Source organism: Pelodiscus sinensis, chromosome 22, assembly GCF_049634645.1.
Source record: "Pelodiscus sinensis isolate JC-2024 chromosome 22, ASM4963464v1, whole genome shotgun sequence".
In the NCBI taxonomy this organism is placed as follows: Eukaryota; Metazoa; Chordata; order Testudines; family Trionychidae; genus Pelodiscus; species Pelodiscus sinensis.
The window spans coordinates 2,521,115-2,586,308 of NC_134732.1; the positions used below are offsets into that span (position 1 = coordinate 2,521,115).

The 65,194-nt window shown below is 66.0% G+C and overlaps 3 protein-coding genes across 8 annotated transcripts; all 3 read left to right on the plus strand.

The window, feature by feature from the left end:
- The first annotated feature begins 2,968 nt into the window (after window positions 1-2,968).
- RNF224 (ring finger protein 224) lies at window positions 2,969-3,475 on the plus strand. Its single transcript, XM_075906028.1, has one exon. The coding sequence runs from the start codon at window positions 2,969-2,971 to the stop codon at window positions 3,473-3,475; it is 507 nt and encodes a 168-aa protein (XP_075762143.1).
- Window positions 3,476-6,072: 2,597 nt separating this feature from the next.
- LOC112547246 (uncharacterized) lies at window positions 6,073-47,836 on the plus strand. Of its 6 annotated transcripts, none has more exons than XM_075905645.1 (33): window positions 6,073-6,155; window positions 8,065-8,151; window positions 8,623-8,777; window positions 9,210-9,340; window positions 10,856-10,980; window positions 11,426-11,596; window positions 12,236-12,340; window positions 12,768-12,907; window positions 14,125-14,532; window positions 16,857-17,094; window positions 17,847-18,064; window positions 20,133-20,333; window positions 21,733-21,917; window positions 22,434-22,626; window positions 24,081-24,235; window positions 26,157-26,269; window positions 26,637-26,761; window positions 27,058-27,279; window positions 27,508-27,645; window positions 29,334-29,491; window positions 31,081-31,162; window positions 32,205-32,420; window positions 32,667-32,807; window positions 34,876-35,042; window positions 35,771-35,883; window positions 37,129-37,247; window positions 37,625-37,785; window positions 38,155-38,267; window positions 40,975-41,099; window positions 41,499-41,714; window positions 42,295-42,399; window positions 45,784-45,873; window positions 47,132-47,834. In XM_075905645.1, exons 8-33 carry the CDS (start codon window positions 12,799-12,801, stop codon window positions 47,278-47,280), a joined length of 4,260 nt encoding a protein of 1,419 aa, XP_075761760.1. In that variant the 5' UTR covers window positions 6,073-6,155; window positions 8,065-8,151; window positions 8,623-8,777; window positions 9,210-9,340; window positions 10,856-10,980; window positions 11,426-11,596; window positions 12,236-12,340; window positions 12,768-12,798; the 3' UTR covers window positions 47,281-47,834. The 6 variants fall into 6 exon arrangements, with proteins under 6 accessions (XP_075761760.1, XP_075761759.1, XP_075761763.1 ...); XM_075905644.1 differs by lacking the exon at window positions 6,073-6,155 and adding an exon at window positions 6,207-6,386; XM_075905646.1 differs by lacking the exon at window positions 6,073-6,155 and having other exon boundaries at window positions 8,012-8,151; window positions 12,765-12,907.
- A 2,323-nt stretch (window positions 47,837-50,159) lies between these two features.
- On the plus strand, window positions 50,160-54,241 carry LRRC26 (leucine rich repeat containing 26). The gene is made up of 2 exons (XM_075905730.1): window positions 50,160-51,744; window positions 53,197-54,241. Exons 1-2 carry the CDS (start codon window positions 51,135-51,137, stop codon window positions 53,427-53,429), a joined length of 843 nt encoding a protein of 280 aa, XP_075761845.1. The 5' UTR covers window positions 50,160-51,134; the 3' UTR covers window positions 53,430-54,241.
- Window positions 54,242-65,194: the final 10,953 nt, after the last annotated feature.

The following is a 65,194-nucleotide window of genomic DNA, read 5'->3' on the forward strand; positions in this document are numbered from 1 at the left end:
TAACAGTTGATGCTCTAACTCAGCCCTCTCATGCAGTGTTTCTTAAACTGTGTTCCCTGGCACACTGGATTTCAAAATCCCCACCCTTAAAGGGGCAGGTGACTTTTTTTTTTGCTCAACAAAAAATCCTTGGTGTTCCCCATAAAAAAAAATCATTGTTTGATGTTCCTTAGTCTTAAAAAGTTTAAGAAACGCTGCTCTACTCTGTGTGCTGCTGCTGCTTTTCTTGGTCTGTGCTGCTGCTCGATTGTGCACTTCTGAGTACCATGAAAATCCCTCCCGCCGCACATGTGCATGCCTCCCTGGGCCGCGCGGCGAGGAGGCAGGGGCGGCCCGTGAGTATAGGCAGACTTGGTGGTCGCCTAGGGACCGCCTTCAACGGGACGCTCGGGGCGCCCGATGATTACATCACAGCCATTGATGGCCGTGCAGGCGGGGGTGCCAATCACGCATTCCCCCTGGGGCGCCAGCTGCCGCAGCCCACCTCAGGCTGCTCCTGGCTCCAGGCAGGGTGCCGTATGCCCATTCCTCTGGCAATTGGGAGGGAGGGATGGACAATGCCATTTCTCTCTCCCCCAGCCCTGCAGGGCCAGGAGTCCTGTGGTCTGGGGGTGCAGACCCACGCCCATTGTGGGGCCTCAGCCAAGGAGCCGCCAGTCATTCGAGGCTGGAGTTTGCGCCATAGTTTGCAGAGCACGGACCGGTTTGTCTCTAGCCCTGGCCTGCTGGGAACGGAGGGTCCCTGCAAAGCTGCACCTGGCAAGGAGCAGGATGCAGCCAAGGGAGCAATGGAGTCCTGCCTGGGGCAATGCCCGGCTCCAGGGCTGTCTGCTCTCCTCCTGGACTCTGCCATCACCCCCGGAGCGGACGGGGACGCTGCTGCTGGTGACCTGACTTCCCCAGTGAGCTGCCCAGTTCCCGTCCACACCAGCAAAGGGGGGCGCGCACCACCCGCCAGGCTAGGAGTGGGGGTGGGGGGTGCGCTTGCTGTCCGGGGCTGGAGGTGTGTGGTAACGAAGTACAGGGAAGCTCTAAGTACAAGGTCTCAGAGGGGCCATGCAAGAATAAGCCAGCCTGGCCCTTCCCACCCCATATACCAGCCTTATCTCAACAGCAGGGCCTAAATGCAGGGGGCAAAGGCAAAAGGTGGCCAGCAGGGAGGAGGGGAGAGAGCGAGGCAAGGCCTTGGGAGCAGCGAGCCTGGAAAGCTTGTCTGGGAGGCCGGGTGCGCTGTCGTGGAAGCGGGTTCTGCCGCAGTGGGCAAGCCGCAAGGACGTGGTGTGTTTGCTAACGGGGGTAGTGAGGTGCCCGGCCTCCTGGCTCTTACCGAGGAGCTGACCGAGCGCCTCCTGGTACGACCCGCGCTCGCAAGCGGCAGGCACGCTGCGGGCTCCCGAACCCGTTCGGTCCAGGGCTCTGCCGAGCACACAGGCCTCCACGGTGGGGCAAGCGCCTGCCCGGAGGCGGCTGGTGTTCGCTCCGCCGGTGGTGCCCGCTGCCACTGAAGATCGGGCGGGCGGACAGCGCCTTGCCTTCGCACAGGGCAAAGCTGATTTTCCGAACCCCTCCTGCGCCGGGGCAGCCCGGGGCGCCTTGCAAATCGCGTCTTTCCTGGGCGAGCGCTCTGCGCCGGGGCGAGCCGGGTATTCAATCCGCCCGCGAAGCCAGGAAGGGGGCTATTGGATTCCGGAGGCCATTGTTAGCCCGGGCTCTGGTAACACAACCTGGCTGGGTTGGCTTCCCTCCGGCAGATACAGTAGCGCGCCTGCCCCTGAAATGTGAACCCGGAGAATTACCGGAGAGGGGAGCGGCAGCTGGGAGCTGCGTGAAGACGCCCTCCGAAGAGCCACCCGTATGCCAAGGCCCCACGCTGCTCCTCATGAGAGGTGGCAGCCCCCCGGCCCGGTGCAGTCCTCTCCTTCTGCTGAGCCCTGCCGGGGGTGAAAGAGCTGCCAGGACAGGTAGGAGTGTGGCTTTCTGCACCCGGGGGCTCTTGCGTGCCTGCCACCCAGGCTAGGGATGGGCAGCAGAGACCAGCCGCTGGGGGTCGCCTCCCTGGGTTGCCTGTGTCTCCCAGGCCTCAGATGCTCCCCACATGCTCCCCAGGGCACTCTGCTGGGACCCCCTCTTTAGAGCCCCTTTTCCTGCCCAGTGGGGCTCCAATCTGCAGCTGCAGGGTCCCAGGGCACCGCTGCACGGCTCTGCCGCGCACCCCCACCTGCCTGCCTCTCTGCTCCCCAGGCCAGGCAAGCCCTGCAGACTTCTGGCCCCGGCTGTGGGTCCAGTCTGCCTTGTGCCTAGTGTAGGACTCGGCAGGGCTGGCAGCTCCTGGCTCTGTCTTGACCCCCCAAATTATCCTGCAAAGGGGAGACTCCGGAGGGTGCAGCTCTCATGCCGGATGTCACAGAAGCAAGACCCTTCCTGTCCTCCATGCCCGGCACTATCTGCGCCCCAAAGCCCGGGCAGGGAGGAGCGGCCAGCCCCACGGGAATGCAGGAGCCTGCCTTCCCCAGCCCGGCCTGTGGGATTAACCCTCCCCTGACCAGTGTGGGGTGCACAAGCCTTCTCAGCGCCAGCCCTTCGGCAGGGGCTACTCCCCCCCCGGCTGCTCTGCCCTGGGGCGCCCCACTTCTCCGCCCCACGCTCTGGCCAGAAAGCCTGTGTTCTTTGCCCGCTCTGCTTCGGGCTGAGTTGGAGCAGCTGGGGTCTTGCCTCACGGTCCAGAGCAGCTGGGGCCCTACTAGCTCGACCATCTGAGTCTCACCTGCCCCGCTTCAGCAGAGCTGGGGTCACCCCTGGCTGCCAGGTCACCCCAGCACAGCTTGGATCCTGCCTGGCTGGCGGCTCCTGACCCAAAGCAGCTCTTTTCTCCCCCGTGCCATTGCTGGCCTGGCCTTTCATCCATGCCCAGGCTGCTCTCTGCAGCTCTTCTCCAAGTCTCTGACCCTCTCTCCTGCCCCTCCCCAGCATGTCTGAGTCCCTCGGCAGGGACAGCGCGGAGGACACGGAGCCTGGAGCTGAGGCTGACCCCGCCCCTCCCAGCCAAGGCGGCCCTAAGATCGACTGCGTCATCTGCTATTCCTCCTACAACCTGTCCAGCAGGCTCCCGCGCCGGCTCTATTGTGGCCACACCTTCTGCCAGGCCTGCCTCAAGCGCCTGGACACCGTAGCCAACGAGCAGCGGTGGATCCCCTGCCCGCAGTGCCGCCAGAGCACGCCCACGCCCCGCGGCGGCATCGCCATGCTCGACCTGGACCTGGCCACCTTCCTGGCGGTGAAGGCCGAGAAGGATCAGCCCCGGGCGGCCGGCCGGCCGGAGTCCGACTCCTCCTTCAAAGCGCCCTCCAAAGAGACGCCGGTCACCCAGCAGCCCGTGGGGCTCTGTCAGGACACGGTGCCCCAGCCGCAGTTCCCCCGAAGCCGCTGCTGCGGCCAGTGTGTGTGCTGCGGGGCCGTGGCAGCCTTTGAGGGCTAGCCAGGCCGCGCCCGGCTCGCAGGGGTGAAGAGAGACTCCATCGTGGCTGGGCAGGGAGCAGGCCGGGTCTCTGAGGGCAGGCTGCCCCGCTGCAGCCCCTGGCTCTGTCGCCCCTGGGGAGGGGGAGTCATCGAGCCCTGTCGACTCCCTGGGCCTGGAGCCTGCAGACTTCTCAGCCACCTGGCTCATCCCACGGGGCCGTGGCTCCCTGGTGGGCCCTCCTCGTTCCAGCCTGCCTCTGCTCTCCTGAGAGAGATGGACCCTGGCCCGTCTCCCTGCCGGTTAGCCTGCCCGGGCTGTGGGTGGCCCAGGGGTGCGACTGAACCCACAGAAACACCCACAGCAGCTGGGCCCAGCCTGCCACGCAGGGAACCCGGCCCTCGGGGTCAGAGCCACTGAAACGTGGCCTGGCCAAACCTGAGACCCTTGCGATGCCTGGAGCAGGAAGGTGGGCCCAGCCCCACAGCTGCCCTGTGGGGGGAGTGCGGGATGGGGTGCCCAGGCGCACGGCTGGGACGCAGGTGGCTGGGCCAGGCAGTTTCCTTCGTGGGTGGCAGGGCGAGGCGGAGCGGGCGCAGGCAGAGGGGTGCACCCCTTCAAACAGGAGGCGACGCCTTGTCTGTGGCTTGGGGGGAACATCCTCCCCACAGAAGCCAAAAAGGGGAATGCAGAGCAGAGGAGCCTGGGCCACGGGCCGGGTGCACGGCCTAAGCCTGAACCAAGGGCCAGGAACCCACGGCAGCTCGGTGCCTGAGCCCGGCACGGTTCTGGTGAAAGCACCAGGCCCGACATCTGGATGTAAATATATTGCGGCAAGTGCGGCTACATCTGAGAGGGGGCGATGCTGGGCGTGCGTGAAGTGTTATGTGCCCCAAATGCCTTGGGGCCAGTGGGGGCCAGCAGGCGGGCACTGTCCCATCCATAGGATGTTTCATCCAACCGCCCCAGGCCCGGCGCTTTGAGGGACTCCTGGGGCACTAGACGGACTGGGGGGGGGGTCTAGTGAGGGGCCTGGCCCCTCACTAGCAAAGAACAAGCCCCCCACCCTCACTCATCGGCAGCAGCGGCAGGATGCACAGTGACCCGGCTCCAGCCACACTGCTTTGGGGAGGGGACTTGGGAGAAGGGGGGGGAACCCCCCTGCACTCACCGGCGGCCGGAAGTGGAGCGACACGGCTTGGGTCCTTGGAGTGGAGCAGTTTGGGGCTGGGCAGCTCCGTTTCCTGCCGCCATCACTGGTGAGTGTGGGCAGGCCCTGACCTCTGCAACCAGCATCGTGTGCACTGCTAGTCCCCGGGCCATGTTGCTTGGGGAAGAGATGGAGGGACAGAGGAGGAGTGGGGGATAGAGTTGGGGTGCAGTGGGGGCAGGAAGAGGGGGCTAAGGGTGGCACAGAGAGGAGTCACGTGGGGGGGCAGTCACGTGGCGGATGCACCCCTTGTGTCGCTCCCCAGCAGTCACCCCTAGTCCAGGACGGGTTGATCACATAATGAACAGGGGGGTTTTATCCACGATCTCAGGCTGCAGGCGAGGTAACAAGCAGATGTCGTAAAACATTGTTTCTCAACCTTTTTTTATAAAGTACCCCTTTAAAAAAAAATTAGAAGTACCCCCGGTACCTACAGTTTTCAGACACACACAATTTTTTTCTACCATCGCAACACATTTGTTTAAACAACTTAATTGTAGCCGGGCGGGTGATGAAATTTTTGGGGATAAAAAGTACAAAAATAATAAAGCGCTGGAAAACGTAACACAAACATTCTGTTTTCTCCAGTGTTCAGTTGTGTTGACGCACCCCCAGACTTCTCTCGAGTGCCCCTCAGGGAACTCGTCCCACTGGTTGAGAAATGCCCAGGGTGCTGGGGCGCTGTTTGGCTGTCTGGAAATGGGGGGCAGCGTACTAGCCGTAACCCTTGGTGGGGCCATGGGGGCAGCAGACTGGGACGGGACGCTGGTTCTGTGTCTTGATGGCAAGAAACCCGCCCATTGTCCGGGTCCCTCTGTCGCCGAACAGGGCTTGTGCGCCTTCTCTATGAGTAGCATTGGGGTCTGCTGACGCAGCCGGCCGCACTGGCTGCTCGCGCCAATAACAGCGGAGCTGCAAGGCCAGAGCCCGGAGCAGCCTAACCTGTAATAGCACAGCAAGGGCCCTGCAGCCTCCTACACCTAACAACCGGCCTAGCTCAGGCGGACGCCGACGCCCCCACGACATGGCAACAATGTTCGGTCTCTGCTGAGCAGGACTCACACTGGGGCCTGCCGGAGCGGTTCTGCCCCTCACTGGCAGCACCCTCGGGTATCCAGCGCTCGTACACACTCGTGTGTTCTGCACACAGTGCACGTGGTGTCCACGCACCCCTGGGACCTCCGCCTCGCGGGCTGGGGGGTGCGTGCGCCAGGACAACTCCCCTTTCTCTTGGACGGCTGCGCCCAGCGGTTTGGCAATACAAAGAGGAGCCCCCCCAGCCCCTTTGAAACAGGCCCAGATATTCCTGCAGGCGGAGCATGACCGAGCAAACGCTCGAAGCGTCTACACGCACGCTAGCGCCGCTGCCCGAGGTGACAGTCCTGGGGCGTATAGTGCTGGCCTGGCACAGCTGCCGGTAGAAGACCAGAGGAGGAGGGCGCCGCTGGAGGAGCAAGCAGGCTGGGGACAGGACGTCCTGCCCACACGCTGGTGAGATGCTGCCTGGGGACAGCGCCCAGAGACGGGCCGACAGAGCCGGGAGGCAGGGGCCCAGGGCAGCGGAGGAGTCTCCCGCCTGCTTCAAGGGTCCTTAGCTGGCCCGGCGCAGGGCGTGGGCCTGGCCTCCCCTCGCAGCGCTGAAGGGCGGAGGAACCCGCGTGGGTCCTAGCGCCCCGGGGGGAAGCGGGGAACCAGCTGCCCCAGCAGAAGGGCGTCGTGCCGGTACGAGCCGCGTGCCTGTGACCAGCGGGGCGAGCTGGGGGCGGAGGGGTGGGACCCAGCCCCCGCCCTCGGTGGCACATTTCATTCCTGGGTCGGTTCGGTGGGAAAGGCCCCTCGGCCCCCAGGCAGGCGCGTTGGGGGCCCAGTTAGCAGCACGGAGGGGGGGCGGGGGGGGGCTGGCGGGCGGGGGGGGGGCTAGCGCACGGCTTGCACCGTGAGCCTGGCCAGGCTGGGCTCATGAGGTAACGTCGGCCCCTCGCGGCTCGTCACGGCCAGGGCCCGGGGCTGCTCTGGCGGCTGGGGGGCAGCGCTGGGGGTGGCCTGCAGAGGCCCCACAATGCTCGGGGGGAGGAGTGGGAAGCAGGCGAGCGCCGTGGGCGGGTGAGGGCGCAGGTACGTGGGTGTGTGTGGGGGGGGGAGAGGGTTTGGGCGGGTGAGGGGGCGTCCCAGGGGGGTCTGGGCGGGTGAGGGGGCATCCCAGGTGTGGGGGAGGGTCTGGGTGGGTGAGGGGGCGTCTCGGGGGGGGAAGGTCTGGGCAGGTGAGGGGCGTGTCCCAGACGTGGGGGAGGGTCTGGGCGGGTGAGGGGTGTCCCAGGCATGGGGAGGGTCTGGGCGGGTGAGGGGTGTCCCGGGGGGGTTCTGGGCAGGTGAGGGGTGTCCCAGGCATGGGGGAGGGTCTGGGCGGGTGAGGGGCGTCCCGGGGGGGGGTCTGGGCGGGTGAGGGGTGTCCCGGGGGGGGGGGGTCTGGGCGGGTGAGGGGGCGTCCCAGGCATGGGGGAGAGTCTGGGTGGGTGAGGGGGCGTCCAGGCATAGGGGAGGGTCTGGGTGGGTGAGGGGGCGTCCCAGGCGTGGGAGAGGGTCTGGGCGGGTGAGGGGGCGTCCCGGGAGGGAGGGTCTGGGCGGGTGAGGGGGCATCCCGGGGGGGGGTCTGGGCGGGTGAGGGGGCGTCCCAGGCGTGGGGGAGGGTCTGGGCGGGTGAGGGGATGTCCCAGGCATAGGGGAGGGTCTGGGCGGGTGAGGGGGCGTCCCGGGGGGGGGTCTGGGCGGGTGAGGGGGCGTCCCGGGGGGGGGTCTGGGCGGGTGAAGGGGGTTCCGGGGGGGGGTCTGGGCAGGTGAAGGCGGTTCCGGGGGGGGTCTGGGTGGGTGAGGGGTGTCCCGGGGGGGGTCTGGGCGGGTGAGGGGTGTCCCAGGCATGGGGGAGGGTCTGGGCGGGTGAGGGGCGTCCGGGGGGTTCTGGGTGGGTGAGGGGTGTCCCAGGCATGGGGAGGTCTGGGCGGGTGAGGGGCGTCCTGGGGGGGTCTGGGCGGGTGAGGGTGTCCCAGGCATGGGGGAGGGTCTGGGCGGGTGAGGGGCGTCCCGGGGGGGGGTCTGGGCGGGTGAGGGGCGTCCCGGGGGGGTCTGGGCGGGTGAGGGGTGTCCCAGGCATGGGGGAGGGTCTGGGCGGGTGAGGGGTGTCCCGGGGGGGGGTCTGGGCGGGTGAGGGGCGTCCCGGGGGGGTCTAGGCGGGTGAAGGGGGTTCCGGGGGTGTCCCAGGCATTGGGGAGGGTCTGGGCGGGTGAGGGGTGTCCCGGGGGGGGGGTCTGGGCGGGTGAGGGGCGTCCCGGGGGGGGTCTGGGCGGGTGAGGGGTGCACCCTGGTGGCAGGGGGCCCTGGGCAGGTGACTGTGCTTTGATTCCAGCCGGACGCAGGCGTTGCCATGGGGAGGCCTGGCTGGTGTTGGCGCCCGGCTGTCTGCCTGCCCTGGCGCTGTCCCTGGCCAGCTGGGGTGAGGAACTGGGGGGCCGTAGGAGGGGTGGGGCTGGGGACTGAGTCTGCCCTGCCGATGGCTGCGGGTCCCGCGTGGCGGCCTGTGCCCCTCCCTGCTCTCCGAGGAGCCAGCCCGGGGGGAGGGCTCCTGGTCCTGCCCCAGCCCGTTTCGTTCAGCCCCCCTCGGGCCTCACCCCGGGAGCCCCCTGCCCGGGTATCTGCCTGGCAGAGGCCCCCGCGCGCCCTGCGCACGGCATCAGCGGAGCCGCCCGGGGAGCCTCCGGATCGAACCAGCAGCCTCTGCTCCGGCTCGGACGGGAGTTTCTCTGCCCCCCTCGTGGCAGCCCCGAGCCCCTGCCCTGGCCTGGTCTCCGCTGCCAGCCCCTGCCTGCAGCGTCTGGGCCCCTGGGGGAGCGAGGGGGCCGGGGCCCGTGAGGCGGAGGCTCCGTGTTGGGTCGCAAGCCCTCCCCTTTCTCTTGCTGTCCTGCAGGGTGGGGGCTGTGCCCCTCCGGCTGGGTGCCATACGGGGCCTCGCTTTGCCTCTTCGTCCCCGCCCGGGGGCCTGGCCGTTCCTGGAGCCAGGCCAGGGCCTTCTGCCAGGCGCGACGGGCAGAGTTAATTGTCATCAGGGATCACAAGAAGCAGGTACGGGCTGAGCCCCGGGGCACGTGCCAGGAGGCAGGCGTGGGCAGGTGCCCCCGGCACCGAGGGAGGGAGGACAGGCAGAGATCGGGATCAGAGAGGGGACCCGCTCCACAGGGTTAATCTGGGGTTAGTCCGCGTTGGGGAGGGGCTGCAGGCTCGGTTCCTAAGGCCCAGCTGCTAAGTCGGCTGGCGTCCGAGCCCCCCGGCAGGGTTAGACTCAGGGCTCGGACGAGTGGGGGACAGGGCTTATATCACAGGTGCCCAGTGACTCACCCGGCCCAACCCGAATACGGGGGCCTGCTGCATTGCTGGGCTGCCCCACCCTGTCTCTTCCCCTCCCCCCGCAGCAGGCCAGGGCATGGGGCACGTTCCCAGCACCTGCCCGACTCGCTGGCCTTTCTAGCTTCCTTCCCCTTGGTCTCTGCTGGGCAGATGTTCCTGGCGGAGCTCACGGACGGCGGAGGGGGGCCTGGCTCTCAGTACTGGATGGGGCTGGCCCGGCTGGCGGGAGAGGCGGAGCTCACCTGGGTGGATGGCGTGCCAATTTCAAAGAGCTGGTACAGGTAGGCGACGGCGTCTCCCTGCTGGGTCCTCGAGCAGCCTTAGGCCACTGCTCAGCCGGGGGTCGGGGCACTGCAGAGCCGCTGCTCCCCCGGGTGCAGCAGATGGAGCAAATGGCTGTGTCCCTGGGAAAGGCGTGTTGGGAAGGAAGGGGCGGGCTGGCTTGTTTGCCACCTCCCCAGTAGCTCAGACAGCCCCTGCGGGGCCCGGGCATGGGGAGAGTCCCGACGCTCCGGGCCCATAGCTCCTAGCAGCAGCCTGGCCCGGAGCAGGGGCCTTTGGGGATCTCCAGGGGGACGGGCCAAGGACTGCAGGGCAGGGCTGGAGCAGGAGGGTTGGCGGAACTGGCGCGGCTGCAGTGCGGCCTCTGTGCTGGGGCAGAGCCACTGGGGCAGCTGGGCTCCCAGCTCGTCCAAACGGGCCTTCGGGCCACAGGGCTGTACTGCAGTGCCTAAGCTCACTGTCCTCCCCGAGCCAGGCCGAGAACCCAGGAGCACCTGGCTGGTGTCTCCCAGGGCGTGTCCTCCCCGTGACGTGGCTGGTCTAGAAGACAGGAGGCCCCCTCCTCGTGGCTGTGCAGTCCAAACCTTGCGGATGGTCCCTGTGCTTGGAGCCTTTGGCTGCAAGGGAGGGAATTGTTCTTCCCACTTTTCCTTTCCAAACCCCTGGGTTTTAATTCACCCGCGGGGAGCGCCCTCCGAACCCTCGCTCTCTGCCCCCTCCAGGGCAACGTGCTGCCCAGTACCGGAGCCCTGCGTGTCGGCTGGTGGCACGTGACGCACACGGGCAGCGGAGGCGGAGGGGGTGGCCCAGGTGTGCTATTGGCCCTGGAGCTCTGTTTGGGGCCATGTGACGTAGTGGGGGGCTGTCTACTCTAGTGGCCTTAGGCCCACTCTGGTGGGGCGTTCGCTGGTCGCTAGGCTTGGGCGGTGGCTGACCCCTACTGGCCTCTGTCTGTAAGCACGGCCCAGCGGGGGGGCGCCCCTGAGGGCCCTCATGTCTCCTAGACATGACCAGGGAAGGGCTTTGGACAAAGGACGGGTGTGGCGTGGGGAGGGGGCAGGGAGAGCGTGGGGAAGCGTGGAGGAAGCAGACTAACCAGTGTAGGGGGCTCAGGGGCCTATAACCCCCTTCTCCCAAGGGAACTAGGGCTGTCGGCCCATCCTCTTCCGCCTGCATCGGTCCTATGCTGGGCTGAGCCTCGGAGCAGCAATATACCCTCTCTATTCTACTGGCGAGTCACAGCTGGCCGCAGACGGGGGTGCAGGGTCGGGGCTCCCCGACGCGCTGTCACGGGCCGTCGCTCCGCTCTGCTTTCTGTGAGCAGCTCCGGGGGCACCTGCCTTTCCCACTGATAACAAAATGGGGGGGCGGGGAGAAGCCTTTTCTCTTCTGGTTTGTGCACGTTCCCTGCTTGGTCGGGAGTTCTCAGCCATCTGAGCCGTGTCCTCTTGTTCCTCCACTGCCTCTAGTTCGGCCTAACCCCCCTCTGGGATTTCGGTGCCTTTTGTCTCCAGGAACTGGCTGTGGAGCCACCCCAAGGACAAGCACTGTGTGCAGCTGGTGGGCTTCTACCTCAGCCAGTGGAGAGACTGGGACTGCGACCACAGCTGCTCCTTCATCTGCGAGATGCCCGCTGCAGGTGGGGGGCGCCCGGCTGGTCAGAGGCACCCTCCGGGGAATATTCCCAGCGGACAGGTGGAGGGCTCTGGGGTCCCTGCAGCCCTGGAGCCATGTGCCTACTCGGAAGAGCTGACGCATGACTTTGGGGGACAAGAGGCTTTCTCTCCAGAGCCACGGCTGTAGCGGGACAGACAGATGGACAAAACTGGGGAAGCCCCGCTTCTGTCATGCCGCGTGTGTGCGGACAGCTTCAGGGAGCCTTTCGGACCCCCAAAGGGCCCACACGGACGGACAGACAGCGCTTTGTGGAACCCTGTCGGGAGCCACAGATGCAGCCAGAGGGCCAGCGCTTCGGGGGCCTGGCCTGGGGCTGTGGGGAGAGCAGGGCCGGGATGGGCTGGGGAAGGCCCATGGGGACAGGTGCTCCTGCAGGCCTTGGTTAGTGTCTGATCCTTCTCTCCTAGACGCCTTCCCTGGCTCCGTGAGGCTGGCGCGTTTCCGCTCCCACTGCTATGCCTTCCACTTCCCGGCCCCGTGGGGAATGCGGACCTGGCCCCAAGCGCTGGCCTTTTGCCAGCAGTGGGGGGGGAGCTTGGCAAGTGTCGGAGATGAGGAGGAGAATGCCTTTCTGGCTGGTAAGGGGCCCCAGTGCCGCGAGAGCCCGGTGAAGGAAGGTCTCCGTGGGCCAGCAGCAGAGGGAGCTGGACTCTGGAAGTCTCCGGGTTTGTCTGAATGGGGGGCCCAGCAGCCGTTCCACACAAGCTCCCCATGGACACCCCATTTTGCACCGGGAGTCCTGTGTGCGCGTTGGCTTCGTCTGCCGCCAAAGTGGCTTAGGCTGGCCTGCCCCCTTGGGTGCGTCTACACGGCAGTCAGTATTCCCGCTGCGCCGGTCTCTGGCATCGCCAGTGGCTGAGAGCTCTGTGCAGCTGGCAGCAGGGTGGGGTACGGCTCGGCCCCACGGGGAGGCTGTGGCGCTGATGGGTGCTGGGCTGGCCCTCACGTGCCCCAGCTTCATTCCCCATGTCCGGGCAAGTTGCTTAGAGCCAGATTGGCAAAGGTATTCGGGCACCTACCGGTGCAGAGCTGAGCCCGGTTGCCATCCGAGCTGCACCTTTCGGTGCCTAAATACCAGGGGAAACCTGGGCCTGGGCCTGTCCCGGCGATTCCAGCCCTGCTCCGCTCAGACAGGTTGGGGTTGGGAGAGGCTCTGTCCTGGGGTACCCAGCACGCGTGGCATTCAGTGGCGGCTGTGGGCATTGCGTGTCCCCTAGATGCCGCCCCTGCAGACGGCTGGCACATGTGGATTGGGCTGCAGTTCAGCAGGGCGTGGCGATGGAGCGACTCCTCGGAGCCTGTCTTCTTCAAGTGGCATCGCCGTACGTGTTCCGCCACGGGCTCTCCCGGGGCTCTCCCGAGCAAACCGGAAAACGTCTGTCAGCCGGGCCGGGCCGGCCCTCCTCCTCTGCCGAGGAAGAGATGCCCCACGCCTGGCTCTTCCACTCCTGCCCTGCCCCCAAAGCTCCAGAGAGACCCCTCAGCCAGAACCCGCAGCCCCTGGCTGCTTTAAGCCAGGACATGCCCCTTGCCCCATGACAGTTTTGGGATAAGAGCACCCCTCCAGGAAGGGCTACGACAGGCTCACCCAACCCACCTTTGCCAGGGCCCAGAGCAAGGCTCATCCCACGCTCCCCCCCCCCCCCAGCTCCTGCTACTGCTCAGGTTCTCTGGAGTCTGGACCGAGGCCGCTGGGCAGAGGAGTCCGCAGTCCCCAGCAAATGGAGTTTCTCTCTTCTCTCCAAGCAGCCGTGGCTAATTTGCCGGCCGGTGTGCAGTGATGTCTCTCCACCCGTCCGACCTTTCTCGACACGGGACATGGGAGCCCCGAGGCTGCGACACACGGCCCCATGCCGAAGCCACCGGCTTCTTCTGCAAATCCAGCCATGGTGAGGTGACCGGAGTGCACAAAGGGGCTGACTTGTGGGCCCCATTTTACCTCCCCGGCACATTTGGGCCTGGGGTCAGGTGTCCACTGGGTGCCAGCCGCGTGGGGTGACGTGTCCGGGGTGTGCAGAGAAAACAGGCAATCCGGACGGGGGGTTTCTCATAGCAGGGAAAGCTGAGGATGCCAGAACTCTGCTGCTGAGCACTGGGCCACGAGTTCAGGGCACGGCTGTTGGCCAGCAATCACGGGATCTGTACAGGGCAATTCAGGGGAACATAGGACCAGAGGGCCGGGGTGCCATGGGGCAGGGGGCTAGAGGGGCTGTAGCCCCCACCCCTACCCACCCTAGCCCCAGATACAGCTCTTCATGCAGCCCAGCCGGAGTGTGACATGGGCCGAATCTGGCAGCTGGGAGCAGCACGAGCTTTGCGGTAGGGAGTTTGTTTCGACGCAGAGGCGGGGGGATTAAGATACCGAAGGCTTGTGAGCGCTGCCGGGTTCTGCAGGCCCAGGAGTGCAGCCGAGGGCGGGCGCACGTGGTTTAGAGCGGAGGTCGAGGGGGCGAGCTGCACTTCAGTCTTTACCTTTCTTTAAGCTAAAACCCAAACCGCCCGATTTCACTCCAACAAACGGCCAGGCAGGACGAGCTCTGGGAGCGCAGAGGTTGCAGGCTGGAGCCCGGCAAAGCAGAGAGGGGCTCCCCAGTTCATGGCACCCAGTGTAGCGTGTCTGGAGACCTGCCCTCTGGACGGGTGGTGGAGGGTGTGTCCTCAGTGCAAGGAGGCCCTGGCCCTCAGGGGCCGTGTCCGGGCTTGGGAGACCAGGGTGGCTGAACTGGAGCTGCTAAGGGAGGCCGAGATGAGGCTTTCAATGGTTGCCGGAGCACTGCGTGGCACGGTGCAGGCACGGTGGCTCTGAGAGCCGGGGGGAGGGGAGGGGTGGCATGGCATGTCCGGGCGATGCCCCGCCCCTTTTGCCTGAGGCCCCGCCTCTTTCAGGGGCGCAGAGCCGCTCCCCACACCTCGCCCAGCTCCCCTGTTTAAGGCTGAGCGTGTCCTGTGAGTGACCGGCCAGACGATTTCAGCTGCGGTGTTGCTAGAGCCCAGCGGGTCTAACGTTTGTCTCTTCTAAACTCGGCCAGAGAGGGAGAGCTGGAGAGGCTGAGGCCAGGGGAGAGCCTCCCAATGCAGCCCAGCCCAGCGTGTGCTTTCTTGCCAGGTTCCTGCGGGCCCCCCGCTCCCGTGGAGTTCCCCCTCCCCGGCGGGATGGGCCCGTATGCCACAGCCGATGTCGTTTTCTCCATGCCCTGCCATGCCGTGGGCACCGTGGTGCTGACAAAGGCCTCCAGCCGGGCGGTGCTCCTCCAGCTGCGCCTGGAGTCCAACGCCACCCATGTGTACGGCAGCCTGGCTGCTGAATTCCCCGGGGCGTCCCTGCAGCAGGAGCTGGCTCCGGTGCCCTTTTCCGCTGGGCAGAGCACATGGGGCTTCATCACCCTCCCGGCTGGTGTGATCGGCTTCTTCAACCACCAGGAGCATTTCCGCGTGGCCAGCGAGCGGCCCGTCTCCTTCGCCAGCCTGGGCGCCTTGCTGGTCTCCGGGGTGGCCGTGGTTAACGCGTCTCTGGGTGAGCGCCTGTGCTGGGGGCCGGGGGAGGCAGGGAAACCCGGGCTCCTTGGCCCCAGGCAGACCTGCGGGCTGTGCCCAGGGAATTGCTGGGCTCTGCTCACTTCCTAGGGACCAGGTGTAGCAGCGCAGATGCACCACTGCCGCGAGCCCGGGTCGGCTGGGTGGGGACTGTCCGGCCCCTGGCGCCGAGGGATACGGAGACTTTCACCTCCCAGCCTGGCCGGACGCAGGGCAGGGAGCAGAGTGCCAGAGGCAAACTGCCCCTCTCGCTGCTCCAGGGCAGGTTGGAGGTAGGGTTACCAGATGGGTTTCAAAAAAATACCAGACACACATGATCTCAGACTGGGGGCGGGGGCAGCGGGGGGCTGGCCAGGAGGGGGTTGGGAGGAGCAGGGCTGGCCAGGAGGGTGTTGGGAGGAGCTGGGCTGGCTGGGGGATGTCGGGGGGTGGGGGTGGGGAGGAATGGCTGGGGGGAGCAGAGCTGGCCGGGGGGAACTGGCTGGCAAGGAGTGGAGCTGTCCGGGAAGGGGTTGGGGGGAGCAGGGCTGGCTGGGAGGGGGTCGGGAGGAGCGGGGCTGGCTGGGGGGGAACCAGCTGGCAGGGAGCGCGGGGCTGGCCGGGGAAGATGGGGGGGCGGCACTGGCTGGTGGGGAGCAGGACTGGCTGGGAGGAGGTCAGGGGGAGCAGGCGGGGGGGGGAACCAGCTGGTGGGGAGCGGGGCTGGCGCATGCAGATCCCAGGATGCTGCCCATCCTGCACTAGGTGCCGAAGGACAGTGCTCCAGGAAGTGCCCTGGCAGAGAACAGGAGGCTGGGTTTTGTCCTGGCTGGGGGAACGGGGGGCTTGGTTTTGTCCTGGCTGAGGGGACGGGGCTGGGTTTTGTCCTGGCTGGGGGGCTGGGTTTTGTCCTGGCTGAGGGGACGGGGGGCTGGGTTTTGTCCTGGCTGGGGGAACGGGGGGCTGGGTTTTGTCCTGGCTGAGGGGACGGGGGGCTGGGTTTTGTCCTGGCTGGGGGGCTGGGTTTTGTCCTGGCTGGGGGGACGGGGGCTGGGTTTTGTCCTGGCTGGGGGGACGAGGGCTGGGTTTTGTCCTGGCTGGGGGGACGGGGGCTGGGTTTTGTCCTGGCTGGGGGGCTGGGTTTTGTCCTGGCTGAGGGGACGGGGGGCTGGGTTTTGTCCTGGCTGGGGGGCTGGGTTTTGTCCTGGCTGAGGGGACGGGGGGCTGGGTTTTGTCCTGGCTGGGGGAACGGGGGGCTGGGTTTTGTCCTGGCTGAGGGGACGGGGGGCTGGGTTTTGTCCTGGCTGGGGGGCTGGGTTTTGTCCTGGCTGGGGGGACGGGGGCTGGGTTTTGTCCTGGCTGGGGGGACGAGGGCTGGGTTTTGTCCTGGCTGGGGGGATGAGGGCTGGGTTTTGTCCTGGCTGCGGGGACGGGGGCTGGGTTTTGTCCTGGCTGGGGGGACGGGGGGGCTGGGTTTTGTCCTGGCTGGGGGGACGGGGGCTGGGTTTTGTCCTGGCTGGGGGGACGAGGGCTGGGTTTTGTCCTGGCTGCGGGGACGGGGGCTGGGTTTTGTCCTGGCTGGGGGGACGGGGGGCTGGGTTTTGTCCTGGCTGGGGGGACGGGGCTGGGTTTTGTCCTGGCTGGGGGGACGGGGGGCTGGGTTTTGTCCTGGCTGGGGGGACGGGGCTGGGTTTTGTCCTGGCTGGGGGGACGGGGGCTGGGTTTTGTCCTGGCTGGGGGGACGAGGGCTGGGTTTTGTCCTGGCTGGGGGGACGGGGCTGGGTTTTGTCCTGGCTGGGGGACGAGGGCTGGGTTTTGTCCTGGCTGCGGGGACGGGGGCTGGGTTTTGTCCTGGCTGGGGGGACGGGGGGGCTGGGTTTTGTCCTGGCTGGGGGGACGGGGGGCTGGGTTTTGTCCTGGCTCCTGCACATGCAGATTGGTGACCCAAACCCGAGTCCCGGCTGAGGAGCTGAGTCCTGCCCGCGAGGCAGCCTGTGTGGGCTCGCGCCTGCTGGTCCCGTACTGCTGGTGACAGGTGGGCTAATTCCCTGGCACTGTGGGGCCCCCCCCTCCTGTTCTCTGCCAGGGCATTCCTGGGGCACTGCCCTTCGGCTCTGCTCGGCTGTGGGGCGCAGCGTGCGGGGCTGGGGGTCGGTGCCTGCCGTGCGCAGGAGCCCAGACGCGGTGACTGCCTCTGCGCGTGTCACTCCGGTTGGGGGCCGGCCGAGCCTGTGGGATCTGGAGCCAGCGGCGATACACAAGGGAAGCCTGGGCCGTCCCCCTTCCCAGCCTCGGTTTCATGGCTGCCCTTTGCATCCTCACTAGAGTACGGGGCGTCGTCGACCCTGCGTCTCCCCGGCGGCGACCCCGCCCTGGGCAGCAGCGTGCGGCTGGAGAACGCCGTCACCCGCTACCTGCGCAGCTTCACCCTGGGCCTGTGGCTCCAAAGCCCCTTTGCCTCTGCCGGCAGGATGTGCCTCCTCAGCTACGTGCTGAGAGCCAGGCCAGCCGAGCTCGCGCTCTCCCTCTTGGCTCCCGCGGGCCTGGAGGTTTGGCTCAAAGGGTGAGTGCAGTCCCTCGGCACCACGGGGTGGCTTTGTGCGGGGCCGGGGCTAGGCAAGGTGTGGGGGGGTGTCTGCTTCCCTCTGCGGGATGGGACGTGGGGGGCTTCTCAGAGTTAGCCAGGGGGCCGGCCTTTCCCCTCTCGCAGCCATTCCATGCCCTTGTGTGGGATCAGTGCCAGGTAGACTGGCCTCTAACTACTCCGCTCAAGCTATTTTCCCTGGTAAAATACAGGCACAGCCGTCCGTCTCTTCCCCTTCTGGAAATTCCACATTTGTCCAAGGCTGTTTGAACAGGAACATCAATGCGCCTAAGCCAGCTCTTTTAAAACTCTTGAGTTTCCTGACTGCTGAGCGTAGCATGTTTGAACTGATGCTGTTTAAAGCCGCGCGCGCTGCCTTTGGGAATGAAACTATTTCACCCTCCAGAGACGCACGGTTGGAGACTTGCGCCTTGCCGCGTCATGGCAGACAAGATTGCTGAGTCCGTCTCAGAACGGCCCTGCACTGCTTGTAGACTCCCTACTGCTCCAGACAGATTCAAAAAATCTGCTTGTCCTTAACTTGGGTGGCCATAGACTCGCCGCTGAGCCTTCCACGTGCGTTTCTTCCTATTGCAATCGGGGCCAAGGGCCAGTGGCGAAAGAGTTGATGGGCCCTGCCCTGCTGGGAGCTAGGCCCGAGGGGCAGCTGGAAAGGGGGACTCATTTGGGCGTCTGCTCAACCTTCAATCCCCCATTGCCTCTCTTTGCAGGGCTGTGATGCTGAGGGGCACCGCGGGCCTTCTCCTAGACGGGTCCTGGCACCATCTCGCCATTGCTATCTCCAGTGACCCCGCCGCCAGCCCCTACCTGGTGCTCATCGACGGGGAGCCCTGGGAGCCAGACTTCGCAGCCAGCGCCCGGTTTCTGCAGAGGGGCCTGGTAGCAGGAGGGGAGTTGACCCTCGGATGCCGGGAGGCCGTGGATGAAGGTGAGCTGGGCGGCGGCCGGGTTCTGACAAACGTCTCTTGGGACCGAAAAGGAGACCGGCGCCTGGGTGGGACCCTCCGTCCCGGGGGAGCAGCTCTCGGTGCCCGTGCCTGGGCAGTGCCCGGTCCCTCCAGCCCGGCACTGAGTTGTGTGGGTCTGAGCTCACCTACCCACTGCAACCCCGGCTCCTCGCCTGCCCCAAGCAGCCCAGAGCCGAGAGCAAGCGGGAGGGGGTTGGGTAGTGTCTGCCCTCTGCGGGTACCACCTTTGCACCCGCCGCCTGACACGCGCAGCTGTGGGGCAGAGCTCTCTGCCTGCAGGCTGCCCAGCTGAGGGGCGCGCTCCCGTGCCGCCTGCCCGCTGCAGCAAGCTGAGCCCTGGCACCGGCGGGCACGGGCGCACAAATGGGGTGGCTGCAAACTCGCAAGCACGGTTAAGTGCAAGTGTGTGTGTTGGCTCTGCACTGTGGTGGGGTGTGCGTGGTTGTGGGTGTGTTGTTTGTGATGTAGCCGCTGGTGGTGGTTTTGTGTATGAGGTGCTGCGGTGTGTGTGTTGTGTGTGTTGTGCGTCGGATGCAGCGAGTTGTTGTTACTGGGGGAATGTGATGGGGTGTGTGTGATTGTGATGGCGCGTTGGGGGTCCCCCGTCTCCTGCACCCCGAAATGGCACAAACAGACTGCACCAGCCGGTGGAATAGAGGAAGTTTATTGCCTATCCAGGATACAGCACAGCACAGATGGAATCTGGTCACAGAGCTGGGCTAGGATGCCTCAGGCCCCCTTGAGATGGGGGGAGACTGGGCCCCTAAACTCCAGCCCCTTTCCCTAGGCTGTCTCCTCCATGCTCCCAGACAGCAACTAACTAACCCTCTTCCAGCCCTGCCCCCCAGCCAGGGCAGCATTCCCCCTTCCTTTGTTCCTCTCCATGGGGGGTGTCTGGCCCTACTCGTTTGCATAGTGACTCATCCTGTTTTGCTGGGTCGTGGTACCCACGGCAGCCAGTGGGGGTTACCCCAGAGCCAGCAGCATAGAAACCAGCCAGGTACCCCCACTACGTCACAGTGGTAAAGCCTTGTGTCTGCATAGCAAGGTGTGTTGGTGTATGCTGAATGTACAGGTGTGTGTGTGTGTCCACGTGGAGAAGCTGGTTTGTGTTTTGATATGGCGTGTGGGGGAGAGTTGCAGTGTGAGTATGGCTACGTCTACACTACAAAGAAAAGTCGGAAAAAGATACACACATCGTGGGTCGCAATTTGCATAGCATTTTCCCACTTTTCTTTCGCAAGAGGCTTTTCCAAAATGTGGTGCGTCCACACGGCGCCAAATTTCAGAAAAACCTGCTCGGTCGAGCCGTCCCTTCGTCCTCGGACAGCAAGGCTACAGGGATGGCGAAAGAACGCGTCCGCTTTTCCACATTTTTTTCAGAAAAGCAGATTCATTCCTTGCATGCGGCGTTGCCTTATCCCAGAAAAGTGCTGTGTGTGTTGGGGACACAACCCCCGTGTGTGCTGTGGTGGTGGGGAGTGTGTGTGTGTGTGTGTGTGTGTGTGCTGCTGTGTTTGTGTTGTGTGTTGGAGGGATAGAGCCCCTGTATTTACCGCAGACACATTCACTTCTCTCACCCCCAGGCTTGATTTCTTTCCGGGTTGCTAATCCTGAGGCAGCTGCTTTGTGTTGGCATAGCGGAGGGGGGACCCACCGGCCGTTTCATCTGCATGGCCTGTGGACCTGCCCTTCGGGGGGAGGGGAGGAGGATAGAAAACACGGGAGCTGAAGTTCGGACCGTTCCCCCCCCCGTTTGTACTAGCGCCCCCTGGGGGCTGTACTGGTGGTGGTGACAGTGGGAACAGCCTCCAAAGCAGCGGGGTGGCGGCGGGGAGTTGCAGAGCTCAGCCAGGGGCATTTCTCCTCTTTACTTCCTCTCCCCTCAGCACGGGGCAGGTGACCTGCCCCCTCCCCGGTCGGGCATGGGCACCACCGCTGCCCGGGGCCTGTCCCACGAGGGTGGTGAGGTGCCTGCGCCCCTCCCCCCCAGGCACCTGAGCTCACGGCGTGGGTCTGGCCTTGCAGGGGGCTCGGCCCTGGGCAGCCCGTACGCGGGGGAGCTGCGTGAGGTGAACCTGTGGGACCGAGCCCTCCCCAGACTCTCTGCCAAGCAGCTGGCAGCCGCCGGAGAGAAATGGAAGTTCCCTGGGAACGTGGTGAGCTGGAGCCAGTTGACGGAGGCGAGGTCTGGAGCCGTGGAGCTCAGCACGGCCCGCCCCAGGGCAGGTAAGGAGCCGCGGGCACAGCTGCCCCAGCCCGTCGGCAGAGCCCGCAGCTCCCGGAGCTGGGAAGAGGAGGTTGCCCGTGGCAGGAGGCGCACGTGGCCTGTCCGGTATGGCCCCCGACCCTTCTGCCTGGCCCCCCGGGCGCCGGGCTTCACTGTCTGTCTCCCTGGCTGCCAGAGCGGCCGTTTCGGAGCCTGGGGGCGGGGCTGCAAGTCGGGGCGCTCCAGGGGTCTGCCCCCGGCTCAGGCCTGGGGGGGCGAGGTGGGGGAGTGGCCTGGAGTCGCGAGCAGAGTCCCCAGCGTGGTGCTCCGGGTCCCAGGAACGTGGCCTTGCTGGGTGGCCCCCGGGGCGCTGGTATAACTGGGCCGATGACGCCAAACGGCTCCTGTGGAGAGCAGGTCGCTGTGGGGCTGGGGCTGCCCAGGCCCGTGGGGGGAGCTGCTGCAGGCCAGGAGAGGAAGGAGGCAGGTACAGAGGGGCACTGAGACAGCTGCAGCGACCTGCCCAGGACGCACCAGGGGCCTGGGAGAGCCGGGAGTCGGTTCCAGTCGCATCTCAGGCCAGCCCAGTGCGCCGGGGGCCGGCCTGGGGAGCCAGCACATCCCTGTGGCAGGGCGGGGCCGTGCCAGGCTAGGAGCGTCTCCCAGAGCCGGTCCCGGTTCCCTGCCCTTGGGGGTGGACGGGGATGCTGGAGCCCGCGGCAGCCGGGCCTGGGCACCGGCCTTACCCCAGCCTCCCCCACCAGTGCTGCCCCCGCATGGGTCGCAGGGAGCTTTGGGGCATGTCCCATGATGCTGTGCGCTGCAGTGAGCTGAGCACCTCCCTGATCCTCGCCCAGTGCATTGTGGGACAGCACTGGTGGCCTCGCTAGACTGCATCCCCACTGCAAAGTGTGTGTGGGGGGGTGGGGGGGCTGCAGCTGCCAGTGGTATCCCGGCATTAGCCCCTGCCCTGGGCTGGGTGGGTTCGCTTTGATTGCAGCCCCCCCACGCTCTGCTGGGAGGGGGTGGATAGACCCACAGGGGGCAAAACACCAATGAGGTGTCCCCAAAGCAGCCCCCTGGGAGTTGAAGGGCTACTTGGATCACCCATGGCCCCAGGGCTCTGACTGGATATCTATGGAACTACCAGCAGGTGGATTTGAAAGGGGGATCTCAGGGGCTTAATGGAGGCACATTTACAGCTTGAGCTATAGAGCCAGCTGGCCCCCAGCTGGGGCTGTCGAGCTCCCTTGTTCTTACCTCTGGCTGGCTGTGGCCTAAGTGCCACTCCAGGGGCCAGTGACCCGCCCTAGGGGTGTGGGCTACACGTGTGTGCGAGCGTGTGCGCGCCCCGTCTCTGCCCTGGCTGCGGGGCGCCCTCGCACAAGGGCCTTACCCCAGCCTGCTCTGCTTCCCCAGCTGCCGGCTTCGTGTGGCTCGGCTCGCTCCGGCTGGCGGGACGCCCCTCGGTCCTGTGCGCGGACCCGGCGCGTGCCCTGCCCTACGTGGCGCCTGCTGTGGAGCGCTGCCCCGAGGGCTCCCTCTGGGGCCTGCAGCTGGATGGCCGACTCCGCAGCCTGGCGGCACCGTCCTCCTGCCTGCTGGTAAAGGGGGCGCAGGCCGGGCAGCTGGCTGGCTGTGGGGCGCCAGGCTGATCGCGGGTCTGGTCCTGGTTAACGCCAAGGGAGCCCCTCTCGCCGGCTCAGGCGGGAGACCTGGGTCTCCGGCGGCCTGGCAGACGGCACAGCCCGCTCCGGGGCGGCAGGGCGCTGCGCGGTGGCTGCGCCTGCGGACCCAGCCCCACAGCCACGTTGGAGCCTGGCCAGCTCCCCTCTCCTGGGCTGTCCCCCCTCCCGAGCGAGGGCGCAGCCTGGCGGATACACGGCACCTCCTGTGGCCGGGGGTTGCTGCACGTCAGCCCCGCGGTGGGGGAGGGGTCCCTGGCCGGTGGGCGGGAGGCCGTGCGCCCCCTCCGGGCGGTTGGCAAGCCCCGCTGCTTGGGGGCATGCTGGGAGCGAGCCTACAGCCCGGGTGGGGGGCTCCAGAGATGCTCTGCCCTGGCTCCTTCCCGCGGGAGAGCCCTCTCCCCGCTTCGCGGCTGATCCTGTGTCTGCCCCCAGGTGGGGCTGGACGGCGTCTCGCTCGGGTGCAGCCCCGACTGCTCGGCCGATGGGCGGAGCTCCTTCCGCCTGCTGCCGGACCAGCGGCTGCAGAGCCTGCGCGCCGGCTACTGCGTCTTTCAGAAAGCCCGGAGCCCCGGGCTGCGCCTGCAGCCGTGCACCGCCCGGGCCCTGCACTTCGCCCTCCATGAAGGTGATGGTGGCAATGCCCTTCGCACGGGCACCACCCAGCGCCCCGCCCCCAAGTGCCTGCTGGGGGGTCCGGCCCATCTGCAGCGACTGACTCAGCAAGAGCCCTGGGTGTTCTGGCTGGGAGTAAGGCCAGGCCAGGAGGGGGCCACCCCCTGCCCTGCCCTGGGGCTAAGCCGGACGGGTCCTGGCTAGAGGGGGCCCTCGCTTGGAACCCTGCCCCACTTCCAGGGGTCCAGCCCGCTCTGACCAGGCCTTCGCAGGCGACGCCCCACACGCCCGGCGCTGGGCTGGGTCGTGGGCGCGCTGGGAGCACGCAGCCCAGGGTGGGAATCCCCTGTCGGTCTCTCTCCCAGCTGGCTCCCCGCAGCAGGGCAGGGCCCCTGCTCTCTCCGCTGCTTCCCGGCGGGGCTGCAGGAGCCCCAGGGAGAGCAGGGCAGGGGCTGACTGGCTCTGGACAGCCCCGGGGAGAGCAGGGCAGGGGCTGACTGGCTCTGGACAGCCCCGGGGAGAGCAGGGCAGGGGCTGACTGGCTCTGGACAGCCCCGGGGAGAGCAGGGCAGGGGCTGACTGGCTCTGGACAGCCCCGGGGAGAGCAGGGCAGGGGCTGACTGGCTCTGGACAGCCCCGGGGAGAGCAGGGCAGGGGCTGACTGGCTCTGGACAGCCCCGGGGAGAGCAGGGCAGGGGCTGACTGGCTCTGGACAGCCCCGGGGAGAGCAGGGCAGGGGCTGACTGGCTCTGGACAGCCCCGGGGAGAGCAGGGCAGGGGCTGACTGGCTCTGGACAGCCCCTGGGAGAGGGGAAGCAGCCAGCTCCTGGGGCAGGCTAGGGTAGCCTGGGGGCTGCTCTAACTTCCTCCAACTGGTTGTTTTCCCCAGTGCACCCTGGCCCTCCCCTCGCCTGTGCCTACAGCCGCGGGCACAGCGGGTCCCACTCTGGCCAGGCGTTTCCTTTTTAAGCCTGGCCTGGATGTCCCACCCGTTTTGGCAGAACCGAGCTTTTGTGCAGTGAGGGGGGCTCTGGGGCAGTGCCAGCGGGGGGGGGGGCACGCAGCTCCCTCCGGCTGCCCTGGGCAGGGCCAGGCCCGTTGCCATGGAGTGAGCGGGTCCCTCCCCCCCAGCACACGGGTCCGGCACGCACGGGAGCTGAGGGGGGCCGTGGCAAGGGGCGGGTGGGCAGTCGGGAGCCCGGCTGGAGTCTCCCAGCCAGGGGAGCCCCAGCAGGGCCCAGGTGTCCGGCCCTGCCTCTCTCTGGGCACCGGTGGGAGCAGGCGCTGAGCGGGGTGCCCCCGCCTGGGGACGGGGGCTGGGGTCAGTTAGGGAAATGGTCGGCCAGGCAGGGGGAGGTGGCGGGTCCCGGTGCAGGGACGTGGCTCCTTTCCTGGCATCAGGGCAGCGCGAGGGGAGCTGGGGCCCTGCTGCCTGCGCCCCCAGTGACCGCGCTTCTCTCCCGCCAGACGTGCACTGCCCCCCGGGCCAGGGCTGGCGCGCCAGGGCCCGGAAATGCCTCCGGGTGGTGGCGGGCGCCGCCCTGGGATGGGCGCAGGCCTTGCAGTACTGCCAGCGGTTCCGGAGCGGGAGCCTCCTCACGCTGAGCGGCCCAGAGGATCTGGTGAGCTCCCTCTGCCCCAGGACGGGGGGCGCAGACGCCAGCCTAGGGGTTCCCACTTTGCTTCTCATGACCATGCCACGGAATGGGACCGGGGTGGGGCTGGGGATGGAGCCTTGGGGTGCAGGAGGGGGCTCCGGCTTTGGGGGGGCAGGGCTGGGGCAGGAGGGGCCCACCTCGACCGGCTCCGGTCAGTGGTGCAGTGGGGGGGGGGAGGGTTAAGGCAGCTTCCTGCCTCTCCTGGCCCTGCAGGCCACGCTGCCCCCAGAAGCAGCCGGCAGCATGTTCCCAGCCAGTGGGAGTGCGGGGCTAGTGCTCGGGGCAGGGGCGGTGCACGGAGCCCTGGACGCTCCCCCCGCCTAGGAGCCGGGCCTGTCGGCAGCTGCTTCTGGGGTGCAGCACAATCTGCGGTCCCGGGACAGGCAGGGAGCTGCCTTAACGCCCCCGCACTGGTCACCTGATCCCCAGCAGCCATGAGCCCCAGGGCCTGACGTCCCACCCCCCAGCGCCTCGTTTGAAACCCGCGGGCTGGAGGGGACGGACACCGGGCTCTAGGCTGCCCCGTGCCAAGGGCGCTAATCCGCCAGCTCACCGGTGTGCAGCCGTGGCACCGCCAGGGGAGCTGGCGTTGGAACACAGTGTGCAGGGCAGCCTGGCAACCCCCGGCGCGCGCTGTAACTCGCCCGTGGCAGCCGGTTCACTCGAGTTACAACGTGGCCACAGCCGGAGCAGACGACCCCTCCCTGCGCCTGTGAGCCGTGGCCGGGGCTGGCTGGGGACTCCCCACTGCCGCGGTCCCAGGGCTGACAGCTGGACGCGCTAGGCCCCCTGCCCTTAGCATCGCCGGCGGGAGGGCATGGGACTCCCGGCCTCCTCGCCAGGGCCCGTGCTCTGCCCCCCGAACGGGCGTCTCCACGGGAAGGAGCCAGGGACCCCAGATGCCTTAGGGCGCCGTCTCTCCAGTGTCCCCCTCCCCGGAGGCCGGGCGGTGGCTGGCGGGTGCGAGGAGGCGCCGCTTCCATCTCTGCAGCAGGGTTTCCCCAGGAGAGAAGTGGCTCTGGGGAGGCCCCTGCGGATGTCTGATGCCCTCCCCCTTGCTGGAGGTGTTTGTGTCACAGGGAACATGCCTTTTCTCCGTCCCCCCAGCATGCGCGTGCACGCGCACACGCGCACACACATGCGCGCACACACACACGCGCACACACAAGCGCACACAAGCGCGCACACACAAGCGTACACGCGCGCACACACAAGCGCGCACACACACAAGCGCGCACACACAAGCGCACACACACAAGCGCACACACACAAGCGCACACACAAGCGCGCACACACAAGTGTACACGCGCGCACACACATGCGCGCACACACACAAGCGCACACAAGCGCGCACACACAAGCGTACACGCGCGCACACACATGCGCGCACACACACAAGCGCACACGCACATGCACACACATGCACGCACACCAGGGCCGGCCCACAACATTTTAGCACCTGAGGACGCCCCAGGCCCCCTCACTTGGGCCAAAGCTTTGACAGTTCTCTTGTGCCCTCCTTCCCCCAGCCCAGCACTCCCCCATCTCTGTGCACCTAGAGCAGAGAGAATCCATCTGCACCAGCAACAGACACAGTTTTCTACGCTCTGGGTCGTAGTGGCACGACCTCCCCCCACAGTCTGGCACCTGAGGCGGCCGCCTCAGTTCGCCTCATGGTAAGGCCAGCCCTGGTGCACCTGCACGCACAACGCACACACGCCCCTCGTGCTCAGGGGGTCAGGGTCTCCTCCTGTGCGTGGCTGTCAGAGAGCTCCGGAAATGGCCGCGAGCAGGCGAGGGGCAGGTGCCGAGGCGTCGTTGGCGTGTGTCGTGGGTGTCTGGTTCTCCGTCACACCCGGACCGAGCCGCCTTGTGCTAACCCCAGAGCTGGTGGCAGGAGGAGCTGTCCTGGAGCGTCTGGACCGGCCTGCCTGGCGCCCGCGGGGGCTCTCCGCGCAGGTGGGCCGACGGGACCTCCTTGAACGAGGCTTTGCAGAGGTGAGACGCGCAGCGCCCCCGGCGAGGGGAAGCCGTCGGTCCCTGTGCTTGGGGAGGGGGGCGGTGTGTGTGCCACGGTGCCGGTGCAGCCTGTGCATGGAGTACCCAGCTGCAATGGCTGGGAATGGCGCACGAGCTCTGCAGACGGGTAGGGGGCGATGGGAACGCCCCTCCCCAGCCCCAAGGCCTGGAGCAGCCCTTGGCTGCAGCGCATACCAGGCTAGGCCCACACCGTGCTCTTGGCCATACGCTTTGGGGTGGTTCCGTGGCCACGCTGAGCCCTGGAGGAGACCCCTCTAGTGCCCGCTGGGGGATGGGCCCCACCTCCTCCCGTGCTGCTCCTCACTGGTTTCCCCTCTCGTGCCAGCCGGATTCTCCCTGCCGAAGCTCCCAGTGAGACGCTCTGTGGCCTGCTGCTGCCGTCGGGCTCCCTGCGGGAGGAGCCGTGCCGGAGACCTCACCGCTGGGTGTGCCAGACGCCGCAGAGGAACCGTAAGAGTCTGCGGGGCACCTGCTTGCTTCTGGAAAGGAGCTGGGCTCTGCAATTAGAGGGGGCGGACTATACTGAGGGGTGATCCGCTGCTGCAGTAGCATCCTCCCCTGGGGGCCGGGCTCCCCCCACGGCGCCGGGTGGTGCAGTCAGCGAGAGCTGCGGTGTGCCCGGGCGTGCAGGGCGGCTGGCACGAGCATCCGCCCCGGCTGCAGGGGCAGCGGCTTTGCTTCTGGGAGGCCGTGCCCAGCGGAGGGTGTGAGGCTGAGAGCCGCCCCTGGCTCCTTGGCACCCGCAGGGTTCTACGTGGAGATCCCCGGGAAATCCCTGTACGGGAGCCTGTCTGCCGAGGGGAGCTTGGCCTCCCTGCCCGCTGCCAAGGCCCAGTGCACCGCCCTGGGCAGGGCCTGCAGCGCGGTGGTCAGCACGGCCGGCGCGTACTACCTCTATCGCGGGACACGCTTGGTGAGCCTGGAGGATCCAGCCACGGACCCGGCAGCTGCTGTGCACGTCAAAGCAGGTACCTGCAGCCGTCAGGGCGCGGTGGGGCCGTCTCACGCCCGGAGCAGGGCCGGGAGGTTTCCCCCTGGCTGTCAGGGAGCCTGGGTACTGTCAGTGCAGCGGGGGGCTGTGCCCCGTCTCTGCTCCCCTTGCCTGGGGCACCTCCCGGCTCTGGCCCTGAATGGGGGGCTGCCGAGCCGGAGAGCGATGTGCCAGGGCTGGATTGTGTGTCTGTTTCCTGCTGCAGGGTGTGTTCCGGGCTACGCGGGGCCGGACTGTCAGTCCCAGTGCCCTGCGTGTGAAGCTGGAGTCAGCTGCAACCCTCTGACAGGCGCCTGTGACGGCCTGTTGTTCTCCAGCCGGCCGGCCGGCCCACTGGCAGCAGGTCAGCGGTGTGGGGGAGAGGCAGGTGGGCAGGACTCTGGGCAGTGCCCAGTGGCCGGCTGTGGCTGGCTGTGTCCGGCAGGGGAGTGCGGCAGCCTTGTCTGCAGGGAGGCCCAAGAGCGAAGGCCAGGGGACCTCGCAGGAGCTGCAGGGGGCATTCGCAGGTGCTGGGCTCCCGTCCTGGGGCTCCCAGGGGCTGCCCTGCCCACAAACTGGGGGGAATGGGGGGGATGAAGGTCTGTGGCTGCACTGCCACTGCTGGACTGGGGGGAGGGGAGGGGACTGCCCCAGCTGACCATGGAGCTTGCTGTCTGCTGGGGCCCGGTCTGTGGCCAGCCAGGTCGCCTCCTCTTTTCGGGGCTGCTCTCCCTCCCTGTGTCCGTTCTTGGGGTGCCGTGAACAAGCAAGAGCCCACCCTGCCTGGGGTGGAGCACCCGCCTGCCAGCGCATCCCAGCCCCTCTTCCTCTGGGCTGCCCTGGTGCCGGAAACCCGGCCCTCTCCTGGCACCTGTGGAGCGGCAGGGCCTCTCTAGCCCCACCCGGCTCTGTTCATCCCAAGGACAGTCGGCTTTTCCTGAAAGGCCCAGCTCCCCAGGCCCCCTCGGGGCACCACTCGCTCGGGCCCAGGTGTGGCGGCGCGTCGGGGTCCCCCTGATCCTGCAGCCCCGTAGCAGCAAGAACAGACCCCGCCAGCCAGTAGGACAGGGGGGGTCATTGCTTCTCCGGGACACAGCCCAGCACAGACGTGATGTGGGTACCGGAGTCAGGGCCAGGCAGCCCTAGACCCCTTGGGGGAGGGGTCCACCGCCCCCCAGCCCCTCAGCTTCATGTTTCCCAGCCAGCAACTGCCCCTTCCCCCGAAATCCGGTGTCCGTCTCCACCTCCCTCCCTTTGTCTCTCCCTGGGAAGAGCCTTGTTACCTGCTCCGGCTGGGCCTAGTGTCTGGGCCAATCCACACGTGGGGGAGTCCATGGGAATCACAGCCCAGCGCGGGGGGACCCGGGTTACAGAGCAGATAGGCGCCCCCCCCCCCGCACCACACCAGGACATGCCCAGTGCATCCTCTGAGTGTCCTAATGGCAGGAGGAGCCCTGGTGGAGGGGGGGGGGGTGACGGCGCGTTGGGATTTTCCCATCTCCTGTACCCCTGTAATGGCACGGACAGAGTCCCCCAGCCAGTAGAATGGAGGGAGTTTATTGCTTCTCCGGGATATAGCACAGCACAGATGTAATCTGGTTCCAGGGCAGGCCTAGGATGCCTCAGACCCCTTGAGATGGGGGAGACTGGGCCCCTAAATTCCAGCCCCTTTCCCTAGGCTGTCTCCTCCATGCTCCCAGGCAGAAACTAACTAACTCCCTTCCAGCCCTGCCCCTAGCCAGCGCTCCACTCCCTGTCTTCCCATTGTTCCGCTCCCTGGGAGATCACTGGTCAGACAGGTTCGGAGCCCCCTTGCATAATGACTCACTCCCTGCCCTGCTGGGCCATGCTGCAGCCAGCAGCCAGTGGAGGTCACTCACAACCCACTGCCCAGCATAGCAACCAGCAAGGTACCCCCCACTGTGTCACAGAGGGTTAGGGTAACCCTCCTCCCGGCCGCGCTCCTGAGCCTCCCAGCAGTGCCCTCACACCCTCCTGTCCTGCCTCATCCCCTCTGAGTGTGCGGGTGACCGGGCTCTCCCCTCTTGGCAGCATACGTCTCCCTGAAATGCCCGCCCTTCCCCGGCTGGGCGTTCAGGCACGGATCCTGTGTGTGGCTGGAGCACAGGGGCAGTCGGCAGGAAGCGGAGTCCGTCTGCAGGAGGTATCTGGCTGCTGATGTGCTGGAGATCAAGCCCTCCCCGGATGCGGTGAGGAAATACTGACTAACCCCTGAGTCTGGAGCCGAGGGTGGCTGGGCGCGTCTGTCTGATGGGGACCGGCATCCCAGGGCAGAGGGGTCCTGTCCTGCCTGGGTTTGCTGCTAGAGAGCCCGTCTCCCGTCACGCAAGCAGCCCTCTAGACCCTGCAGCTCTTCCTGCGCCGCAACCAGTATCGCAGCTTACAGAGGTCAATGGGAGCCTATGAAAACCCATCTCACCAACTCCCAGCAGGCTCCCCCGGTCCCAAGGACCAGCCCCATTCCCAGGGCAATGGGTACCTCCGATCTGACCCAAACGAGCACGCCGGGCCAGCCCTTTAGCATCTACCATCTAAGGCATGGGTTCCCAGACTGGGGGGCGTGAAGAAATTCCGGGGGGGGGGGGCGCAAGGTGACCCAGCCCCCCTGCCAATCTCCCCCACTAAGTTTCGCTGCTATTCTTGTTTTTTCGGCCCTGGTCAGTTCCTTTTTGTTTTGCTCAACAAGTTTTGCTGCTATTGGTGGGGGGAGGGGGTGTGAGGGTTTCTCAAAAATCAAAAAGGGGGCGTGATGCCGAAAAGTTTGGGACCCACTGCTCACTGCTCGAAAGGCTTTGAAAAGAAAGCAAAGGGTGAGCGTCCAATTGTTAACGGAACACATTGCACACGCGTGTCGCACAGGCTCGTACAGAGAGAAACTGCTCTCGTGAAAGTCTCCAAAATCATCCCTTGCGAGGATGGGTCAACAAAACCTTCCGGGCCCTTTGCACCTAGCAAAGGTGCTTCTGAAGCGATGAGCTGGAACGCGACAAAAATGGAGGCACCTCTAGGGCCCTTTGGATAATCTTGCCCGTGTGGGGGGAATCCCATTGTCCTCCGGGGTGAACGTACCTCCCCAAAATGGAGTTTGTCACAGGCGTGAGTCTCCGGTCCACGTCCTTAGGCGAGCGGCCCTGGGGGGCCCGTCTGACGGCAGGTTCGCAGGGGGGTTCCTGCGAGGGGCGTTGGCCGCTCGTGGGGCCCGTTGTCAGTGCGTATTGCTTTCCGCGCGAGCGTTCGCAGGAGCGGGGCCGTGTGCCTCTCCCAGAAGCAAACGTTAGCAATACAAGCGCAGAGCCACGACTCGTAACTCCCAATACAAACCCCAGCCCTGCGTGTGGACAACGGGAGCGGAAGCAGCGCAGCGTCGGCTTGCACACCTCCCGCGGCACACGGCTTGCACACCTCCCGCGGCACACGGCTTGCACACCTCCCGCGGCACACGGCTTGCACACCTCCCGCGGCACACGGCTGGTGCTGCATGGACACGGGCGAGGCTCGTTCCGCCGTACACCCAAGAAGGCGATGCCTGTGCTCAGCCCAGGGCGGCTGCAAGGGGCCAGTCTGGGGCGGCTGTGTGCAGCAAGGCACGGGAGGCGCCAGGGGTTGGTCAGCGCAGGCCTGGGCGTGGCCTGGAACACGTTCTTCAGAAGAACAAGCTCTCGCCTCCGCCTTCCTCAGCTCAGAGCTCTGGCCTGGGCGGGCCCAGCGGCCGGCAGGGCAGCACTAGCCCTAGGGGAGATTTCTGCAGCGCGGCACCCTCATGTTCTGCTTCTTGCAGCTCTGCGGGACCCCTTCCGGCGGGCGAGGCCCTGCGGCGCCCTGCCCCTCCGGCTCTCTCTGGTCCTGCCAGCGAGCCGAAGGTCAGAGCATTGGCCTCCCTGTGGGCATCTTTCTCTGCTCTTGGGTGGGGCCAGGAGCTCAGGGGGAGGGCGGTTCCCATTCTCCGTGCTCCCGCAGCAGGGATCTAGCAGGGATCGCCAAGCAGAGCCCCCCCCCCCACATGCCTGCAGGGGCAGCGGGGCTGAGGCTGTGGAAGTGGGCAGGGAGTCTGAGGCCGTGGGCCAGGGGGCTGTGGATGCAGGGGGTGGGTGGGGGCAGGGGATGGGCAGGGAGGCTGAGGCTGTGGGTGTGGGCCAGGGGGCTGTGGATGCAGGGAGTGGGCGGGTGCAGGGGGTGGGCCAGTGGGCTGTGGGTGCAGGGGGTGGGCGGGCGCAGGGGTGGGCAGGGAGGCTGTGGGTGTGGGCTGGGGGGCTGTGGTGCAGGGCACGGGCAGGCGCAGGGGGTGGGCCGGGGGGCTGTGGTGCAGGGCACGGGCGGGCGCAGGGGGTGGGCCGGGGGGGCTGTGGGTGCAGGGAGGCTGAGGCTCTGGGTGTGGGTCGGGGAGCTGTGGGTGCAGGGAGTGGGTGGGTGCAGGGGGTGGGCAGGGAGGCTGAGGCTGTGGGTGTGGGTCGGGGGGCTGTGGTGCAGGGCACGGGCGGGCGGGCGCAGGGGGTGGGCCGGGGGGGCTGTGGGTGCAGGGAGGCTGAGGCTGTGGGTGTGGGTCGGGGAGCTGTGGGTGCAGGGAGTGGGTGGGTGCAGGGGGTGGGCAGGGAGGCTGAGGCTGTGGGTGTGGGCCGGGGGGCTGTGGTGCAGGGCACGGGCGGGCGCAGGGGGTGGGCCGGGGGGGCTGTGGGTGCAGGGAAGCTGAGGCTGTGGGTGTGGGTCGGGGAGCTGTGGGTGCAGGGAGTGGGTGGGTGCAGGGGGTGGGCAGGGAGGCTGAGGCTGTGGGTGTGGGCCGGGGGGCTGTGGTGCAGTGAGGCTGTGGGTGTGGGTCGGGGAGCTGTGGGTGCAAGGAGTGGGCGGGTGCAGGGAGTGGGCAGGGAGGCTGTCACTCACAGGGGCTGTGGGGACCCCTCTCTGCAGACGTGCGGCTGCCGGCTCTTCGAGAGAAGCTGCTGGTGTCCTTCAAGGCCTTTGCGTGGCAGAGCCATGCCTCGCTGGGGGCAGCCACGGACTCCTGCTTCCTGCAGCGAGAGAACTGCACCGGGGTGGTGCGGCGGGATGGCGCCTACTACACCGTCAACGGGACCGTGCTCGTCGACAGCCCTGGCTCCGGCGTCACCCTCTACGTCAAGTCAGGTGGCGAGGCCACTCGGGGCGGGCGGGTGCCAGAGGGCGGCCGTGAGGCGGGGCGCTTCCCCCCCGTGGGCTCAGACCCGGGTGCTGGGGCTCTGGGGCGTCGGGAAGACTGGATCCCTGTCATGGCTTCTCCAGGCCGGGCCTGGCCGCTCCGGCTCCGCCAGTGGCTGGTAAAGTGCCGCCCAAGCGAGAGCAGGACGGGGCCCGTCACCGCGGTGGCGCTGAGCGCCTGGGCTTGTTTTGCAGCCTGCTCCCCTGGCTATCACGGCGCGGGGTGCGCCAGACCCTGCCTGCCCTGCGCCCGCCCTCGCACCTGGAACCCCCTGAGCGGCCGCTGCGAAGGGATGCTGAGCTGTGTGCGCAGCGTGGGCCCATCCTGTCTCCACGGTAACAGTGCAGCCCTTCTCACACCGGGCAGCACGGGCGGGGGGCAGCGTGGATGGGTGGGGGCAACGCGGGCAGGTGGGGGGCAGTGTAGATGGGTGGGGGCAGCGTGTGCAAGTGGGGGGCAGTGAGGGGGAAATCTCGCTCCCCTGGGGTACAGAGCCCCCAGAAGGGTCCGAGGCCGGAGGTCAAATCAAATCAGTGAGGCAGGAGAGAAACCTAGAAGAGAAAACTTTATGATGCATGCATGCAGGCTGTTACACCAAGAGTGAAGCAGCAGCCCTGACAGACAGATTCAGGGATCCTATATACAGAATGCTTAGACAGCTCAGTTGTGGATTGTTCTTCTTTAACATATCAAAGTCTCAGCAGAAGCACTCTGAGACTTCTGTTCCCCCCAGGAGAGCTAGACGTAAGTTTTACAGAACAAAGCCACATGAGAACTTGAGTGGAGGAGTCTACAAGGCAAACTGTGACAAAGATAAGGGTTTACATGACAAATTGTGACAGACTAGGAGTATCCATGAACTTGAGATAGGGTTAGAGTTAATTTGATTTCTCTCTGTTACAGGGAGAGAGGCCTGGAAAACTTTTAACCCTTACAGCAGTTTTCTTTCAGAGTTTTGATTTCTGCACAGTCCCCCCTTTGACACAATTGGAGTTATTTGATTTTCCCCACAGCAGTGTGGATGGGTGGGGGGCAGCACGGGAGGGCGGGGGGCAGTGTGGATGGGTGGGGGCTGTGTGTGCGGGCGGGGTGCAGTGTGGATGGGTGGGGGCAGCGTGTGCGAGTGGGGGGCAGTGTGGATGGGTGAGGGCAGCGCGGGCAGGTGGGGGGCAGTGTGGATGGGTGGGGGCAGTGTGTGCGGGCGGGGGGCAGCACAGGAGGGCGGGGGGGCAGTGTGCTCAGGCAGGGCAATGGGGGAGGTATCTCCATTCTGTGACCTAGGGATGGAAGGGGTGGAGCCCAGGAGAAAGGAGATGAACGGAGCTGGGCCGAGTGACCAGCCCTGCGGCCGCCCCCCCCACTCACCCCGGAGAGGAGAACCCCCTGCCCATCTGGCTTCTTGCTCCAGGGCACAAGGGGAGTCTGGGACTCAGGGCACAAGGAAGCGCCCCCTCCGGGACACCCTGGCTGCAGCCCCGGCCGAGGGTGCAGGGGCAGCTCTGGCCTGTGGCCTGTGTGCTCTGCTCCCTCCCGTATTCCCCAGGAGTAGCGTGGCTGGCAGCCGGCGTCAGGGGCATGGCAGGCCCAGCCTCTGGCTCCGGCCTCCCGCCTGGCACCACGGCGCTGGTGAGAACACGTCCCGGTGCAGGACGCCCTTACCAGCAAGAGGCAGGGGTGGGCTGTTTCTGTCATCTCCAGTCTCCTTGCCAGCTTCCCAGAGGCCGGCCTGGCTGGGCCCCAGCACGGCCATCGGCTCGCGTGGTCTGCAGAGGTGAAGGGCAGCGAGGTGTCCCTGCCCCACAGGGACGTGTCTTACAAGTCAGGAGGGGCCCGGACGCAGGCCCTGGGGGCGGCAGCCATGTTAATTCTGTCTCTTGGGTTCGGGAGCAGGACAACCCCCCGGTTTCCCCAGGCTTTGTGTGCTGCTAGTCTGTCAACGGAGGGCACCACGTCCCTTTGTCTGGGACAGGCACATTTGTCTCCTTTCCTGGGCTGGGCTGTCTGGTCTCAAACACGTTCTCAAAGCGCCAGGCGCAGGGACTCATAAGGTCACGTGACAGGTTAGCGCCTGCCCTTTACATGCTGTGAGTAACGAGGGCGTCGCTCGCTCTCCTGTGGCACCGCAAGGCACGTTCGGTGCATACGTGGGGGGTGTGAGCCAGACGTGACCAGGGTCACAGCCCGCCTTTGCCCTGGCTTCTGCCCGGCCTGGCTAGTGGCTGCTCCAGGGAGTGTCTGTGAGGGGACGGGGGCTGGGAGTGGGAGTCGGGACAGAGATTGGTTTCTGACTCTGCCCCAGCCTTGGGCTGGTGCAGACAGGTCAGTGGGCGAGGGCTGCAGGCCCTGGCCCAGTGGCCATGGGCCTGGTGAGGAGCAGGAGCCGTCTCCTGGTTGCCTCGCCAGGTCTGGTCAGCGGGAGGTGCCCTGGGCGCGCTGGCTGGTGGTACTGGGACGGACATTGCTACTACGTGGAGGAGAGCGAGGCCAAGACGTGGCAGCAGGCGGAGGCAGCCTGCAGCGCCGCTGGAGAAGGCGTGGGGCTGCTGGCTCTCGACAGCCTGGAGGAGAAGGTACCTGAGAAGTGCAGCCTGAGGCAGCACCCCGGGGCCCTTCCTAGAGCACAACACTGGGACGCAGGGAGGAAGCCGAGGGGGCTTCCTGACTCCGACGCCTGGCTGCTCCCTCGGGTGCAGAGGAAGGTCTCCTGTTCCCAGGGTCTGCTTACGGACCATCCTGGGGCCCCTCCGCATTTCCCCCAGCCAGTGCCTCTTGGGAGAGGCAAGAGGCCAGCTGAGCGTTCGCACTGCCCCCAGCTGGCTTGGCAGGGAGGGGGGGGGGGCTTGCACTGGCCTGTCCTTGTGTGGCTGAGCTGTCCCCTCGCATCCAGCGCATCCTTCCCGTGCTCGGGGCCCGTGGCTGCTGGCTGCTTCCCTCATGGGTGACGTGGAGCATGGCCTGGCTGGAGCTGGCCCAGGGGGAAGGGACGGGGCAACAGCAATGTGCCCAGCGGGTAGAGTGGGGAGGCTCTGGGGCAGTCCCCTCTCAGTGCGGGGGAGGGGGAGGGATACACTCTGTGACCTACACCCCACCCCCCCAGGATGTGCTCAGGGTGCCAGGGAGCCAGGAAGGAGCTTCAAGGGGCCGCGGGGCAGGGTAAGTGCCTCCTGGCTGACCCATCCCTGCCCCGGACTTGTCCTCCTGGTCTCCTTCCTCGTGGGCTGCCCTGGGCCCCCCCAAGCACTGCTGAGCCCGAGCGCGGAGCTGGGCCCTGCACTAACCCGCGGCTGGCTCCACGCAGGCCTGGCTGGCAGCCATGGTGCAGAGGGACAGCTGGATCGGGCTCAACGACCTAGACGGCGACGGCCGCTGGACGTGGGCGGCGGGTCAGCACATGGATGGTGCGGCCGCCTGGTGAGCCAGGGGCTGACGGTGCCAGAGGGGCCTGCTAGGGGGCCTGGGTGTGCTCCTGTGGGAAGGGGCTACCCCGCACAGGCAGGGCAGGGCAGTAATAGCTGGGGGTATCCCTCACACCCCGGCTGGGGCTTGCCCCACTGAGACCTGGGGCTCTCTCCAGCCAGTCCCACCGTGCGGCCAGCGGCTGGGGCGGCTGGTGCTCCAAAGGCAGGCGAGGGACTGTAGGTGCAGATCATGTCCCCAGGCTCTGGGCTGCGGGTACGCAAGCCCCTGCATGTTATCTGGCCCTGCCTGGCGGGGGGAGGGGTTCTGTGCACTGCCATCCCCCCCCCCTCGGCTAGGCTGGAGCTGCCTTGCCTCAAATGCTCTAGCCTGCAGGTTACGCCTCCGCAGCTCCCATTGGCTGGCAATTGCTGCCCCTGGGAGCTGTGGGGGGTGGTGCCCTGCAGGCCAGCGCATGGCAGCCGCAGTGGGCAGCACCCCCTGTCCTTTCCCTGAGCCTGTGCCAACAAAGGAGCGCTGCCCCAGGTAAGCACCCCGACCCCAACCCTCTGCCCCAACCCTGAGCCCCTTCCTGCACCCCGATTCCTGCCCAGACCCTGCACCCCAACTCCAGCCCTGGGTCCCTGCCTCACTCCAAGCCCCTCTGCCCCAGCCTGGATTCCCCGCCTGCACCCCAAACCTCATCCCCAGAGCCCACACCCCAACCTGGAGCCCTCTTCTGCATTCAGAACCCCTCATTTTTGGCCCCACCCTGGAGCCTAGGAGCCCCCACAAAATCTAATAGCCCTGGGCCCCCAGAAGAGTTAATCCAGGCCTGGATCGGCACATGGGGTGGCATCCTCCTTTGCCCCCCCCCCACCCATGGGGCTGGGGGCCTGGGGCATTTCTTCCCCTCATGCATGGGGCCAGGTGCTTTCTTTCCCTCCATCGCCATGGGGCCAGGGGCCTGGGGTATGTATCTGGCCACTGGGATGTTTCTCCCCCCGCCTATGGAAGCCTTCTCCTTTCTTTAGGGGCCAAGGTGCCGCCTGAGCCCTGCTCTCCCTGCCCCCATCAGGAGGCCCACGTGCCCAGGGAGAGGTGCCCCCTTTTTCCGTGTGTCTCGGGTGGGCTGAGGCAGTGGCCAGTCCCACAGGGTGGGGCTCCTGAGGGTGTGAGCTGCCCCAGCTCCCTGCCCTGCTCCGCCCGGTGTGGCAAGGCCCCGGCTGCTGTGGAGAGACTGTCTGTGCTTCCCCTCAGGCTGGCCGGGGTGCCACTCCCCCCGGGGGGCTGCCTGGGCATCGGCGCCCCTGGGCAGCCTGGCCTGGTCGTCTCCAACTGCTCAGGACTCAAGCCCTGGGTGTGCGAAGGAGCCGAGGGTAAGTACCCGCCGTGCAGCCCGGATGGAGAATTCAGCACCGGGATGCTCAGGGCGGCTTGGGGCACCGGCCAGACTCGGTGCCACTCACCACGCGGCAGTGCCTGCTCTGGCAGCTGGTCTCCTGTGCCAGCCCCAAGGGCAGGGGGGGCTCATGGGGCTGCCCAAGGACTGGAGGGGGGCAGCTCCCCAGTCCCCAGTGCTGGCTCTGTGGGTGGGGGGTGAGGTGCCCTGGCTGCTGTGCCAGGCTTGGCAGGGAATGTGCCCCGTCCACACCAGGGAGTGGGCTGAAGGCTCCCGGGAGCTGTGCTCAGAGGTGGCCTGTGGCCTGTGGACGGGGCTCTGGACGGCCTGACTCCCAGGGTTTTCTCCATGCAGCTCCCTGGAGCCGCTGCCCCACAGAGCCTGGCTGGCGACACTGGAACGGCAGCTGCTACTACTGGGACGCGTCCTTGGCCAGCACCTGGCAGGAGGGGCTGCGAGTGTGTCGGCGGTTCAGGCAGACCGAGCTGCTGTACCTGGCCTCCCGCCAGGAGAAGGTGTGAACCTGCCGGTGGGGAGGGGAGCAACCAGGCCCCAGCGGGTGGGGCAGCTGCTCCATCCCCGCCCCCCCTTTAGTGGGTTAAACGTGGGGCTAGCCGCACGTCTGCCTGTGTAGCCGCGCACAGGGGGTTCTGCACCCCCAGCGTAGCCCCGGCTGGGAGGAACGGGACGGGGCTGGAACAGGCTGATTGTAACTGTGCGTGTAGGAAACAGGCCCCATCTGTCAGCCAGGCCACTGCTTCCGAACCAGCACCCAACCGCAGAGCTGGCCCTAGTCCCTAGGCGAGGACGCTGGGCCCGGCTGTCTGCAGAAGGCTGCCCAGGCACCGTGCGCGAGAGTCCTGAGCCGGCCCGTTTCCTTCCAGGACTGGGTCTGTTCCCACTTCCAGGGGCCCTTCTGGACAGGCCTGAACGATCAGACGGAGGAATCGGTGTTTCAGTGGACGACGGGAGAGCCCATCGCCAGGCAGCTTGCAGAGTGAGCGCCTGGCTTCCTGGCACTGCTGCCACGGGCCCTCCGTGGATGCTGTCGTGGCAGGGCCTGTCCGAGTCCTGGCCAGGCAGAGGCACCAGGAGTCCGGAGCAGACACCGTCCATTCCGCCCAGTGGGCTGCCCCGGAAGAGGCCAGGCCAGGCTCTTCCAACAGGGCGGGTGTTTGGGTCCCCCGCTAGGGGTAACGCTCATCCGAAAAGCTTCCCCCGGAATCCCAGCTGGGGGTGCTGGCCCTGGCGGCTGTCTGTGGTCTAGCCGCACGGGGGGCCAAGGGGCGCACTGCGTAAGCGCGCTGCATGCGTTCCTGCTGCTCGGGGCAGGGCCGCCCCCTTCCCCCAGAGCTTCCCGGCAGCGCTCGGTGGAATTTCCATCACTGGCCCCTTTCAGATCAAGGCTGGGGGGTTTGCTTGGAGATCTGCACTGGGGCTGATTTGGGGCAGTTCTCTAGAGAGAGCCCCATGCAGGTGCATGTGTCCCCACCCCGCGTCTGTGTCTGCCCAAGAGCCATGGATGCTCCCATCCGTATTGGTGGGGGGGGGGCATGGCTATGAAGCGGGGAGCCGTGGATGCTCCCATCCGTATCGGTGGGGGGGCGTGGCTATGAAGCGGGGAGCCGTGGATGCTCCCATCTGTATCGGTGGGTGGGGGGGGCACATGGCTATGAAGCGGGGAGCCGTGGATGCTCCCATCTGTATCGGTGGGTGGGGGGGGCATGTGGCTATGAAGCGGGGAGCCGTGGATGCTCCCATCTGTATTGGTGGGTGGGGGGGGCACGTGGCTATGAAGCGGAGAACCATGGATGCTCCCATCTGTATCGGCGGGTGGGGGGGGCACGTGGCTATGAAGCGGGGAGCCATGGATGCTCCCATCTGTATCGGTGGGCGGGGGGGGGGGACGTGGCTATGAAGCGGGGAGCCGTGGATGCTCCCATCTGTATCGGTGGGTGGGGGGGGCACGTGGCTATGAAGCGGGGAGCCGTGGATGCTCCCATCTGTATCGGTGGGTGGGGGGGCACGTGGCTATGAAGCGGAGAACCGTGGATGCTCCCATCTGTATTGGCGGGTGGGGGGGGCACATGGCTATGAAGCGGGGAGCCATGGATGCTCCCATCTGTATCGGTGGGCGGGGGGGGGGGGACATGGCTATGAAGCGGGGAGCCGTGGATGCTCCCATCTGTATTGGCGGGTGGGAGGGGCACGTAGCTATGAAGCGGAGAACCGTGGATGCTCCCATCTGTATTGGCGGGTGGGGGGGGCACGTGGCTATGAAGCGGGGAGCCGTGGATGCTCCCATCTGTATCGGCGGGTGGGGGGGGCACATGGCTATGAAGCGGGGAGCCGTGGATGCTCCCATCTGTATTGGCGGGTGGGGGGGGCATATGGCTATGAAGCGGGGAGCCGTGGATGCTCCCATCTGTATCGGCGGGTGGGGGGCACGTGGCTATGAAGCGGGGAGCCGTGGATGCTCCCATCCGTATCGGCGGGCGGGGGGCACGTGGCTATGAAGCGGGGAGCCGTGGATGCTCCCATCTGTATTGGCGGGTGGGGGGGGCACGTGGCTATGAAGCGGAGAGCCATGGATGCTCCCATCTGTATTGGCGGGTGGGGGGGGCACGTGGCTATGAAGCGGAGAGCCTTGGATGCTCCCATCTGTATCGGTGGGCGGGGGGGACGTGGCTATGAAGCGGGGAGCCTTGGATGCTCCCATCTGTATCGGTGGGCGGGGGGCACGTGGCTATGAAGCGGAGAGCCATGGATGCTCCCATCTGTATCGGTGGGCGGGGGGCACGTGGCTATGAAGCGGGGAGCCGTGGATGCTCCCATCTGTATCGGCGGGTGGGGGGCACGTGGCTATGAAGCGGGGAGCCGTGGATGCTCCCATCTGTATCGGCGGGCGGGGGGGAGGCGTGGCTATGAAGCGGGGAGCCGTGGATGCTCCCATCTGTATTGGCGGGTGGGGGGGGGCACGTGGCTATGAAGTGGGGAGCCGTGGATGCTCCCATCTGTATTGGCGGGTGGGGGGGGGCACATGGCTATGAAGCGGGGAGCCATGGATGCTCCCATCTGTATCGGTGGGCGGGGGGCACGTGGCTATGAAGCGGGGAGCCGTGGCTGCTCCCATCTGTATCGGCGGGTTGGGGGGCACGTGGCTATGAAGCGGGGAACCGCGGGTTGGCAGGGCTGGAGCGCGCTGGGCACAGGGCCTAGCTCCTGGACGTGTCAGTTCCCAGCTTTGCCACTTGATGGCCCCCCAGCTTTAAAGGTCCCTAGTCAATCAAGCTGGAGCAGGCGGCTGGTTGCCCGTCCAGGGTGCCCAGGTGAAAAGATTCCTCAGCGATCAGTGGCTCGGGGCACGTGTGTGTGTGCGTGTGTGTGCGTGCGCGTGTGCGCGCGTGTGTATGCGTAGTGCGCGCGTGTGTGTGCGTGTGCGCGCGTGTGCGTGAGTGTGTGTGCCACAGATAACTGTGCGGGGGCAGGGAGCGTCAGAGAGAGCCTAGTCCAGCTTCGCTCTGGAGCCAAGAGCAAGCAGGGCCAGGGTCGCCTGGGAGGTGCCACCCTCCTGCCCGAGAGAAGCCTGCCAGGCAGCTAGGCCCCCGCCAGGGAGGAGTGGTGGGCAGCGCTGGCTGGAGGGGCCCAGGCTTAGCGGCGTCCGGGGCTGCCCGTCGCACGAGCTCTGCTGCTCCTCTCTGCAGGCACTTCCGGGACGACCTGGCGGACGGCGGCCCGAAGGACTGCGTGTGGCTGGACACGGCCAGCGGGCTTCTCGCGGACGCCGGCTGCGAGGAGAGAAAGCCGTTCCTCTGCAAGAGCAGCGAGGGTAAGGGACGGGCCCAGGGCCTGAGCCCCATGCTGGCTTGGCAGGAGCCGGCTAGCGGCTCTCTGCATCGACTTTCCCTGCGGCTGCTCACACGTCCTCCGGCCCCGCGGCCGTAACCATCCTCCTGCGCTGCCCGGGCCCTGCCGCCCCTTTGGCCTTTACTGCTGGCTGGGGCTGCACAGACAGCGCTGGGCTGGGCTCCCTGGGCGGCTCCGGGTTTCGGTTCCTGGTCGCTGTCACGCGCGCTGCAGGGCCGTCGCCTCCCGCTGGGCCGCACGCCAGGAGCCAGCGTGGGGCTGTGCTGAGGGAGGTGGCCTGTGGCTCCCAGCCGCGTCTCTGCCAAGGCAAGTGTTTCCCACGAGACCCGGCGACGTTGCGTCTCCCCTCTGCTTCCCCCAGCGACCGAGTGGTTTGTGGAGCAGCGTGGCCGGGGCCTGGCGGGAGACCCGGCGTCCCTGCACCCCTCTGCCGAGAGCCTGGAGCAGGCCAAGCAGGAGTGCCTCCGTGACAGGAGCGCGTGCGCGGCCGTCTGGCAGGCTGGGACAAGCTTCTACCTGATCGGCTCCCTGGCTGGCATCCTCTCGAGACCCAACTCCACGCTCCACGTGTGGACCAGTAAGGGCAGATCCCCACTCGGATGCCTCCTGTTCTCATCTGCAGAGAGGTCGCAGGGCCTTGGGCGCCTCCTGCCCTGCCAGGCTCCCTGTGGAGTCTCGGACACCCTGCCAGGGGCGTGCCAGGTGTTGGTGCAGGGCGGAGAGAATCCAGCCTGGGGACTCTAGTGCTAGCGCTGCCACTGACCTGCTGTGTGCCCTTGGCTCAGCGAAGCACGTCGATCCGTGCCTCAGTTTCCCCCAGCCCTAGATTCACTGCTGAGCTGCCGGGAAGGCAAGCTGGGGGACTCTGTATTACCCTGTCCATCCTCTGGGCCAGGGGTGGGGCAGAGACCCAGTGGGAGCTGGGATTGTGGGGAGGGAGAGGGAAGAGGCAGGGCTAGGGAAGCCCGTGCCCTGTGAATTCTGTACCAAGCCCAGCAGGGGTGCCAGCCAGGCCCAGCACGGCGTGGCAGGAGGGTCTGCGCAATGTTTGCTCCGCTCTGGGAGGGCAGTTCTGGGCGGGGGCCGAAGGCCGGCTCTGCTCCCCCAGCCACCGGGCGGGTGCCGGCTGCTGAGCGCCCTCCCCTCTCTGCTTGCAGTCTGTGCCGAGGGGTGGAGCGGCCCACGCTGTCACAGCCACTCGGCGCCCCCGGAGCCCCCCCTGTGTGACTGCAGCGGCAGAGTCCGGGTGTCGGCCACCCAAGGTGAGAGCCCTGGTTCACCGCTGCCTGCGCTGGGGGGAGAAGGGGGCTGGGTGTGTTGGGCGCTGTGGGGGGGAGGCCTTTGGGGGGCCCTGGCCCTCCGCTGCCTGCGCTGGGGGGAGAAGGGGGCTGGGTGTGTTGGGCGCTGTGGGGGGGAGGCCTTTGGGGGGCCCTGGCTCGCCACTGCCTGCGCTGCAGGGGAGAAGGGGGCTGGGTGTGTTGGGCGCTGTGGGGAGGCCTTTGGGGGGCCCTGGCTCGCCACTGCCTGCGCTGCAGGGGAGAAGGGGGCTGGGTGTGTTGGGCGCTGTGGGGAGGCCTTTGGGGGGCCCTGGCCCTCCGCTGCCTGCGCTGGGGGAGAAGGGGGCTGGGTGTGTTGGGCGCTGTGGGGGGGCCTTTGGGGGGCCCTGGCCCTCCGCTGCCTGCGCTGGGGGGGAAGGGGGCTGGGTGTGTTGGGCGCTGTGGGGGGGCCTTTGGGGGGCCCTGGCCCTCCGCGGCCTGTGCTGGGGGAGAGAAGGGGGCTGGGTGTGTTGGGCGCTGTGGGGAGGCCTTTGGGGGGCCCTGGCCCTCCGCGGCCTGTGCTGGGGGAGAGAAGGGGGCTGGGTGTGTTGGGCGCTGTGGGGAGGCCTTTGGGGGGCCCTGGCCCTCCGCGGCCTGTGCTGGGGGAGAGAAGGGGGCTGGGTGTGTTGGGCGCTGTGGGGGGGCCTTTGGGGGGCAGGGGTCGAACGCTCTCAGCCTTGCATTGCCAGACATGGCTGGGAGCCACCGTCCACCTCAGCCCAGCCCCTCGCTAGCCCCGGCGCCGCCAGCGGGCTGGAATTCGGTCCCGGCGGGTGCGGCGTCCTCTGCGAGGGAAGGAAGAGTCCCCCGCCCAGCCGCAGCCCGGGGCCGAACTGGCCAGCTGGCCCACCGCGCAAAGGGCCTGGGATCACCCCGGGCTGCGGGAGAGGGGAATACCCTTGCGGGCGGTTCCAGAGGAGCGCTGTGTGCACGGCCAGAGCCGCACTCTGGGTCGCTCCGTCCACACACAGCGCTGGGCGGCGCCGCCCGTCCCTGGCCACTCGCGGAGCTGGGTGAGCCGCCCTGCGGGGAGAAGCAGCCGTCGGGGCAGCGGCGGTTTCGCTGACGAGCTCGCGGCTACCCTGGCGCAGCAGCCTCAGGAGAGCTTCCGGGAGGTAACCGGCTCGTTCTGCGAGGCTCTGGGGAGCTCTGTGGCCAGCTCTGAGGCCTGGGGGAAGCCCCCGAAATGGCCGGTCCCGAAGACCTGACCCGTGGGGGAAGGGTAACCTGGGCGCTTGAGGAGGGAGCTAACGGCTGGATAGAACGGCTGGGAGCGGCTGGGCTTCAGCCACGGAGCAACGGGCTCAGATTCCCCCATTCTAGGGCCAGAAAGCGCCCTGCGAACAGGAACCCGCCCCCCAGTACAACCGGGGCTGGAAACCTGCCCCCCGCTCACTCCCGGCGCAGGGCGGTGACAAGAGCGTCCAGGCAGGGAGGGGGAATCCACCGCGACCCTCAGGCCGTTGTTCCAAGGGTTCCGTAGGCTCCTCGTTCGGCACCCAGGCCGTACGGCCACTGTGAATTTGTCCAGCTGCGCGTTCCGGCCCCTGGCCTGTGTTGCGCCTTTCCCCGCTGCACTGGGGAGCCCACGATGAGGTATTTGTGCCCTGGGGTATGTCTAGACTACGCAGCTCCGTTGACGGGAGGTGTGGTGTGCGCACTCTGGGCAGTGTGGTGCGCTCTGGGAGGTGTGGTGCGCGCGCTCTGGGCGGTGTGGTGCGCGCGCTCTGGGTGGTGTGCGCGCTCTGGGCAGTGTGGTGCGCTCTGGGAGGTGTGGTGCGCTCTGGGAGGTGTGGTGCGCTCTGGGCAGTGTGGTGTGCTCTGGGCAGTGTGGTGTGCGCTCTGGGCGGTGTGGTGTGCATGCTCTGGGCGGTGTGGTGCGCTCTGGGCAGTGTGGTGTGCGCTCTGGGCGGTGTGTTGCGCGCTCTGGGCAGTGTGGTGTGCGCGCTCTGGGCAGTGTGGTGTGCGCGCTGTGGGCGGTGTGGTGTGCGCGCTGTGGGCGGTGGTGTGCGCGCTCTGGGCGGTGTGGTGCGCTCTGGGCAGTGTGGTGTGCGCTCTGGGCGGTGCGGTGCACTCTGGGAGGTGCGGTGCGCTCTGGGCAGTGTGGTGTGCGCTCTGGGCAGTGTGGTGTGCGCTCTGGGCGGTGTGGTGCGCGCGCTCTGGGCGGTGTGGTGCGCGCTCTGGGCGGTGTGGTGCGTGGGCAAGCCTGTGTGGCGGAAGCCACCTAGCACATTCTTGCTGGGGATTAGTGTCACAATCCTGGCTGTTCTGCAGGACGGAGGAATCCCGTCCCCGCCCGCCAGGGTGGTTACACTGGTTCTGGCAGGTTTGGCTGCTGGTTACTGTTACCATTGCAACGAGCATGTTCGCGAGTGTTCCTGTGTACTGGTGGGATGCATGCCTTGTGTGTCCGTGCACATATGTGTGCATGCATGTGCTGTGTGTGCGTGTGCTGTGTGCTGTGTGTGCACATGTGATGTGTGTGGAGGTACGTGTGCGCGCGGGTGCCTACGAAGCGATACATTCGGCTCGAGTGCCCCGTCTCTCGCTGCAGTCCCCGGCCAGACATCCGCAGCCGAGTTGCGGCGCCAGGACAGGAGCGACTGTGCCCTGCCAGGGCCCGTGGCGCGCGGAGCTGCAGGCTGGCTACCACCGGCCGGTCGGAGCGTGACGGCCTGGCCCCATCCAGGACACGCCCCAGGCACCGCTGCTTGCTCGGCTCGGCAGAGCGGGGCCCTGTGTGCTCCTCTGCGGGCAAAGCCCCCTCCCCAGGGGCGCCGAGGCCAGCCCGGCTCCCCCCGCAGCCTCGGCCAGCCCAGCTCTCCCCGCAGCCTCTGCCAGCCCGGAGCCCCACTGCTGCCACAAGTGGGGAGGAGGTGGGGGTCCGGCAGGGCTCTCCCCTCAAGCCTGCACCAGCACTCAGTGCCCTGCTGGGACGGAGCTGCGGGCGGCCAGAGCCTCCCTCGGCATTTGGGCCCCAGCCCCCTTCTTCCCGGGCGCCCTTCCTTAGCGCCTCACGTTCTGCTGCCCCCCCCCGGGCGGGACAGACACCCCGACTGCTGCCCCTCCTGGCTGAGCCCCCGATGGAGGGGCGGGGGCTGGGCGTTTGATGCTGGTGCCCCCTGCAGGCTCCTGCAAGGACTCTGGGCTGCTGCCGTCATGCTGGCATCCGCGCACACAGGTGTGCGGCGAGTATAACCCCACCTGGGAACGGGCAGAGGGCCAGGGCAGCTGGGGGGGGTCGTGTCCAGCTGGGCTGGGAGGTCGCAGGTGGGAGGAGGGGCCGGCCGTGTGCCCGCTGTGCCGTGTAACCGCCGCCTCCCTCCGCAGTGTGCGGTGTCGCCGTGCAGAGCTGTGTGGAGTCATGTCGCCGCACCACAGCCCGGAGCAACTGCTCCCTCTGCCTGCCCCTCTGCTCCGGTGAGTCCCCCGCCCCGCGGCTGGCGGGGGAACCAGCTCCTAGCACGGCGGGCAAGGCCCCGGGGCGCCCCCGGCTCCATTTTTCTCCTGGCCGTGTCCGGCTTTGGGCTCGCCTGTCCCCTCCCCGGAGCGCACCCGGGGCGCCTTTGGCTGACAACTGGTCACAAAGCCCTGATGCACCCCCCCCCCCGCCACGGAGGCAGAGCCCCAGCGAGCAGCCAGGGAGCGGCAGGGCAGCCAGCCCGCGGGGGCCTGGGGGGTGAAGGCTGCGGCCTGTGGTCTGGCACAGCGAGGCGTGCAGGGTCTGTCCCCTCCTGGGTGTGCTGCGGGGTCGCTGCCTCTGGGCAGGGCAGGGCCAGGCTCACTACTACTGTGTGAGCCAGTGGGAGGTAGTGACTGGGCGCTAAATACTAGTGTAGACGGGGCCTGGCCCCGGCAACCCCAGCTGGCTGGTCACAGGCGGCCCCGGGTGCTGCCAGGGCCCCGTTTCAGGGCTGGCAGATCTGCTAACTGCTCCCCCTTCCCAAGCACGGGGGGGGGGGACCGGCTCCAGCCATCCCGCTCCTTGGCTCAGAGCATTGGCCAGTGGCAGCCCCTCAAAGCCAGGAGGCTCCAGGGTTTCTTCCGATGGTGGCTCCACCCCGCAGGGAGCCGGGACTCCTGGTTACTCAGGGTCACGCGGCACCAGAGCGAAGCCTTCGCTGCCCCCGGCCCCCAGGCATGGCCAGCGGAGGACCAGCCCCGGGCAGCTCCCTGCTCTCCGGAGGGGAGTCCTGGGGCAGTAGCCAGCGCAGGTTCTTTCTAGCGCTTCCGGGGCTTCCACCCAGTCCCAGGGCTGGAGCCTGGTTCCTGGCGCCCCGCAAGGGACATGGCCGGGGGCTGTGGGAGCCAGGCCTGCCGGGGCAGGAAGAAACCCAAGTTGGCCCTTGGCCTGGGATCTGGGCAGCTGATCCTCTCCAGGGACAGGGTCCGACCCGGGACTGCTGGGCTGGACGTGCCACAGGGACCCGTGGCGCTGGCAGCCGGGGGCGCTCAGTGCCTGGTAGACCCTGTGTGCCAGGGGCTGGGCCCCAAAGGATCTCATGGGAGCTCCCAGGGAAGCTGGCTGGTGTTGCAGGGCCCTGTGCACGGCCGGCTGTTGGAGGCAGCTGCCCCCGGGCCCCAGCGGTGCATGGAGGGCCCAGCTGCCAGCCATGGGGCCTGCTGTGTTCTGCAGGGCGGCGTGGAGCACGCGCTCTTCCCTTCCCTTCCCTTCCAGCCTCCAGCCTCGGCTCCCTGGACCCCGAGGAGCTGGCCCTGGTGTCCATGGTGCAGTTCCAAGTGTCCCAGTCCCTCAGCCTCACCTCGGAGAACGAGCAGGATCAAACCAACGCCTCGAAAATCGTCTACAGCCGCCAGCTGCCCTGAGCGCGCCGGGGAGGCTGGGACCCGCGGAGCCGCGACCCCCCCTTGGCCTTGTGCTGCCGGCGGGCGGTAAACGTGCTGGGACGTTCCCAACCGGCCCGTGGCTCTGGTCTGTGTGTGGGGCGGGGCCGGCAGCGTGGAGTTGGGGGGCAGGCGGGGAAGGGCCCAGAGCCAGCCTGACTCCCGTGTGGGATCAATAAAGGGCGCGGCCAGGGGCGATGGTCCCGGCACACCGGCCCCCCGGCCCAGTGCGCACAGCGGCCACCCTCACCCCTACCCCTGCGCGGCCACCGGGGGGGGGGCAGGGCCACATGGGGGCACCTGAGGGCGCAAGGGGAGGGGCAGGAGGGGCTGCACCAAGGGGCCAGTCGAACGTAGCCAAGATCACCCGGGCCAAGGAAGTGCCAGTTCCAGGATGCAGGCTCAGCCCTCGGCTGGCACAGGCACCTGCAGAGCCAGGCCCCTCCCCTCCCGGATCTCGCGGGGTGGGGCTGGGAGCCCGGCCTGAGCGGAGCCTGGCAAGCGGCTCCTTGGGGGGGGGGGCTGAGCGTGTGAAAGGCGTGAGGCCCCTTTGGCTGCGCTCAGTGTCTCTGCACCCCCCCCATGGGAACCCTGCAGGCGCCTAACCCCCCTGCACTCCTCCAGCTGCGCTCAGTGTCTCTGCACCCCCCCCCGTGGGAACCCTGCAGGCGCCTAACCCCCCTGCACTCCTCCAGCTGCGCTCTGTCACTGCACCCCCCCCGTGGGAACCCTGCAGGCGCCTAACCCCCCTGCACTCCTCCAGCTGTGCTCAGTGTCTCTGCACCCCCCCCCCCCCCGTGGGAACCCTGCAGGCGCCTAACCCCCCTGCACACCTCCAGCTGCGCTCTGTGTCACTGCACCCCCCCCCCATGGGAACCCTGCAGGCGCCTAACCCCCCTGCACTCCTCCAGCTGCGCTCTGTGTCACTGCACCCCCCCGTGGGAACCCTGCAGGCGCCTAACCCCCCTGCACTCCTCCAGCTGCGCTCAGTGTCTCTGCACCCCCCCCCCCGTGGGAACCCTGCAGGCACCTAACCCCCCTGCACTCCTCCAGCTGCGCTCTGTGTCACTGCACCCCCCCCCCATGGGAACCCTGCAGGCGCCTAACCCCCCTGCACTCCTCCAGCTGCACTCTGTGTCACTGCACCCCCTCCCCCCGTGGGAACCCTGCAGGCACCTAACCCCCCTGCACTCCTCCAGCTGCGCTCTGTGTCACTGCACCCCCCCGTGGGAACCCTGCAGGCGCCTAACCCCCCTGCACTCCTCCAGCTGCGCTCTGTGTCACTGCACCCCCCCGTGGGAACCCTGCAGGCGCCTAACCCCCCTGCACTCCTCCAGCTGCGCTCAGTGTCTCTGCACCCCCCCCCCCCGTGGGAACCCTGCAGGCGCCTAACCCCCCTGCACTCCTCCAGCTGCGCTCTGTGTCACTGCACCCCCCCGTGGGAACCCTGCAGGCGCCTAACCCCCCTGCACTCCTCCAGCTGCGCTCAGTGTCTCTGCACCCCCCCCCCCCGTGGGAACCCTGCAGGCGCCTAACCCCCCTGCACTCCTCCAGCTGCGCTCAGTGTCACTGCACCCCCCCCCCCGTGGGAACCCTGCAGGCGCCTAACCCCCCTGCACTCCTCCAGCTGCGCTCAGTGTCACTGCACCCCCCCCCCCGTGGGAACCCTGCAGGCGCCTAACCCCCCTGCACTCCTCCAGCTGCGCTCAGTGTCACTGCACCCCCCCCCGTGGGAACCCTGCAGGCGCCTAACCCCCCTGCACTCCTCCAGCTGCGCTCAGTGTCACTGCACCCCCCCCCCGTGGGAACCCTGCAGGCGCCTAACCCCCCTGCACTCCTCCAGCTGCACTCAGTGTCACTGCACCCCCCCCCGTGGGAACCCTGCAGGCACCTAACCCCCCTGCACTCCTCCAGCTGCGCTCTGTGTCACTGCACCCCCCCCGTGGGAACCCTGCAGGCGCCTAACCCCCCTGCACTCCTCCAGCTGCGCTCAGTGTCACTGCACCCCCCCCCGTGGGAACCCTGCAGGCGCCTAACCCCCCTGCACTCCTCCAGCTGCGCTCAGTGTCACTGCACCCCCCGTGGGAACCCTGCAGGCGCCTAACCCCCCTGCACTCCTCCAGCTGCGCTCAGTGTCACTGCACCCCCCCCCCCCGTGGGAACCCTGCAGGCGCCTAACCCCCCTGCACTCCTCCAGCTGCGCTCAGTGTCACTGCACCCCCTCCCCCCGTGGGAACCCTGCAGGCGCCTAACCCCCCTGCACTCCTCCAGCTGCGCTCAGTGTCACTGCACCCCCCCCCCGTGGGAACCCTGCAGGCGCCTAACCCCCCTGCACTCCTCCAGCTGCGCTCAGTGTCACTGCACCCCCCCGTGGGAACCCTGCAGGCGCCTAACCCCCCTGCACTCCTCCAGCTGCGCTCAGTGTCACTGCACCCCCCCCCCCGTGGGAACCCTGCAGGCGCCTAACCCCCCTGCACTCCTCCAGCTGCGCTCAGTGTCACTGCACCCCCCCCCCGTGGGAACCCTGCAGGCGCCTAACCCCCCTGCACTCCTCCAGCTGCGCTCTGTGTCACTGCACCCCCCCGTGGGAACCCTGCAGGCACCTAACCCCCCTGCACTCCTCCAGCTGCGCTCAGTGTCACTGCACCCCCCCCCCCGTGGGAACCCTGCAGGCGCCTAACCCCCCTGCACTCCTCCAGCTGCGCTCTGTGTCACTGCACCCCCCCGTGGGAACCCTGCAGGCGCCTAACCCCCCTGCACTCCTCCAGCTGCGCTCAGTGTCACTGCCCCGCCCTCCCCGACTGTCCCCCATGGAAACGCTGCAGGCGCCTAACTCCCCCCCCTCCACACCGCTGTCTGCGCTCATTGCCCCTCCAGTGCAACCCCCTCCTCCACAGACCACCTGCAGGTGCCTAACCTCCCTGCACTGCACCCCTCCCCCCGCTGAAACCCTCAGGCGCCTAACTCCCCTCCACGCATGCATCCATGCAGGACTTGCACCCTCCGCCCTGACGTGTCTCCTCTGCAAACGGAGCAGTCGCCGCCCCCTCCTGGAACGCGGCCCGAACTTGAGCCCAAGGGCATGAAGACCCGGCTGCCTAATGGGGAGGGGGAGGTTGGCGGGGGCCTAGTGCGGTGCGGGGCCCCTCAGTCGCTCCTAGTGACGCTGGTGCACTGTGGCCACTTATTGAACCAGTCGGGCGCAGGGGGACTGGGGCGCTCCTGGGAGCTGGGTGCTCGCTCTGACCACTAGGCTGCAGAGCCCGGCTCAGGCGCCGGGCCTCTCGTTCCGGCCCAAGCGACTGAGTGGCAGTGTGAGGGCATGAGGCGGGGGCTGGCTGTGCGGCCTGGTGGTTAGCGCACGGGCTAGTGCCCCTGGTCCAGGCTCCTGCGTCAGAGCCCTGCCGGGTTGGGGCTGAGCGGCCAAGTGCCGAGGGGGAGAATGCGGCGTGGGTAGGATGCTGGGGGTCTGGCCAGCCCCTCAGGAGCGTGGCCGCACGGCTGCCCACCCCGCCCTGGAGCCGGGGGAGGAGGCCCCGGGCTGCCCCGTGAAAAGATTTGCTAAGCAAGTGCAGCTCCGCCCTGAGGCGCCCGGACCCGGCGAGCCGCTGGCCTTGAGCAGCCGCTGGGTGTTTGCCGAGCGCAGGTGACGCTGCCCGGGAATGCGAGCGCAAACAGGAGCCGCGGGCGTCTGAGTCCGGGTGAGGCGCCGCCCGCCCCCCGGCCCGGCTCCCGCGCCAACCGGCCTGGGCTGCTGAGCAGGGCCGGGCAGGCTGGGCGGGTCCGGCCCCGGGAGACCTGGCTGAACGGGAGGAGCAGGAGCTGAGCAGCTGAGCATGGCAGGCGGGAGGGGCCCGGCCACGTTCCTGGCCTTTCTCCTCTGCCTGCCGCGCTGCCCCGGCTGCCCAGCCGCCTGCAGCTGCTCCGGGGGGGAGGTGGACTGTAGCCACCGCGCCCTGCGCGCCGTGCCCGGAGACCTGCCGGCCAACGCCAGCGCCCTGTGGCTGAGCAACAACCGCATCGCCCTGCTCCGGGCTCACGCCTTCCCCGCCCAGCCAGCGCTGCTCAACCTCAGCCTGCGCAGCAACCTCCTGCTGAGCCTCCACAGCCGGGCGCTGGCCGGGCTCGGGGCGCTGCGGGCGCTGGACCTGAGCCACAACTACCTCAGCGTGCTGGCGCCCGGGACCCTGCTGCCCTTCCCGGGCCTGGTGAGCCTCAACGTGGCAGCCAACCGGCTGGGCCAGCTGCCCCCTGAGGTGCCGAGCGCGCTGCCCCGCTTGCAGGAGCTGTCCCTGCACAGCAACGCCCTGCGGGGCCTGCCCGCCGGCGTCCTGCGGGGCCTGCCCGCCCTGCGCGCCCTGACGCTGCACGGCAACCCCTGGGCCTGCACCTGCGACATCCAGCCCCTGCTCCTCTGGCTGCTGGGCCACCGGGACACGCTCCGAGGTAAGGGGGGCGGAAGGGTTTCCTCGTGGGCGAGTCTGGCTCCCTTTCCGCCGCTCCCCCCGGTTCTGCCAGGCCCCAGGCTGCCGTCTCTCCCTCGCCGAGCTCCGGCCGCGGGCCAGCGAGACGAGCCGTGGGCCCGGCGGGGGGCAGCCCCACCCAGGAGGCCAGGGAGCCAGGCTGAAGTCCCTGCCCAACCCCTGTGCACTTGGAGGGCCTGGCTGGCTGGACACGGTCTCGCTTCCCTCCTGCCGCCGAGCGCTCGTGTCCAGCTCGCCCCACTCCAGTGCCTTGCTCCCAGGGCTGGGAGATGGGGCGGACTCATTCCAGCCTGTCGGCCAGCGGCAGGGTGCCTGGGCCGGTGGCCTCCCTCGGGTGCCCCTCCCCCTGCAGCTGGGCACGTGGCTGCGTGGCACACGCCCGTTCCACGTGGGCCGATGGCGCCTCTGAACGAAGCCGCTGGGGCCTGGCACTGGCGACAACAGGAGCAAGGCCGGGCTGGCGGGGCACGGTGCACAGGGAGCCACGCTCGGGCTGACGGAGGGAGGGGCCCCCGCCCTGGCTCCTAGGCCAAGGGACGGCCCCGTGGCCCAGCCAAGGGTGGGCAGTTGGGGAATGGTGAAGGGCCCCCGGGCACACGGGCAGACGGGAGGCTCCTCTGCTGCCCCTGGCTGGGAGCCATGACCAACGGGAGCAGCGAGTGCGAGAGCCGCCTGGCTGCACCTCCACCTAGCGACTGCAGTACCCCGCCCCCAGACCCGGTACCCCGGCCCCTCCTCTCCCACACTGCCCCCTGCTGTACCCAGACCCTTCATCTCCAGCTCCATCCTGGAGCCCACACCCCCAGCCAGAGCCCTCCCCTCCCCCCCTGCACCTCAACCCCCGCCCCAGCCTCCCCCCTGCACCCCAAACTCTCATTCCCAGCCAGAGCCCTCACCTCCCCTCCCCCCCTGCACCTCAACCCCCGCCCCAGCCTCCCCCCTGCACCCCAAACCCTCATTCCCAGCCAGAGCCCTCACCTCCCCCCTGCACCTCAACCCCCGCCCCGGCATCCCCTCCTGCACCCCAAACCCTCATTCCCAGCCAGAGCCCTCACCTCCCCCCTGCACCCCAACCCCTGCCCCGGCATCCTCCTGCACCCCAAACCCTCATTCCCAGCCAGAGCCCTCCCACTCCTGCACCGAACCCCAGTGACAATGAGAGAGGGTGGGGGGGAGCGAGCAAGAGAGGGAGGGGGATGGAGTGAGAAGGGGCGGGGCCTCAGGGAAGGGGCGGGGCAGGGGCATAGGTATTCCCTACTGCTACCACCCCGCCCTGCCCTGCCCTGCCCCCCTCCCCGGGGCTGCCCTTCCTCCCCGGTGTGGGCAGCAGCCTGTAGCCCCCCCAGCGGCCGCCCACGTGCTGCTGCCTCCAGGGATCAGGGCCCGGCCTGAGCTTTGTGCCTCTCTCCGGCAGACGAGAATTTGGTCGTGTGCAGCTTCCCGGCGCACCTGGACCAGTTCCCGCTCCTGGCCATTGGCAACGAGTCCTTCAGCCGCTGCCAGGCCGGCGCGCTGCAGCCCCGGGACTACGTCTTCTTCCTGCTCGTCGGCCCGGCCTCCTTCCTGGCCAGCGTCCTCCTCTGCCTCCTGGCCGGCTCCCTGGCCGTGCTCGCCGACCACCGGCAGAGGCAGCGCCGCAGCTGGTGAGGCGCCCGGGGCCGGAGCCTGGCTGCAGGAGCTTGGCGGGCCAGGGAGCGGCCCAGGGCTGGCTGTGTCCCGCAGGCCGGTGGCCAGGGCTGCCGAGCCTGCTCTGTCGCCCTGGAGCGGCAGCAATGAACCGACGGGAGCTCCCGAGGTGTTAGCGAGGCTTCCCCCACCCTTGCCAGAGCTGGCCAGCTCCGGCAAGCAGCACCCCGGGCCCTCCAGCTCTCGCCCCGGGCCTGCCAGCGAGCGAGCGCCCCCCAGGCATGGGCTGAGACGCCCCCCCATTGTGTTCTGCCCCTGCCCCAGTTCACACCAGCACCCCGGAGGATACAGGCCCCTTTTTGCTTCCTGAGTTGCCCGCACGTTTGCTCGATCCCCCCGCACGGAGATGGACCCTCCCCCCCCGCGTTACCAGCATTGCGGGCCAGCAGCGTTAGCCGAAGGGCAACGCCGCCTCCCGGCCTGCCCCGCCCAGTGCCCAGGCGACCCCGCTCCCGGCTAATGCGACTGGGCCGGCACGCAAGGAGCCTGGCTCGGGCCGCTGGAGCAGTGCCGCTAGGTCTGCAGCGCGCTCCGTCTCGCCGGCGCCTCCTCGCTGGCCTGCTGGTGGGGGAGCCTGAGCACGCCGAACGGTTTTAGCAGAAATACCGGACACACTCGACATTCCATCACAATCGACATTCCATCACACTCGACATTCCAGCTTATTTCGAAATTCCCGGACAGTTCTAGTGTCTCTGTGTTTCCCGAACAGAAAGCGCCACTACTGGACTGTCTGGTTCAAAACCGGCCCCCTGGCCCCCTAAGAAGGGCGCTGGGTGTGACAGACCGGGCCTTGTCTGGGCACAGCTGAGTGTGTCCGCTCAGGGCGAATTGCTCAAATCCGGGGTTCCTTACAGCCCCCGACTGGCGACCTCTCCACACAGGCCACAAACCAGTCCCACAGAGCGCTTCAGCAGCCTGCCTGAAGCCTCCCGAGCAAAACCCCTCCGACACCCCAGCAATATCCGTGCCCCAGATGGCCCCGGGCCTATACACAGGTGGGGGGTCCTAGCACCCAATCCCACCTACCCCGAACAAGTTCTGTCCAGTTCCAAGAAACCAGCCACAGATCCCTGGTCAATTTACCCTCTGGACCTTACCCACAAATCACGCTGGGCCAATCCTTTAGAATCTATATCTAAAGGTTTATTATCACAAGAAAGAAAAGCATGAGAGTAAGGTTATTAAAGTACAGTACGTTACATGCACCGAATCTCCCAGTTCTCGATGCAGGCTCTAGCAGAGATGTTGCAGCTGCTGGCTTAAAAGTTCTTATTGCACATCCTACGATCAGGATGGGTTCACAGGTCTTCCGGGCTCTTCAATCCCTGCAGTGCTGCCTCTGGGATGAAGTGCTGAGCTGAGAACAAAATGGCATCGACCACATGGCCTCTTTATACTCCTTCCTGGCCTCTTCTAGTCTGCAGCAAGTCACCTGGTCAGAGGCCAATCTCTATATTTCCTGCTGGCTGCCCTCAGGTGACAAATCCCATTCTTTGGGTGTGTCCATAGCCTATTGAGAGCCATTGTTCCACAGGGCTTTGCTACTCAGCCTGTCCATAGCCATGCTTAGCCACATTCACAGAAATATTCAGCTTCTACACAGATTACAGATTCCTACCTACACACACAGACATTATATACTCACATAAATAGTGTACATAAGATCAACAAACAATAATCTCCCATTCAATACCCCACATGGCCCCCCCATACCAATTTCTGGGGCCAACACCCCCACCTAGGGGTGCAGCAGCGATCTGGCTGCTTCCCTCCAATTCAGCAACGTGACACCCCCAACGCAAAATTGATGCAGGAAGTGATGCCAGTAACATCACTGAGGGCATCACAGGCCTCCCCCGTCAAAATGGTGGTGTGCCTCAGTTTCCTTCTTACACAGGACCTTCTGGCTGGAACCCTTTTTGTCCTGTAAGAAGTTCCAAAACCAGTTACAAGTGTTAACCACGAAATAGCAACATCACAATGTCCCCTTACATACCGTCTGTCGTTTGGTACATCTCCAGACAGATTACATGGTATTTTCATAAGCTCATGCACACTGTATACCGTTACAATTCTCTGCAACAATAATACATTGGTGTGACGGCGTGTTGGGGGTTCCCCGTCTCCTGCACCCCGAGATGGCACAAACAGACTGCACCAGCCAGTGGAATAGAGGAAGTTTATTGCCTCTCCAGGATACAGCATAGCACAGATGTAGTCTGGTCACAGAATTGGGCTAGGATGCCTCAGGCCCCCTTGAGTTGGGGGGAGACTGGGCCCCTAAACTCCAGCTCCTCTCCCTAGGCTGTCTCCTCCATGCTCTCCGACAGCCAGCAACCAACTCACTAACTTCCAGCCCTGCCCCCCAGCCAGGGCAGCATCCACCTTCCTTTGTTCCTCTCCATGGGGGGTGTCTGGCCACTGGTTTGCATAGTGACTCATCCTGTTTTGCTGGGTCGTGGTACCCACGGCAGCCAGTGGGGGTTCCCCCAGAGCCAGCAGCATAGAAACCAGCCAGGTACCCCCACTACGTCACAGTTCTCCCCCCTCCGAGAGCGAACTGAGCAGGGTCACTCCGCTCGTGACCTAGGGAAGTTCGGGTCCTCTGCGTGGGAACCCGCCCTGGGGACATGGGTGCTCCCCTTGACTCGGGCCGGCCGTGGCGAGGCCCCACATGAATTGGCTTCCCTCTGTCCACTCGCCGCCCCGCTCCAGGGTGACTGGCCCAGGCCTGTCCTCGGGGGTCACACCCACCCTTCCGCTGGCCTTGATCTCTGGCCAGGGTCTCTCGGGCCGGGGCCATGAGCCCAGCGAGCCTTCTCTGGACAGCCAGGGCGGCTTCCACCCCCGATGCTCCATCCAGGGAGGACTTCCCCTCCCATAACTCTCTCAGCGAGCCCAGAGGGTCTATCTGGGGTAGAGACCCCCAAGCCGCTTTCCTCCTGTCTTGGGCCTTCCCGCCCCTCTGGCAGGAGTCACAGGACCGGCAGTACCGCTGCACGGCTGTAAAGATTCCCGGCCAATAGAAGTGCTGGAGCAGCTTCAGCCGGGTGCTCCGGATCCCCCGGTGGCCCCCAACGGGGGAATCGTGGGCCAAATACAGCAGCTTGAGGCGATACTTTCGGGGGACGACCAGCTGCCGCTCTACCCTCCATGCCCTCGCCTTCCTGGGGGGGAGCCACTCACGGAACAGGAGCCCACGCTCCCGCAGGAATCTCTCCTGGCCACCTCTCCCCCGGGGCTGAGCTGCATGGAGGCCAGCCTGGTCCCTCAGCCTCTGCAAGGAGGGGTCTGCCTGCACCTCAGCCTGGAATTCAGCTGCTGAGGCAGGGATCGGGACCTGTCCCCCACCTCTGCCTAGGTCCGGAGTCCCAGCCTGGCTGGACCCCGTGTCCACTGGGATGGGACCCTGAGGACGCTGCCAGGAGTCCTTCCCTGGACCCACGTTGTCAGCCCTCCGCTGGCTCTGGCTCCGGGTAGTGACTAGAGCCCGCTGGGATTCATGGGGCCACTCCTCTAGGTCGTTCCCCATCAGCACCTCGGTGGGCAAGTGCGGGTGCACCCCCACTTCCTTGAGGCCTTCCTTCGCCCCCCATTTCAGATGCACCCTGGCTACAGGCACCTTAAACGGGGACCCGTCTATGCCCTTCAGGGTCAGCTGCGCGTGGGGTAGTATCCGCTCCTGGGCCACTATGTCAGATCGGGCCAGAGTCACCTCCGCCCCCGTGTCCCAGAAGCCCGTCACCTTCCTACCATCCACCTCCAGGGGTATGAGGCACTCGCTCCGCAGGGGCCGTCCTGCCCCCACCCGGTACACGGAGAAATCCGCCTCCTGAGAATCAGACCTCCCAGGGGAGGTGCACAGAGCATCCTTCCCCTCTCTCTGAGCTGAGGTTTGCCTGCCAGCCCCTGCCTCTGGGGCAGCCTGCCCTTCCTCCCGCCCCAGCCAGTTAACCCTGGAAAGTCCCCGGTCCTGGGACCTGGTGCACTGAGCCCTCTTGTGGCCTTTTTGCCCACAGCGCTGGCAAGTTAGGCTTTGGGCTGTCTCTGTCCAGGCCCTGGCTGGTTCTCTGGGGCGCAGACGACCTGTTCCTTGGTCTCGCCCCGTAGTTGACTCCCTCCGTCGCTCAGCCGAGATCCGGTCTCTGCGCGGTTCCCTTTCTCTCCGGGACTCCCGTTCACACCCGGACCGGCTCTCCGTGAACTCGTCCGCCAGTCTCCCGGCCTCCTGGGGGTTCTCTGGTCTCCGGTCCTTGAGCCACAGCCTCAGTTTGGGTGGGCACGCTTCATAGAACTGCTCCATCATGACCAGCTTGAGCAGCTCCTCTGCGGTCTGGGCTCCGACTCCAGACACCCACTTGCGGCAGTATTGCGCCAGGCGGGAGGCCAGGTCCACATAGGTCTCCCGTGGCCCTTTCTGTACCCCCCGGAACTTCTTCCTGTACATCTCGGGGGTCAGCCCGAACTTGTGCAGCAGGGCCTCCTTGACTCGGTTGTAATCCCCTGGCTGTAGGTCCTCCAGCTGACTGAGCACTCCGGCCGCCTCCTGGCTCAGTGCGGGGATGAGCTCCTGCAGCCAGTCAGCTGGGGGAACCCGTTGCAGTCCACAGGCCCTCTCAAAGGCACTGAGGAACCCGTCTATGTCACCCATGTCCTTCAATTGGGCCACCACGAGCCTCTCCAAGCGTCTGGCAGTCCCGGGACCCTGGGGCCCATCCGCACTTGGCGCAGCCGGTGCCCCGCCGGTTCTCCGCTCTGCCATGGCCAGCTCATGCTGTCGCTGCCTCTCTCGATCTTGGCGCTCCTTCTCTCGGTCCTGGCGGTCCTTCTCTCGGTCCTCTACTTCCAATTCCCTGATCCGCAGCTGGATCTCCAGCCGCCGCAGCTCCGCTGGGCTGGCCCCTGCCCTAGATGGGCTACGGCTTGCAGGCCTCCCGGGAGACGCTGTCTCATCTCTCCGTTGGGTTCCAGCGCTCCTCCCCCTCTCTGAGCCTGACACACTCTCAGGGGGGGTCTGGCTGCTTCCCCTGGGGACAAGATCCTGGCCCTGTGGCTGGTCATTCTCTTCCAGCTGGGTAATCAGCTGGGCCTTGGTTGCTTTCCGCACAGGCAAGCCCCTCTCTCTGCACAGCCCCACCAGCTCTGCCTTCAAGAGTCGGGCGTAGGCCATCTGCCCGCTGGGCCCCTCGGTGCAGACTCACCAGTCTAGTGCTGCAGCGCCCCACGATTCCCAGGAACCGCTTCGCTCTGTCTCCAGCACGCCTGGCTCCAGGGCTCTTGCTTCTACTGCGCCTTGTCGCTCACCGCTGGGAGCTCCATCCACGGGGTGCAGTGCATCCCACTTCTGACACCAGTGTGACGGCGTGTTGGGGGTTCCCCGTCTCCTGCACCCCGAGATGGCACAAACAGACTGCACCAGCCAGTGGAATAGAGGAAGTTTATTGCCTCTCCAGGATACAGCATAGCACAGATGTAGTCTGGTCACAGAATTGGGCTAGGATGCCTCAGGCCCCCTTGAGTTGGGGGGAGACTGGGCCCCTAAACTCCAGCTCCTCTCCCTAGGCTGTCTCCTCCATGCTCTCCGACAGCCAGCAACCAACTCACTAACTTCCAGCCCTGCCCCCCAGCCAGGGCAGCATCCACCTTCCTTTGTTCCTCTCCATGGGGGGTGTCTGGCCACTGGTTTGCATAGTGACTCATCCTGTTTTGCTGGGTCGTGGTACCCACGGCAGCCAGTGGGGGTTCCCCCAGAGCCAGCAGCATAGAAACCAGCCAGGTACCCCCACTACGTCACAATTGGTTACAAGAATTAACATCAGTGACAAAAACAATCCTATATCAGGTGTATATTGACATTCCCCATCATGCCCCTTCTCTGGCCCCACCCCATTGCAGTTTTTTCCCTTCAGGTTCAACCTGCAAATCTTCTTTGTCAAAGCAAGTCCTGCCCCTCCCCCTTGTCCTCTGGGCTCCAGGCCTGAAACCTCTGGCCAGACCAAGACAAAGGGCTGGCTGGGTGTGACTCCCTGGCTCACAATGGCCCTGGAATTCTCCCCCTTCCCCCACTCAGTGGGGTAACAGCAGTGAGCTGTAGACTCCCAAGTCTCTCCTCTGTCCCTCTTTAACCTCTGTTTCCACATGGAACCAGATATCAACCTCCCTGATTGATTATGAGTGTCCACAGTGTCCAGAGATGGGAGCGTAACTGCCATCTCCTGCATCCTAGGGAGAGTGACCACACAGCTGTTCTGCTCTGCATACTTAGCTACCCAGCCCTTCTCCTGAATCTGAGACACTAAGTTCCCACTCTCCTCCTTCACCTGGGAACAATCCTGTTCCACACACACTGACTTCCCAGCAAGCTGGTCACACACAGTCACTGGATTAGCAGCCTGCTCCAGTTCTCTGGATGTTCCTGCCTCATCTGGAACAACCCTCAGTCCCTCTGAGACCTCTCCACCACCATCCACCCTGGGTTTCCCTAAACCCAAGTCAGTGGAGTCACTGCTAACAGACAAATTCTGTCTGCCAGGCACCAAAACAAGTGCCTCACACAAGAAGCTGCTGCCTTTTACAGGGAGAGCTTTCTCCTGAATGCCTTCTCCAAGCCAGGCATCGTCACCTCTCTCAGTTACTGCAAACTGCTTGCTACAAGCACTGCCAGGACTCTCCTCCCTATGAGCTTCCTTAAGCAGCAGTTCACCCTTCCCTGGCTCTGCAGTAGCATTGCCCTGCTGAGCCCCAACCAATTCCTCCTGCACTTCCCTTACTCCCTGAGTTATCTCTGGCCCCTCAGGTGGATTCACAGATAATCCCCTCTCAGGCACATAGACAGACCCACAAGAGACAGGGTCAGAGGCATCTTCACTCCCTGTGCAGCTCTCTAGATGGCTGTAAACGTCCACACCATCATTAGGCACCAGAGTTAACACACCCTCATTCTCTCCTTGTGCCCGGGCTAAGGGGTCTCCCTGCTCCCACCGAGTAGCTCCCCCCTCTGCCAGCATCACAGCAGCATCAGGCACAATATCAGGGTCACCACTGTCTGGTCTCTGGGGTTCTGGTAAAACACTGACTGTCTCTACCTGAGTCACCTCATCTCTCTCCCCAGCAGACACAAACCTTGGGCCACCCCCTTCCTGGGCCTTAGCCATATCCAGACCCAACTCTGGGACAACCACACTGCTCTCAGCCTTCACAGGCTGTGGGGCACCTTCCTCAGACACAGGAAGAAACTCTTCCCCACACACAGCCAGACAACCAGAGACAGCTTCTCCCTTGTCCCAACACCCCTGGCTAATCTCAGTCATACAGCTAGCCACTGGGACAGCTTCCTTTACTGCCCCCTTGCTACTTCCACCAGCCAAATTGCCAGCTTGCACACACTGTGCTTCTTCACACAAATCACTTTCAGCTTGTGCAGGTTCAATTCCACAAACCTCACCAGCCACCAGCTCCTCGACTAAAACTTCACTCCGGCCAGCCACTCCAGGCTGCCCCAGAGAAACATTTCCCTGATTTCTGGGCTCTTCTTGCCCTGGTTCTGATTCCAGCCTCACCTCTGAGGCATCAGACGGGCCCTCACCCCAGGCTCACATATAGAGACACTTTCCCCTTGGTTACAGGGACACTGACCAGCTCCAGGAAACTTTCCATACCCACATGCACCCCCTTCCCAAACCTCCCTGTTAGCTACAGGTAACACAAAAGGTTTGCATTCCCACATGCTTTGGGGTTGGGTCATCACATCAGCTGGGTAAAATACATCTGCCATATCATAAGCACACCCCATACCCACAGAGTTATACATTGAACCTTCAGGAGGATACAGTCTCTCTTGTTCTTTTAGTCTCTTAAGCTGGAGGTCAAGTCTAGCATTTTCCTCCTTGGCTAGGGCCATCTTCTTTGCATGCTCTACCTCTTCCCTCCGCTGTCTCTCAGCATATTCTGCCTTTTTCTCCTCAAGTTCCCGATCCATCTCCTTCTGTCTCTTAGCAATTTCTTCATCTGCCTTCTGCCTTCTTTCAGCAGCTTCCTTGGCTCGCTTCTGATCCCTTTCATCCACATCTCTGGTTAGTAACAACACTACCAGATCTAGTTTAGAGGCCCTTTTCCTAAAGGCAATGCCTCTCCCCAAGCACAAATCCTTCAGAGCACTTTTGCTCAGACTCTCATATAATTCCGGGATCATCGCAGCGGCTCTTTAATCAACCAAACTCTCAACACCAAAAATCAAATTTAGACAGCGTGGGGTCCTGATCCCAAAGCTTAATTGACCAAGATCTGTGGATCCTGCCGACTACGCCACTGTGACAGTCCGGGCCGTGTCTGGGCACAGCTAAGGGCGTCCGCTCAGGGTGAATTGCTCAAATCCGGGGCTACTTACAGCCCCCGACTGGCGACCTCTCCACACAGGCCACAAACCAGTCTCACAGAGCGCTTCAGCAGCCTGCCTGAAGCCTCCCGAGCAAAACCCCTCCGACACCCCAGCAATATCCGTGCCCCAGATGGCCCCGGGCCTATACACAGGTGGGGGGTCCTAGCACCCAATCCCACCTACCCCGAACAAGTTCTGTCCGGTTCCAAGAAACCAGCCACAGATCCCTGGTCAATTTACCCTCTGGACCTTACCCACAAATCACGCTGGGCCAATCCTTTAGCATCTATATCTAAAGGTTTATTATCACAAGAAAGAAAAGCATGAGAGTAAGGTTATTAAAGTACAGTACGTTACATGCACCGAATCTCCCAGTTCTCGATGCAGGCTCTAGCAGAGATGTTGTAGCTGCTGGTTAAAAGTTCTTATTGCACATCCTGAGATCAGGATGGGTTCACAGGTCTTCCGGGCTCTTCAATCCCTGCAGTGCTGCCTCTGGGATGAAGTGCTGAGCTGAGAACAAAATGGCATCGACCACATGGCCTCTTTATACTTCCTTCCTGGCCTCTTCTAGTCTGCAGCAAGTCACCTGGTCAGAGGCCAATCTCTATGTTTCCTGCTGGCTGCCCTCAGGTGACAAATCCCATTCTTTGGGTGTGTCCATAGCCTATTGAGAGCCATTGTTCCACAGGGCTTTGCTATTCAGCCTGTCCATAGCCATGCTTAACCACATTCAGAGAAATATTCAGCCTCCACACAGATTACAGATTCCTACCTACACACACAGACATTATACACTCACATAAATAGCGTACATAAGATCAACAAACAATAATCTCCCATTCAATACCCCACATGGCTCCCCCCACACCAATTTCTGGGGCCAACACCCCCACCTAGGGGTGCAGCAGCGATCTGGCTGCTTCCCTCCAATTCAGCAACGTGACACTGGGTGGAGACCATTTGTGGCGAGCGTGCCACGTTCACACCCGGAGAGCGCGCTGGGGCACACACAGGCCAGGGCCGGCTGCCCGGCAAACCGATTAGTCATGGCTCCAGCTCTTCCTGCCGGCCTGTGCTCCCAGAGCCCAGGTGCACCCCAGCCTCGGGGTGGCCAACTGATCAGGCGGTCGTGCCGCAGAGGGGCTCTCCAGCACTTGTGGAAAATGGGTTCCTTTCCCAGGAGAGCTGCGGCCCCAGGGCGCTTGCCAGGGCCATGCTGAGGGGGCAAGGACAGACGGTTCTCCCCCTCCCACAGCCTTGCTGGATGCAGTGCGGCCGCCAGGCGTGCTTAGTTCTGTGTTATCTGACAGCAGCCTGTCTCCACCCATCCCCTTACGGCCCTAGGGCCTCCATCTCCCCTGCCCTGCTGCCCTGGCCTCACACACTGCCCCACTTGCAGGCTGCCCCCCCTCACCACTGCACCTACTGAACACTGCCTCTCTCAGCCGCTCTGTGTGCCCATGGGGTGGCGGTGGGGTTAATCCGACCACGCTCTGCTCAGAAGCAGGTGCAGCTGGAATTGGCATGAGACAGGCCTGGCACCCTTCTGGGGCCTTGGGTCGCTTTCAGCTGGCACCCCTTCCCTTTGCACCCCGTCCCGTCAGGGGCCGACCCCCCCCAGCCAGTCACTCCTCACCCCCGGGCCGAGGGGGCCTCGCTCCTGTCCAGGGATGCAGAGATCTGTGGTTCTCCAGCCTGGCACGCAGGTTCCTGTTCCCCCGCCGGGGGGGCAGGGACAAGCTGGGGGGGGGGGGCCCTTGGCTGTGAACGCCTGGAGGGGAGCCTTTCTAACGATGATTTATGGACTTAATGTCAAGGGGCAACACTGACTCTGTCTCATGCAGCCTGGTCGCTTCGTTATTTCGTCCGTCTCTGTAGCAGCGGGAGTCGGGCAGTCGCGTTAGCCTGGCCCTGGTGCGACTGCGGCTGGCATCGGCGCGCTCCGGTCAAGAAGGCTGCTGATAGAGGAGGGGGCCAGAAAGGCCTTTACTAGGGCTGGCGCGCCTGCCTTGGAGCGCCCGGCGCCCGGCACCCCTTCTAGCCTGCTTGCCAAAGAGAAGCGACTCGGCCCCCGTGTTTGCGTATCCGCGTGGGGCATGCAGATTTAGCGATGGGTGCGCAGCAGGGCCTAAGCGGAGCCGATGGCTGGGCGGGGCAGCTAGACGGGGGTGCACGTTTTCGGCTGCAGGGGAATGAACCATTTAGCAAGAGCCGGGGCAGCGCCTCCAGCACCGGCCGTTTGCGACTCACGATTGGAGTTTGTGAAATCGCTGCCGGTGGCCTGCAGGCTCCATATGGGGCATTTCGCTGTCCCAGGCTGGGCAGGAGCTCGGACCAGACACCCCAATGGCCCTGCTGGCCCAGGAATCTAGGACCCTGCCCCCATGGGGTACTGCCCCGGGATCCACATTGCACTGCCGCTGAGCCCCCAGCGGCACCAGCCTCGCCCCCCCAGATGGAGGTGGAGGCGCCTGCTGCCCTCTGGTGGCTGGTAGAGGTGCCAGGACGGGTCAGAGCAGAGGAGCTGGGAGCGGGTAGATGTCGAGTCCCCGCCAATCAAAGCTTGGGGGGGGGTGTTAGCTGCGCATGTGTTCCAGTGGGCCCTAGCACCCTGGTTGTAAACTCCCTGGCCCGTGCTGGCTCAGGCTCTGCTGGGCACCTTGTGGCGCCCACTAGCCCATCTCCAGCACCGCAGCAGCGCAACCGAGGGGCTGCTGAGAGGCAGAGGGAGGCCTGCTCTTGGGTTAGCCAGACCAGCCATGACACCGAGGGCCCAGCCCGTGTCCCAAAGCGTGCACCATGCTTGGGTCCCTCTGGCTCAGCGCCAGTCCTCACAGCCAATGGGCCCTCTAATTTTTTCCATCCACATGCAGCATAAACGTTGTTCCGTGCACCTAGGCATGTGCAAATGGGCACCACCAATAGAAACACATGCTGCTGTCGGGGGGAGGAAGCGGGACTGTGGGCGCTCTGCTAAGCAGCTGGGTGTCATTTGAATTTTTCCTAGGTGGCTTCCCAGGTAACAGGCTGCATCTACCCCAGAGCTGTACCAGGTTCAGGAAGACCTCACCACCCCCTCCATTGCCTTTCCATTGGACTCGTCTGTCCCTGCGTCTGACTAACCCCTCTCCCTGGACGCGCTGGCTGCAGCCTGCTTGCTACTGGAGCAGGCTGACCGGAAGTGCTCTGGACGGTCCGCCACGTCCCTCCCCTATCCGGCCCCCTGCCTCTCCTCTCCAAAACCCTGACTGGGTCGGGACCTGGCTATCGCAGGGTGCTGACCGTGACAAGTCGCTCCAGCCAAGGGGTGCAAAATGCACTTCTGAGCGCCAAGAAGAAGCGG

What these genes read in the sequence shown, in the direction of transcription:
- LRRC26 (XM_075905730.1), top strand. Translation starts at nt 51,135, where the DNA reads ATGGCAGGCGGGAGGGGCCCGGCCACGTTCCTGGCCTTTCTCCTCTGC. An exon ending in CCACCGGGACACGCTCCGAG is followed by an intron (nt 51,745 to 53,196) that starts GTAAGGGGGGCG and finishes TCTCTCCGGCAG; the next exon opens with ACGAGAATTTGGTCGTGTGC.
- RNF224 (XM_075906028.1), top strand. Translation starts at nt 2,969, where the DNA reads ATGTCTGAGTCCCTCGGCAGGGACAGCGCGGAGGACACGGAGCCTGGA.
- LOC112547246 (XM_075905645.1), top strand. Translation starts at nt 12,799, where the DNA reads ATGTCTCTCCACCCGTCCGACCTTTCTCGACACGGGACATGGGAGCCC. An exon ending in CCTCTGCAAGAGCAGCGAGG is followed by an intron (nt 41,100 to 41,498) that starts GTAAGGGACGGG and finishes TGCTTCCCCCAG; the next exon opens with CGACCGAGTGGTTTGTGGAG. An exon ending in CCGGGTGTCGGCCACCCAAG is followed by an intron (nt 42,400 to 45,783) that starts GTGAGAGCCCTG and finishes CTCCCTCCGCAG; the next exon opens with TGTGCGGTGTCGCCGTGCAG.